Source organism: Solea senegalensis, linkage group LG1 (genome assembly GCF_019176455.1).
Source record: "Solea senegalensis isolate Sse05_10M linkage group LG1, IFAPA_SoseM_1, whole genome shotgun sequence".
In the NCBI taxonomy this organism is placed as follows: Eukaryota; Metazoa; Chordata; class Actinopteri; order Pleuronectiformes; family Soleidae; genus Solea; species Solea senegalensis.
The window spans coordinates 13,644,270-13,716,358 of record NC_058021.1 but is presented as its reverse complement, the minus strand read 5'-3'; the positions used below and the strand labels follow the sequence as shown (position 1 = coordinate 13,716,358).

Sequence of the window (72,089 nt, the reverse complement as noted above, 5' to 3'; positions counted from 1 at the left end):
TAAGCAGACACACTTTCAGTTCCCGTCAGCTGACACACAAAAATAAATGTCAGTGTGGCTGCTTATTTCTCTATTTTAATAACAATTTATGTCTCTTGCTTCATGCTTTCAGGACGATAGACATGGATTTTCTTTGAGAAAGTATCTAATGTCTTTGATTTAAGTTATTTTCCAAACTTTTAATGACCTCACATAAGCCCGAGAACGTTGAAGGCTTGGCTGAAATGTCATGACCTTCTCCGGTCAAGTAAAGTTGGCTGATGCTTGGTTCAAATCGCAGCAGGACGTTAGCGGCTGAACACTAAAGAACTTTTAAATAGAACAGTTTTTAAAGCCTGTATGACAACTGCAATAATACATTAAACAGGGTCGTTTACAGCAACTGTAATCAAGAAATACATATGAACACACTATAATCACATCACTATAATATATTTACGTACTTCTGTAGCTCAACTTTTAATAAATCTTGTGTATTATACAAACTAATACTTGCTACCAGGTGCAGGTTAGGACAAGTCTGTCTTTACTTATACATGATAACCTTCCCACTGGAATCAGACTCGGGAATTTTTCAAACCAAAGGTTTGGTATATTTTTCTTTTATACATCTATCTGCCTTGGCTGCCTTTCTTTACAACTACCACTTATGTGCAGTAATGAATTAGAATTTTGAAACCAGATATTTTAACTTTCCTCACAGAAATACAATGACCAAGAAAATGTATCACCAAAGTAAATAATATAATATATTCATAGTAAATGTTTGCTCTTGCGTAATCTGTGGCCGTAACACATGGAATAATACCCCAGAGAAAGCCGTATCATATTCGTCCCAGGTCATTTTCAATGTGTAAACAAGTATGTCGTCCTTGATGAGGTTGTGCTCAACAGTCCAGCGATGATGATGGATGGCCAGTGATCCAACCGCGTGTTATTCACTGCCCCTGTGAACGTGCTCATCAGTGGCACGGATTATTATTCTGCTCAGCTCAGTCTCCTCTTTGTGCTGGCATTAAAAAAATAATATATTTATTGAAAAGGAATTCCACCAGTGTATTTAAAGCGACGTCCGTGTGTGCGTTCTGTCAGAGATGAGCTTATCCGTGGTCTTGTACAATGTCTCATTTTAAAGCTGGATATGTTGTCATAAGAGATTATATGAGATTATAGGTGTAATCCATTCTTCGTCCCTCTTACTCTGTGAAACACGCTGGTTTTAAATGCACCTAATGAGCATGTTTGTGCGCTGGAGATATTATTATTTTGTTTCCTGCAGATGAACATGATCAAAATGACAAGGTGTCGTAAAAGTGTCGCCACTGCTCCGCGCTGATTGTTTTCTTTTTTCTTGTTCTTTTCTGGAGTCTCACACTTTGAACGAATCTGTCGTCTCCTTCCAATCCCTCATTAAAACAAAGTCTGAGTGACTTGAGAGATGCACTGAGACATGTTTCGAAATGAAACCGGCGACTCCACAAGAGAAACTTGCGGTAAGGAAAATCCGAGCGTTGGGTAAAAAACCCATCTTAATAAAACCAGCTTAATGTGTCAGAAATAGCAGATGGAGAGAAAAGAACAGGTAAAAGAAGCAATCAGGTGAGGGATTGAGACGAGATTCACCTCCCTCTCTTATTATAGGGTGAGATTGATCACAGTATCATGCCATTAATGGTGTTGAAGCTCACATCGAGATGCCAGGATAACAAGGTCATGTTTTCAGCTCCCTGACAGAGTGGCAAATGTATCTGCTTCTGACTGAATCACTGCCGAATCTTTTCTTTCAGCTTGTTATTTTGATATATATATCATTATGATAATAATTTAAGGGCTTTTTTTTTTTTTAACATATGAATGTATAATGACTTCCATGCAGCCAACTATAATGCTCTGCAGAGTAATTTCATAGCTAATGCGTCTTAATGACGTCTCTGTGGTTTCTATTTAAGACACTAATGGGCAGTAAGAGATGTCAAACTGTGGTGTGTTATATTAAATTAATTATTGATCCCAGCCTCATATGCAATTGATGTCTCACTCCTTGGATACCTTGTTATCGATGCGTTTTTCATCCGAGGCTGCGAGGCCCAGACGCACCAGGCCGTCGAAGCTTCATGCAGACACACTTTCAGCTGCTGTGATGCAATTTATCGCCGGTATTGAAATGAGGTGAAATCAATGAACATACACATGGAGATGCATTTACAATGAGCGACCTGGCTGTTGTGTCGATGTGTGTGAATAATGGGGGGGAGGGGGCATTGCTATGTTCTATGTATTAATGTTGGACACTGTTCCCGCCTTGTTCAACACGTGATTGGGGTGAATTTGTGTTTTCGTGACAGTGCTGCTTATGTCACTGAACAAGAAATTGTGGAGAACTGGGGGGGCCAATGAGTGTCTAGTCTGGTCAAGAGGGGCTGGTCTGGAGGAAAAAAGTGAGGATGATCTTACAAGTACAACACAATATTCCATCATGATATCGAAATAAAGACATACGTGATACTATTTCACAAAGTGAAAGTCTTTGTACTGATATGGGATGATGATAATTCCCAATTAAAAACATGTATGTGATGCAAAATAAATCCATTAATATCAAAAACAAATAAATGAATAATAAATGTTTTAAATGAGAATATTGCTGGCTGATATAATTAGTATTACATTCTGAGGAGGCCGCGGGCCATGTTTTCATTATAACATGACATTAAGTGATGGGCCACGTGTAATTTGATTGGGGGCCACATATGGCCCGCGGGCTGCCAGTTTGACACCTGTGCCCAAGGGGTAATTCCTTCACTGCATTTAATCCATCCTCTACTAGGAACCGTCCTAGAAGGAGCAGTGGGCAGCGCCCGGGGAGAAATTGGGGTTGGGTACCTCGCTCATGGGGTTCCCCATGCCCTTTGACCTGGTGGGCACTCAAACCGGCAGCTCTCTGCGTACAAGCCAAGATCCCTATGCACTTGAGGTCATTCATTTCTGAGGTATGAATTTAAATGAATCAGATTAATTTCAGACAATTTGAAGACCAAGACTCTGGTGCTATGTTCTCACACTAGAACATACAGCATACCACTGACTGTGCACTGATTCTTTTGTTTCCCCATGTGTGCAAATGTGTTAGTGGCCGTACTTGTTCATATAAAACCCCTCATTTCTTACCGCTTCATCCTCCATACGAGGGTCACTGGTGCCAGCTGTCATATAGAGCAAAAGGCGGGGCGCACCCTGGACAGGTCGCCTGTGTTGCCGAGATTTGATTATCGGGTGAGACGACCAAGGATGGAGTTTCTCCAGTCGGTGCTGAGTTAAGTTGAAAAGCTTATTGGAAACTGAAGCAACAAGTAGATGTTAACAGTTGGGCGTCCTCTGACAGTCTGCCTGTGAATCCCAGAGTTAGGGTATTTAAAGGGTTTTGGAGATAAGAGGGAGAGGGGAGAGACGTCAATTCAAGATGTCTGGTGCCTTCCTGGAGTCGACCTTGGGGAGGACTGCGTAGTTGAGATATCGGCCCTTTTGTTATTGCTTATCTGTGTACAACAGAGATATGATGAGGCACACTCATTACGGAGTTGTTAGGTTTGTAAGTTGCTAATTTAACGATGGCCACATGGAGACAAACAACCATTCACCCTCACACCTACAAGTCAATTTCGAGTGTCCAGTTTGCCTCATCCTCAAATCTGCATGTGGGAGGAAACCGGAGAACCTTCTTGCTGATATTTGTGGTTTGCTGCATCAGCCTCTATTTTGACTCTTACTCTCCCTACAACTGCCAGAAGTGGCTACTTAAAAGGGCACATGGGCATCGTAGACTCTGTCAGGTGCATTGTTGTTTGTTTGACCGACCAAAACAACTTCCACTGCATACTCATATCTGGAGTTATGAGTTCTGCATTGGGGGGGGGCTTTGAAGCCAAGGGGATGATTCATTTCATATTCACCCTGAGATGCATGTATTTCTGCTTGTTTATAAACTGAAGAGTTTATAGGGCTTGTCACTTTGGCGCTGCTGTCTGCATCTGTCTTTTGGTCACACTGCATTTAAAATAATAATAATAATAATAAGAGGGAGAAAGATTATACGGTCTCCAGGAGAGACTGACTGGCAAAGTACAAAGCCTAGGTAGGAAAAAAAGACAAATATGTATAATACACTGAGTAAAAGTGAAATCCCGCATTGCTGTAATGATTTCAGACACAGTGCCGTCACACTGTTGGGTAGCATCTGGCCAGTCTGTATTTGTTTGCCCATAATACAATTCTTTTCCATGCTATAAACAAGTGGAGTGAGGGAGTCTTCTCACTGCTGCAGTTGAGGATCCTTCTGTGTGCCACCAGTAAGCCCTGCTTTCTTTTTTCCTTTTTTTGGGGGGGCTAAAAATACTTGCAAGAACCAAAAAGAAAAGAGAAAATAACACATATGATGGATGGATGGACAGAATTTTGGAGCGGGAAATGTTTTTGAAATAATCTGAACTGTGGAGCTGCCACGCTTACTTACTGTATTGTAGTCAATTCCCTGCATGACATTATGTATTATTATAGCTAATATGAGCCACTTTTTACTTATGTGGTCCTGGAGGTAAGGAAAAATGACACAGAATGGAAACATATGCGTTTATTTCAGGATGTCTCCTATCTAATGAAAATATCACAATGCATCTCTGACATAGTTGCCCAAAACAATGACTCCTGTGGCTCAAATTGCCCCAGGTTAGGGGCCAGTCAGTCTCTGGGGCCCGTCAGAGACTTAACTGAATTTCAGTGTCTTATAGTAGGGGTAAGGTTGAACCGTTGGCTCAATTTACCCCATAGCTTTTGCCTCACTTTGCCCCATAGCAACCATTTTGAGTCATGTTACCTGATGTGCAGACAATTTACTTTGACAAGCAAAAAACTGTTTTTTGTGTAAAAAAAACAAAAAAAAAATACTTACCCATTGGGAATGATGACGTGTGCTTCCTAACATGACAAAACATACACGGTTACCTAGAAATAAGGGGTGGGTCAACTTACCCACTGGCTCATCTTACCCCACTCTCCCCTTCTGGAGATGTATTTCATAGATGTGCAAGGAGGGATTTTATTCTGTGCAGAAGCAACAGGATGGGTGTATTTTCTTTTCTTTTTCGCTTTCCCTTTGTTCCATCCACAGAAGAGGTGTGAAGGAGTTAATGACGAGTGAAATCTGCGCACGGACTAAAAACTTCCCGCGCGGGAGAGCATACCCAGTTTAAACCACGCTGCTTTTGAAGCTCTTCATTTCCAATTGAGGGTGAAGGGTCAAATCAAGAGGTATGAAGAGAGATGATTCAGCAGAACTCATTTAACGTCATCCTGTCGCTGCATAGATCCATTTTGTACACCTTTTTTATCTGGAGAGGAGCTGTGGCATGAAACGCCAGCGAGAGCCATCATGGCAACTTGGTTAAGTGGAGCACAAAGAGGATTAAAGGGTGTTTTTATCAGTGTTTATCCGCCCATCGCAGCTGACGATTGCCAGTCACTAATTCGGCACTATGTAATACCAATGAGTCCGTAATTCATGTGGTAACTGACGTTTTACAGATGTCAAATAAATTGAAACATAGCTGAATTAATGTGCACTCGTATCCCAGTGTGCATTCTTTGACAACGTGTGAAAGAAAGCTGATGTTCTTTAGGCTGACTGTGCACTGGAGCTTTGTTCCTGCCTCGGCTGATGGCTTGTCACTTTTGTCACTCTACCCCTCGGCGATCCATACAAATGGGCGACTACAATGGAGTCAGCAGACAGGAAAGACAGGCCTACACACTGGCCTCCTTTCTGCTCCACACAGACGATAATATAACGACCCCATTGTACAATCAGCAGCACATTGATCGGAGGGTCGTCTCGCCTTCAGCACATTTATTAGCCTCTGATCACGGAAGAGTCCCTCCACTAGTCAGCAACAACGCCGCGGCAACTTATTTGTTCTCATTGGACAAAATTATCCAGTTATTGTGTGGATGAGGCCAAGGGAAATAAAGCCTTAATGACAGCAGGGTGATGGAATGTCAAGTGTTTAAAAGCATGAATAAATCTAAAGGCTCTCGAGGGAGTCTTTGTTTCCCTGCTTTTTTTTTTCCCCGACTTCTAATTCCCTTTTACCCTCATTCCATTTTCTTATTTCGGCTATTTTAAAACGTCTTTCTCTTCAATGTGCGGTTGTTTTAATGCAATTGCTTACATTTAGTGCTTTCCAGGTGTTGAAGAAGGTTAAGTGCGGTGCATGTGGGTGATGGAAACGGGAGAGCATGAGAAACCCTGAGGAGAGTGTGTATGTGTGGCCATGGTTTACGATCACATGTCGTCTTTGCGTGGAGCGCATCAGCCATTCGTGCACAAGGAACCGCGGCGGCATGAGAAATGCCGCTCGCAGGCAGCCGAAAGTGACATTGAACGGATCGTGTACAAGCAGAAAATCTCGCGCTCGGGCCGATATGCATCTCGTGAAAGTAACAGCGTTCATCATTTTCGTCTCGTACATGCCCCTCCCCCCCCCCACAATTCTGTGACCGCGGTGTCACGGCCGCATGTGGACTGAGAATAATGGCGGGACGGGGGCCTGATAAATGAGAGCGGATAAATCAGCATTGTGAGGAGGAGGTAGAACAATATCTGCCCAAACAGAGGGTGAGCCTTTCCAGAGATATCTGCCTGCAGTGGGAGAGATGAGGGAGCTGTAGATCAAAGTTGGACGTTGGTGTGTTTGGAGGGGAAAAAAAAAAAATATAACAACAACAACAACCTGGGACTTGAGAGCAGGTCCGTTTCACTCTCGGTGAGTGCAGCAATCCAAACAAATTGATCTAATATTGCGCTTTGAGGGCAACGGAGCAAAATTAAAATGATTGATTTCTACACTTGGTCCATGCACAAATACATTTAAACCTGCATGTGCTGTGTGTGTGCGCGTGTGTGTGCTCTCTGTCATCCAGCCTACTTACTTATTCATTCGAAAGGCAGCATGCGGTGGCTGCGAAACCATAAGAAATATGCTCTTGCTGCTGCAGGCCAGAAATTTCTATCGATAGCCCGGGTAGCATCCGTCTTCCCAAAGTCCACCAAAGGTCAGAAGCGGCATAACTTAGATGGTGGTTTGCATTGGATTGGAGTCGGTATTCTGCATGTTTGCTGACAGTCGCTCCGTGGAGGGCTGGGGCGGTTTCTGTGACACTTGTTCAGACGGAGCTGACGACGGGCTGTCTTGTAGATCTGCGACGGTGAGGGGGTGTTGGTGAAGGCCTAGTTTCATAGTCAATAAAATGGGCCCTCGGGTGCTTGTAAGAACTGCAATTTGCAGCCATTTTCCAAAGAACATCATGGGAGTATTTGGGGAGGAGGGCAGTTTCGTTACAAGTCGGGTTTCTTCTCGTGTTAAGAGGTAATATTTCGAATGAAACACCACGCACACACACCAGAAACAATGCACGTATTGCAGTATCTAATGGGGGAAAAGAATATGGAATCACTGGAGTGAAATAGGCCGACGAGAGCCAGTTCTCACTCCATACAAAGAAATGGTAGCACAATCTATTTATTGCTCTGTGTACCTGCTTTACATGCACTGACGGATGAAACCAGGGGGTCGCTCCCGTCCGACTTAATTAGCCCTGCAGATATTTGCAGAATTCCCTTGCATTCACTATTTTTATCCAATCGTTGGCTGAATAAAACGTGCAAATAAGATGTGGCAATTATTTCACGCGCTCTCGCTGGACCATATGGTAAATAAAAAAAAATGCTTCTCACACAACGGTCTGTCCAATTAACGACAGCTCATTCAGTAACAATCATGGATTATAATTTCAAAAAACTAATAATATTTACTCTAAAGACCTGTTTTATCATGTTAAGCAGGTCTCTAATGTCTATAAATAGAGCAGAACTGTATATTTGGGGCGTGGACAGTGAAGGAGCCGTGTAGTGGCTGCCTTTTATATCCCGGGCTCTTTTAGATTGCCAGCGTTCCTTCAGGGATAATCCATGTTGTGAAATTGAAGTGCAGTACTAGAATATCAATCTTTTTTTTTTTTCCCCCCGCTGAGGGTTAAAAAAATGAAACGGGACTCGACTGCTCCGTGGACGTGAACCCTTTTGGAGCAATCTCAACATCAAGATGACAATACAGCGGGGTGGAAGAGCCCGTGGAGGAGTTGAGCCGGGGAAGTGGCGGCATTAAGAACTGAGCGAGTGTACGCAGTAGTTGGTGCTGCAGCCGTAAATTCACTCACTTATCCGTGTGTTATTTGAAGAAGGGGTGTTTTGGGCGAATGCTAATTCGCTTTCTGGCGGAGAGTTGGGTGAAAAAAGTGGCACCGCTCCCGTATTCGTCCCTTATCTGTGAGGCTTTTCCATTAGGGCGATGGTACCAAGCGAGCTGAGCTGAAACTAAAAATGTGACGTCAACAGACGGCCACTGATCAGGAAGTGTCGTCACTGGATGAGTCATGCGCGACGTCCGATAGAAGAATCTAAATGCCGAACTGAAAAAGACTTAAAAACCCTGAAGACAAGCGTTAATCTCCAACATTTAGCAAGAAATGTTGTAAAATCTCAATCCCAAATCTCAATCCCAAAACCCCTGTTCAGCTGTACCAAGTGGAGCCGAGTCATTACATTACATTACATGTCATTTAGCAGACGCTTTTATCCAAAGCCACTTACAATAAGTGCATTTAAACATTTGGGTACAAATAAGAGCTAGAAGTAAGAGCTTCAAGTAAGCCAAACTATGAAGTGCTAGTCAATGTATAAGTTTTTTTTTGTTTTGTTTTTTTTGACGTCGTTTTAGAATAGAATAGAATAGAATAGAATAGAAAATACTTTATTAATCCCTTGCGGGAAATTCTTTCGTCACAGCGCTCCAGTGTACAAAGGTAACGAATGTTGTAACAGCAATTTTTTTGGAAATTACAAAATTACAAACTATAGGAAGAAGTAGGAGTAAACATAAGATTAAAATTACAAAATTAAAGAATACTATTAAAATAAGAATAAATTTACAGAGTTAAACATTTCCAGAATATACTTCACAACTTGTACTTCCCCCTCCCCCCATATTAACAATATATACAGAGGAAGTATAAGCCTATTTATCATACAGAGGAATTGTACAGCTTAATGGCCACAGGCAGGAATGATTTCCTGTGGCGTTCTGTGGTGCAACGTGGTAGAATAAGTCTATATAAGAATAAGAATAAGTTTAGTCCAGGTAGAGTCTGAAGAAATGTGTTTTTAGTCGGCGGCGGAAGATGTGGAGGCTTTCCGCTGTCCGGATGTTGATGGGAGCTCGTTCCACCATTGAGGAGCTAGGACAGTGAACAGTCTCGAGTTGTGCGATTGCCGAAGTCGTGCTAAAAATGAAAAAAAAGGGGTAAATAAATCAATTATTACAGGTACTGTTAAGCTTTTCGTTACCTGAAACAACCTATGAAAAAGCAGACTCTTCTCTCCTCATATTATTTCATCCTGTACCACATTTGAAAATGTATTCTCACTTTAAAATGCCCTTATTGTGAGTAAACGGCAGCAGTGCAGCGTCATATCGGATAAATAAATAAATAACATGAATAATAAAATAAGGATGCCTCCGGAGTTTTTTAACCTCATGTTTTTTGTTTTTTTTTTGCTTCAAAAATTCAAACTGTTAATGCTGTGGAAAAAAAAAACAAAAAAAAACTGCCCTGCTCGGCTGCACAGTTGTTAACTGGGCCCATGGAAGCTGTAAAAAGGATTTGATGAAGCCCTTCTCAGATGGTGAGTCACTTACCATGTCCGTGCTCGCCACAGATCAAGGCAAAGGCTGACGTTGTCAAACCCCTCGATTAGGAAAACCAAAGACAAAGGGAAGTGCATGAAAATCAGCCGTCTGGTTTGGAGAAAACCTCAAAGTTGGAGGAAGTGATTTGCAAAACAAATCTGACTCGCAGTCGGATTTGAGTTGCAGTCGAATTGACACCTCGAGGTCGGGGCGAGTTGTTTTCACATTTCATCTGACTGGGGCAAGATTTCATGTTGCTTCTGGCAAATGGGATGCTCAGCTTCGTATAATGTGAGATGAAGTGATGCCGCGCCGCACAAGGGAATCCGAGCACAACCCGGTAAGAATAGAGCTCCTCAGCTCGTTGGGGAAGACGTACGAGGACGACTCGTGTTCTTAGGAGATACAGGTTGTGGAACAGACCGGCGTCGCTGATTACACTGGCTGCTAAACAAAGGGCTGTGCACACTTCAGTGCGTACTCTCTGGTTTTGTAGTCATCACACAAAGGGGTAATGAATGTCTGTCAAAACGTTCCTCTGTCTAATTTGGCTGAATTAATAAACCATGTCAACGTATTTATTCAAGTGTGGGTGCAAGTGTGAGTTATGAGTCCCACAGTGGTGGGAGGGACAGGAAGGTGGAGACTAAAAGGGCTCAGGAGTCCAGATACGTGCAGTGTCCCTAGAGTCTTTGGAGTTTTCCAAGGCGTTCTTCATTTCGAGGTCCAAGTCTGAGCTGACCTACAGTACAAATCCCTGATATCACACAGGTGCTGAATGGATCTGGTGTTTCTCCTTGAACTGGATTGAGATTGCTCAGAATGAGCGTATTATTCTAAGCTTGCGAGTCAAACGTCTCATCGACACCCTCACGTGTAGCTTTTTCTGTACAGTGAGCAGTGCAAACAACAAACAAATTAGGATATAAATGATTTATTCTCCCCCCCCCCCCCCCATCACCACCAATTTAGCCTCCGCGATGCTGGCGAGTTTGAGGAAAGCGAATAAAATAAAGAGGCAGTTTTAGCTCCAAAGTTAGCATTTTATTTGGATGGTTGGGGTCAGAGATGTATAGAATTTGTTTTCCAGTACACATGGTTGTCCACAAAGGCTTAAATCCAAAACCTTTTTCCAGTCTTAAAGCTGATTCATGAATTAATGCCTAGCGTGTCCCCCTCCCACACCCTTTTTGGTACAAATTGAACAGTTGTGCTGACAAGATCACTACTTTTCAGTTTTTATTTTCTTTTCTCATGTTTTATACAAAACAAAAATCTTAACTTCTACACATTTAATGTCACCCAGATTTTTTTTTTTTTTTCTCACTTTGTAAATAAATTTGGGGAACAACAGCTTTCAATTCCGTTGATAAAAACATGCAAAAAACTTGAATTTGTAGTCCAAATTATACATTTACAAGTTTTGGAACTTTTTGCACTTCTTCATATACTACATCAAAAGAAAGAGAGAAAAAAGAAGATAAAAGAAAAAAAATTATGTACACACATCTTTTTACAGTGAAGTAAAACTTAAAAATATCAGATGATGACTAAGGCAAATGAAGTGTACATAGATTAGACCAAAACTGTTTTTTTTGTTGTTTTTGTAAAATACTACATCACTTCAAAAGAGGAAAAAAAGAAAACTTGCTACAAAAGTATTATTCATAACTCCCTTTATTTGCAACCAGCTGCATAATTTTAATTTTTAGTGAAAAAAAAGTCTAGCGTTCTGTACAGTGCTGCTCTTAATTGTTTTTCTTTCCATCAAAGCAAACGGATGATCCTTCATTCTCTTCTTCGTACCTTATTTAAATAATCTTCAACAAGCAGGAGCGTTGTGTGACCAAAAGGAAAAGAACAAAAGCATGTGTAGAAGCATACCAGAGTGTAACATACTGTTTGAAATCACTCCAAAAGTCAGTACCATTAAAGCCTTGAACATAAAACTAATCATTTAGATCAAAACGAAAACAAAAAATGTACAAAAAGGCACATTATATCCCAGTGCTTCTGTACTGTGAAATTCAAGTGTAACTGAGCGCATTCAATACCAACAATCCGAGTGGTGACAGTCCACCAGTGTTCCCTCCCACATCCTCCGTAACGGGACCACGGTATTTGCCTAAGCTTTCAACAAGCATATGTATGCGTAGACTACAACAATAAGCCTAGGTTGGTAGATTTTGAAAAACTTTCTGGATCAATGTTTATTTTTTTGTTTTGTTTTGTTTTTTCTCCGTCACAGTTCCATCACTTTCTCGTGGGGAATATCAGAAGCTGCAGATAGATGTCCATCGTCAGGAAATCGTTCCTTTTTTCTTCTTCATTTTTTCTTCTTCTTCTTCTTTTTTTTTTTCCTCCGTCTTTTCATCCTTCAAGTAGTGGCTGCGTGTCCTAGTCATCGCTCCCGCCGTACATGTCCGCCAGTTTTCTAAAGCGAGGGCCCCAGTCGTTGAGGTAATCGTAGTCCTGGTCGCCCCCGCTGCTGGAGGAGTTGAGGGAACTTAGTGAGCCAGCTGTGGAGCCGCTGCCCTCGTAGTCGAACACTAGCAGGGAGTCGTAGGGGGGAGCGGTGGGGTCGTTGTCTGCTGCCTTGAGTCCCTGCACGGAGAGAAAGAAAACCGCCGTTAGAAGAAAAAGATTAAGTCATGTCTGCACGCAGACGCCGTCTGCTACAAGGAATAAGCCACATGATCGCGGCTCCTTACCCCCTGCTGCGGCACACAAACGAGCTAATCTATCCTGAAACCAGTCGGTGCTTCTGGCTCGACATGTTCAGGAAATCAAAACTTCTGTGCTCCTGCCTCCGAGTTTCCCCCTGTGTTTTGTTTTTTGGGATTTCCACGATGTTTCTGAGATGGAGGATTATCCACATCTTGAGCACAAGCTAAGCCTTAGCGTGAACAGCAACCCAGAGTGATTGAAATCATCTCCCCTCCCCCTCCCGACTGACCCTCTTCAAGGGCTTTGCAGACCCGTTCAACTCATGTACGGATACTTTTTCATCTCCAATCTACAGAGATATATTTAATACTCCAGATTTATCTTACTCCTGACGAAAAAGACTCGCTCGTGTTGGTTTTGTGCTCGACATTCCCAGAAAATCCCCACGGCGTCATGAGACGTACTTATGGACGGCTATCGATCCCCACGGGACACTTGACGGATTGCTAATCTGGGAGTTGAGCTGTGTTTTGACCATGAACCACTTTGGATCCACGCTTTTGTTTCTCCCCTCACTGCCGACACCCAACAAACCATAAATAAATTAAAAGAAGTAGAGCAGAGTAACACGAGAGAAATGAGACTTCATCGCATTGGGAACTTGTCAAAGATTTATTGTTTCCTCCGTGCTGCCATTATAGTGAACAAATGCTCGCAAATAAAAAAAGATTGATTGAATTAAAGTACCTGGGCACTTAGCGATTCTTTTCCACTTGTTGGCTTTCCTTAAGTCTGTGCTCATGGCCGTGTTGCTGATAATTTGGTGGGAGATATGACAGATGGATTGTTCTTTATTGTCGCGACCGTAATCGCTCTGCTGGTTATCGGTTTGCAAAACCACTGAACTTCATGGCTTCTTTATCCACAGTGATTCAAACAACCACAACTATTTCTGTTCAGACTGAAAGCAAGGCACTGTACACTGTCGTTACTTGTACATAAAAACACCTGAATGGAAACACAGACAATTTCACGTCTTGAAATGCGGCGTTAGTTTTTAGGCGTGAGGGAGGTGGAGATGCTGCCATCTCTATACGTACGTAATGGAATCCGTTAAAGGATGTTTAACAAAACAAAAACAAGTGGGATTTGCCTTCCACTAACACATTTCTCTGTACTGGAACCACGGATACAGCAGGCGAGAGGAGGTTTGTGTGCAGACTGACGACGACACGACAACAACAAGCAGTAATGAACTGAGGCGGCAACAAAACCACCATTCATCAACCGCTATTGGCGTTCTTTATTTCTGTCATTGAGCTGCGCCTTGTTGCCCCTCTGTGGGCACACAGACTTTAATGCCACCTACTGCTGATCGTGGTGAACTAACTCCCGATATTCACTTTCCAGCAGTTGACAGAAGCACGCGTAAATGCACATCGTCTGTGTCTTGTAAATTTGACATTTATGTATTTAATGATAACCCGCCCCCCACCCTCTGTGGAAACAGAAGAGCAGTTGTCTCTTTTTCCAACAGTGAGTCCTTGCACTATTCCCTATGCCTCCATTTTTTTTTTTTTTTGGTCCCTAATTTAATTAAGAGCCACAAGCGCCAGGAGGCATATTGCACATTTCAGGATGGAGATCAGACCCCGCCTCTCACTGTCTCCCTCCTCCTCTGGCAGCACCCTTATCAGTTGGGTCAGATTCCAGCTCCATGTGCGCAGTGGAGCTTCCGCGACCGAGCCTCATCGACGGTCAAATCTGGGACTGAAAACGATCAGTATTGCCTGGCCGCGGCGAGCGTTTTCTGGGTCACGATGCTCAGACTTGGAAAAGTCCCAAAGGTCTTGCGAGAATATTCAAAGCGCCTCGGTCAAATGGCAACTTTATTGGACGGTGTAAAACATGAGATTTCATTTCATATCTGCTATTAAGACAAGCGTGTTAGGGAGTATTCCTGACACACGGTGAGACAGAAAATGAGCGGCGCCTGGATGAAGGGATCCGAGAGAGGGGGAGAGAGAGAATTTGGGGGAGCAGAAATGAAAGAGCGAGTTCTAATCTAAAAACATGGGCGCCGTCCAAAAGCTAGGAGAGAACTCCATTTGTAATGCTGCGAAACTCTTGTCTGTTGGAGCTTTTGAAAAATACATGACTGCTCTTTTCATTTTACATTCTCCCTTCATGCTGGAGTCAATGATGGCCTCAGGCAAATGAGGGCACTCTCAACACTGCCATGCCATAGACAGCCAGCGCATTGCTTCTCATCTCCCATTTCTATGCCGACACATCTATAACTCTACTTGGGCAGAAAGTGGAGAGAAAAACAATTGTATCTAAGTGAGTTAACGTCATGTACTTTTTCCGAGCTTTCGCGAATGTCTGGGTGGATGGATGTGGTGCTCGGAGAACTTTCATCTTCTTCACTGGCGAAACGATTCTCGGTGACAATTTTCATAATGTTATTCACTTAATGGTCTTTTTCGCTCACTTCAAGACGATGCTCTCCTCTTTGACACGGAGACAAATTGTTTGTTTAGATGCAAATGTATTATGAGAAAGCCGGTCGACTTGAAAATGAAACGCGAGCGCCGCGACAGCGCCGATCCTCTCGTTTCAGCGATTTCAGCCGAGCTCGTGGGATTTTTTGCCGGCACAGAAGTGTTTTTACCTCGTTGATGAAGTCTCCGATGTCTCCAGGATGGGGTGCTGCCGACCTTATGGGATACTGTGGCTCGGGATGGAGCGGCCTCTCATCTAGACGGCGGATTCCCACCGGCTTGATGGCATCGGGCTCTATTGTGTCCGGCTGCTGGAGCTGACTGAGGTCATAATCCGGGAAATGCAAAAAAGCTGCGTGTTAGCTGAGCAGTGCACCCCAGACTGAGTGTGATTATTTAAAATAGGCAAACACATCTTGTGCAGTACAGAGGAAGTTTAAAATGAAGCGATGATGCTGAGGGAACACGAGGGGAAACTTTAATCTTCTTGTCTGTGAAGCACAAGCCTGGGGACAGTTTGACACATTAAAAGAGCCAGAGCTGAAGGGGGCCAAGATGAGGACCACATCATACACGGCAAAGTGTTTGTGCTTGGGCATCATGCTGCAGGAAGGATGTGCAGGCGACTGCTTTGCTCTAATCAATGCCCAGACACGGGATGGTGGATATGCATAAGCCATTGCTAATCCTATTAACATTACCAAGGCAACCTGAATGGCTCGCGGTTTGTGTTAAGTCATGAGGACGGGGAGGGGGAGGAGAAAAAGAGTGAAGAGGGAAAAAAAAAAAGGAGTTGGGAGAGAGAGAGAGAGCTGTGCTGAGCCAAATGTCTGGATGGTATCACGGTGACAGCAGATATGATAGAGAAAGTGCCATTTGAGAATCAGGGTGTGTGCCTAATAAGCGTGCATGATGGATTGTCCCTCTTTAGAAGATTTTCAGTAATCCATCCATCTCTAATATCCTCCTTCAAAATTGTCTTTGCTCAGTTGCACATGTACACACACACACGCAGGTAAGAAAAAAAAAATAAACGTATATGAATACAAAATGGGCGACTGAACACAAAATCCTACGACGATGCACAAACTAAGATATGGAAACATGACGACGCAAGCGGGCACTTGACGCACACGCCGACTCAACTCCACACTAATAAGTATCATAAAATATAAAGCGAACACATTGATTATTCATGTGTAATTTGATTTCACCGGGAACGACGATCGCCCAGAGGCGAGCGGCACAGGAACAGCCGTCACCGCGCATCATGCAATAAAGCCATCCATCCATCTTTTTTTCTTTTTTTTTTGGTCCAATTTCAGTCGGACTCCTGTTTGACCCTCTCTGAGGTCACACACGAGCGGGGTCAGGAGTCGGTGACAGGAATTGCAACGGCGCCCGCCGCATAACGGCTGGACTAAGCAGGAAGGTCTAATGACATCGCGGCCTCCTTCAGGGAATTGGACACTGGCCTGGTGAAATGGCTGCCTCTGGGCACTCGTGATGATGACCCTCATCTAAGCCTTTTACACTCTATTTGCTGTGAGACAAATAAAGAGTGGGCAACTCTATCTTGAAAGGAAAGGTTTATTTTTGTTTTAAAGGTTTGTTCATCCTCATGCATTATGCAAACAAATTGAATTGCTGGGGTCTGGAAAAGCGGCGACGCATTCACACGCGTTGGTGAAAAGGACCGGTCACACCGTCGTCCGAATAGTTTGTACAGTTCAAAGAACAATAGATTGTTTGTGGCCGCAAGTACAGATCGGTTTCCTTTGCAGCATCCGCTGTGCGTCAAGGTAATTACTGCATGCTTACTCACTTTATTGCTGGGAATTAGATCAGAGGAATTATGCCACTCTAATGTCTGCCCAGGCAATAAACGCATGGCGTTTAGCTTAGTGCGTTAGTAAGACTGGGAGGCAGAGTGTGTTACCTTTTGGACAAAGGTGGCTGTTTTCCTCCGGCCGGTTTGCAAGTTTAATGGCCACCAAATGTGACGCATAAGTATGAAATAACTCTCAGCAGAAGTAAGCAAAAAGTTCTCTTTTTAAATCTCCAATCTGGATTCTTTTTGCATCCAAATCCACGCCGCTTAAAATTATTCTCTGGACAATTAAAACCAGTGACTCATTTCTGTTATATTGTCACCCTGCTAACCTGGGAACAACAGCTCAATTTGCCTTTCCTTTTGTTTTAATTTTGCCACGTCCACTGAGAGCAGTCTGATCAGCTGTCAGCCTTTGATAAAAGTGCCTCGCAGACCAACACAAACCAGGGCAATGGCAGCAGCAGCAGCAACTAAAATCCTATACTTTGAGATCACCAAATGGTCTGACACTTCAATTTCCTCCCCCGGCGGGAGATAGGGAGGACAGAGGTGGGCATTATAAAGGGGGGAATCACTGGGAAAGTCAGGTCCATTTTTAACCCGACGCTGACTCCCTCAGTTCTGCAGACAAGACAATTTTCTCCTGGCATCCTGCCCTCCTCTGCACCAGTCAAAACGGAAGCTTGTTTTCCCGTCAATAAATTGCCAAATCCATTCATTTGCTTTGGAGGAACGTTATATCAAGCGACATTTTCGTTTTCAACACATCGCGGCACACAAGTTTGTGCGATCTGTGTGGAAAAAGTGGCGCTGTGCATACACAAGTGGGTGCTCTCTCCCTCTTGCCTAATCACTGGCAGATGTGTAATGGCTTCGCAGTCATATTGTTACCTTGGACAGAGCTTCATTATTGTGCCACAGCAGATGCCTGTCTCCAAATGACATCAGCTTACCAATTACAAGTCTCCGAGGCTAATTTGGCATTGTGCTGGGTCAGACCACGGTCTCCTGCTCATTTCTGCTGTACCTAAGCCACCGCTGCACTTCAGCCAGCAGCACGAAAATGGCCCATTTGGTGTATTACTGCCTTTGTGATGAAATGATTCCGTTATGCTAACAAGAGGTCATTAGGACAATTGAATTTGTGTCTGTATGTGCCTGATCAGTGCAAGGGGATATCGAGGTGTGACTTTATTGACGCGTATCGCATCTGTCTGCACGTTTGTGTGTGTGTGAGCACACGCATTCATGTTGGTAAGCGTTGGAAACCATTTTCAGCCAAGGAAAAGTTTCCAATTTCATCCAAGTGCATTTTCCTTATTAATTCAAGATCCGAGAGCCATCTATTTCCAGTTGAAAACAATCCAATTCTGCATTGTAAGTGCAAGGTGTTTTTCAGAGAGGCGTAATGAGGAAGAGCACTAAAAGGACAGTGCATATATGCTTGCAGGGAAAAGACAACTTTTGTCCTCATGCTTCTTCAACTATACACAAACTGCTACTGTGCTGCACAATTGGAACCTGGATGACGTTTCTTCAAGTGTGTGTGGTCTTTTGTTAAAGAAACGCAACGTTTGTAGGTAAAATACAAGGATCCTTTAAGATCCTTTCCTACAGCAATCTGGTTTCACTGCTGCTAATAATCAAATCTAAATGAGTCGTGCCAAAAAAGTTTAATTTCAGGCCGAAAAGTGTGATTCACTCTAACTTTATTTCTCAAAAACTCAGCATATCTGCTTCACTAAGAAAGTAAGTTTGATCTTATATGATTGACAGTGGCCTGGCGAGGGGAAAAAAAAAAACGCAAACTCCCACACAGCTGTCATCAGATTCTGATTCAATATGAGGCATCGCTCTAAATGTGAGTGAAACAGGTCAAAGGCAAGGCAGCACAGACGGAAAGTCTTTTTATTTAGAAACCAACCAGAACTACTGCGATGCTCTGTGTTTACTACATGACTCTTACCTGATCCTCCTCTCCTCCTCCCTCTTCGTCGTACTTCAGAATGTTGTCTCTCACATCGTCCTCGGGATCAATGAGTAGCTGCTTCGCCTGACGCTCTTTATCGCGCCGCTTCATCCACACCACAAACATCAGCACGAGAACTGGCAGACGGATGGATAGACGGAAAGATCTCGTATTAGAAAAAAACAACAAACCCCATAATAACTTGCATATTTTCATACAAATGCAATCAAATCAGATGTTTTTGGAGCTTGGCTGGGGGCCTGATCTGGGCTATCTTTTATTTTTTTTATTTTTTTTTTTTTATAAGTAATCCTACCGTAATCTAGTGGTATGTCACATAATGTTAAGCTGTCTTTATAATCCATTGAGCATGTGTGTTGTGCTGTTTTAGGGAAACAATGAGACACTCACTGAGGAGGATGATGATACAGAGGAGGATGGATATGATGGCGCCCGTGCCCAGCCCGGCGGCCATGATGTGCTGCTGGTCCGTGCAGTCTCCGTTGATGTCGCACTGGCACACTTTGATCCGCAAGTACGAGGTGTTGGACATGGGCAGGTTGCCCGAGTCTGTTATTATGATGGGGATCTCATAGATTCCACTTTCAATGTGCCCAGACCTCAGGCTCACCTGAGCATAGTCACCTGTGAGACGGAGACAAGAACACAAGAGTGAGGAGCACATCATGGGGGAGTGACTACAGAGATTAGCTTAAGTTGTAATGTAATCTAATTCAATTATTATTATTATCATGATATAAAATAACATTGCGGTATTCGGATAAGTTTGGGAGAGGGGATTAAACCAAACTCTGAAAAGATATTTGCTTCAACCATGTTCACAATATAATTACACGTTACAAATATGCAGCAAAAAAATTCTACCTGGAAGTTGCATCATCATCATCATCATCATCATCATCATATCTAATCCAAAACATGGCCAGGATTTAGATGTCGGGCTTACAAATCTACTATCTACTGAATACATTTTTGATAATGCTTCTTAGGCTAAATTCCCAGCTGCAATGATCCAAATACCATAATCCTATTAAGATACATGTATATTCTCTGCATTTCAACTCACGGTATCAAATAGCCAACACACTGCGCAACAAATAATGTCCTCCACTGATGAACGTGTGCTCCAAATTAACATAAGGTGCTTGCAAAGGTTACTCCATTACTGTACTGTAGATCTCAGCTCTTCTCAACCCTTTTTTTAAAAACAATAGTGCAATCTTTAATTACCAGACTGATGAACCTTACATATATTGCTTCAGAGTACAGTTTTCTAAATATGAAATGCCACTGATTAAAAAGGCCAAAATGGTCATCGCCTTGCCTTTTAATTTATCCAATAATTAATAAAATGGGGGGGGCATCAAAACAGATGTTGCAATGTCCTTGGCAGGGCATCTCAGACATTTCACAGAGAAGGGAATCTAATTAGTTACTGATATATAAATAATGAATGTGTGTCGTTGGATTTGTTCCCTCTTTCTGGCATAAACGCTGACCTTGTCAGGACCAGTAGTCCTCATGGAGACCCAAACCTGGTCCTTATGAGGTAGAACCCTCGATTAAGCGCAAGACTACAATTTCAAATGTGGTTTAAGGTTAGGCATCGCTTTGTTGTGTGTATTCCGTGTCTTACCACTGATTCTTGTGATTGTCCAGTTTCTCCGAACATCAGAGGGCCTGTGGGCTAACTCGAAGGCAAACGGGCCCGCGTTCGGGTTCAGGTCTCCATCCAGTGCAGTGATGTTGATGGCGTTTGGCTCTGGCTTTTGACATATCTCTGCCTCCCGAGGAGACACCCTGGGAGCGTTGTCGTTGATATCCAGCAGGAAGATTTGGAGAGTACCTGTGCCACTTGCTGGTGGTACACCTGAATGGATCAACACACACACACACACACACTTAGATGACACATACACATGTGTTTTTTTTACTTTTCCATTTTCCATTCTGGCCCTCATTTTGCACTCATTATGAGCTCGAAAAAAGTATGAAGTTTATCCTTTCTCATGGTATGAAGAGACACTCTAAACAGCTATTTACTCTAGCGGGCAAAGACGCATCTAAACTGCATACTGATCTGAGAATCTAATCTCGACTGAGGAGGTAGACAAAAAAAAGGCGGAGATAGCGGATTTTGGGCAGTGTGTATCAGTTTGTGTGTGAGTTGTCTGCATGCGTGCCTAAACGTCTTCCTGATGAAGGACGCGAGATGGGAATACTAAAGCAGACAAACAGAGCCCACTGTCGCTCCTCTCAGGCTTCTCTATGTATTCACTCAGCTAAGAGGCTTTTTTTTCTTTTTTTTTTTACCATTCAGGCCACGCTCAAAGGAGCTAGTCATCCAATCCTGACCCATTAATGCTGAGAAACCTCTTTAGTGGTAGAGTTTTTAAGCCTATTGGCCTAAGCTATGCTCCGGAGAACCGGGTAAACCTGAACAGAGGTAAATCCCACCAGTGCGGGTAAGAGGTGAATACATCCACATGCTAGATGATGGTTCTGAGATTGCCAGCACATTAACCTTCAACTAAGGTGGTCAATGTTCCAGACAGGCCAAGTTGCTGGTAAAAGGTTGACCTTCAAGCATGGAGGTTGTCTTTGTGACTGCAACTGATGTAGTGATTTGGTGTGTTTGTGCACTGGCTTCAGGTGAAAAACATTGCAGAGAAAGTCAATGACCTTTGGGAGGTAAGCTACATTAGACATCTGCTAGGCTTCCTTTAGAAAAAGCAGCATTATCTCCCCCTGAATGCTCTAACAATAATGGCCTGGAACAGAGTGGCTATGTATGAGCCTAGCTAAAGCACATGGACCATGAAACTGCAGCATCACAGCAGCTGAAAAAAGGTACTTTGGGCGACTGAAGAACCACTTCTCCAATGGTTACGTACCGCTGTCAGTAGCCAGGAACGTTGCATTGTACAAACTGTTCTTCACAAAGGGCGACTCTCGGTCCAAAATGGCAATTGTTGTGATACGACCGGTGTTGGGGTCAATCCTCAACCAGTTGGCTGGATCCGCGAGTCTGGAGTATCTGAGGGAACCGATAAAGAGGTTTACACAGTAATTCACAATTTTGATGCACGAATTTCCCGTTGGATGCTATCAATAAGTAAAAAGTGGCGAGAGAGGTTAAAAAAAGACCCAATTAAATTTCCTTCAGGAGGTCATCTCCTTGATATATTTATCAATGTGAGTCTTCTCTCTTCTAAAAATGCTTTTTTTTCCCCTTTGTGTTTGTGCTGAATAAATATTTTAGATGTCATAAATTTTACATAATTATTCCAGGATTTGAGAGCAGCCTCCCACTGGACACAAAACTGGCTTGTAGTCATCATTAGCTCAAAGTAATTTGTAGGACAAACCGTGGAATTACAAAGCTCGCTTATTTTTCATGGGCCGTTTTCAGACAGAAAAACCTTCACAGCCAAACAGTTCTGCAGCACATGCCGACAAGGATTTTTTTTCTTTTTTAAAGAGGATGAGATGCTTCAGACAATCAGCAAAATGTGTGAAAACATGTGATTTAAGCATGAGCAGACATGAAAATTCAGTTCTTTTTTTGTTTTGTTACATTTTAAGCGTACAATTTACCTCATATTTTGCTGCATGAAGCGATCAGGGTCCTGTGCAGTAAAGGTGGTCAGGGTTGACTCGGGCAGCATTCCCTCCTCCAGTTTAATGAGTTTAGGGTTGGGCTCGAAGTAGGGGCTCTCGTTGACATCGATCACTCTGATGGAGACAGTGGCAGTGGACTGACGAGGAGAGTGGATGCCTCTGGCCAGGGGGACCTCGTTCCTCGCCTCCACTGTCAGCACATACGTCCTACTGATTTCATAGTCAATAGGCTGGAAGACACCAGAGGAGGGCACGCATGGAGTGAATCACCCATCAAAATGCAGGATACATTTCATCACATTACACTTTTCTTTTTTTTTTTTTACAAATAATGGAGCCGTTTTTTCCTCCTGCCTAAAAATATTATTGTGAGAGCTCAGTGTTGACACACAAAGAGATTGTGTCCTTTTGTGGTCAGTGAAGGATGCATACCAGCGAGAGTGCTGCTGTAAGAGATGTGCAACTACCCAATTTAATCTCGGATGTGGCCTGAATTTGAATTTTTGCTCACAGTGTAAATGATGTATTTTGATTTAGAATTTACACATAATTCAAGATGTGAATTTGCAAGCAGCCTCGCTCTCACAGTAAGCAGTGTCTGTAAAATGCAAAAAAAAAAATCCCAATCGACACAATATTTTCAGTTCTAACCTCTTTCGAGTAGCTTTACATAAACTGCTTTGACTCTTCGAAACAACTTACATGGACAGTTTGATTATTAATTTGTTCTCTTCATCGACCGGGGGCACAACACCTCAATGCACTTTGAATAGCCTCCTGAGACGTTATAAATGCACTCTCACCGGAGAATATCATAACTGACAGGAAAATAATGCCGAGCCAACCATCCACAAACCTCTCTCGGTATAGCAAACATACATTTGTGCATCTCCCGAGGATTAAAGCGATGCAGTTTTGAAGAAGAGGCCTCACCTTGACGACCGTCACCAAGCCCTCGTTAGTGGTTGGATCAGTGGGCACGGAGAACCTGCCAGTGGGGTCGCCCCCGGTGATTTTGTAGACCGCATTCCAGGCCGGCGTGTTGGGCTGGTCCTTGTCAGTCACCGTCAGATTGGCCACAATGACATTCACACGGTTTTCAGGCACCTCACCAAAAAACTGCATGAATAAACCATGAACGAACAGAACAGTGAGCTGTTAGTGATACTGCTGTGGCAGCAGAAAACACACCAGACCTTCCCTTACACGGCACAGCGGGACCAATCTTGAGTAAATAGACATCTAAGGTAACTTATCATGTCGTCATCTATCCCCCCCCTCCTCCCCCTCCTCCCCTGATAGCATAACAGTAGCATTACAAATTTCAGTGATTCACAAACACAGTAAGTGCCTCTTTCACCCGGGCAGACATCTGCGCTGCTGCATATGTCAACATTTGGAGGAAAATACACTTCTCACATGGCTGACTACTTGTTTATCTGTGTGGCTTTGGAAATGCTGGGCAAGCAGAAGTAGGTTAAGTGAACAGTGTTGATGGCTGAGTGCGTGTGTCCACATTAGGGTGAAACGGAGTTGTCGTCTCCTTACCGTCTCAGCAGTGAACTCTGGTGGGTTGTCATTGACATCGGTGACTCTGATGATCGCGGTGGCTGTGTTGGTGAGGCCATACATGGGGTTGCCCTCCATGTCACTGGCCTGGATAATCAGTGTGTACTGGGGCACTTTCTGTATGGGAGGGAAGAAAAGCGGCACAGGTGAAACACAGTTCCTTGTATAGCAATAATGTAACCACTTTATTTAACGGGGAATTCACACTGTTCTAAAACCACCACAAATAACAGGGTAAAAAATAAACACATATGACCCAGTACATGTACATGACATTAGGAAAAAATATGTTGTTAGTCCAACTAAAACCAGACTTTGAGAATGTAAAATACACACTAGTCCAACTGCACTAAATTGAATTCAGACTCAAGCAAGTAAACCTTCAGTTGGACCAGAACTCAAAGAAGCTAGTGCAGTAAAACAAAAGTGACAAAAACCTGCAGCTATTCAGTGGTATAGTTATATTCGACAGACGAAGAGACACATTTTATGTGCCGTCAGCTTAAAGAATTGTATATCAAGTTATTGGATGGTGGAAAATGGCATTCACCATGCTAACAACGAGCCACATGGTAAGCCGGAAACTGCCTTAATACTAACAACCTGAAAGGGGGCATTTCACCCCCTAACGGAGCGGAGGTGGCTACACTTCCTTCAATGAATCAGTTCCCCACTAGTTCTTGTTCACTGGGACAAGGGCAGTCGTCCAATTGAACAGTACAGGGTACAACTGTAGCTTAACTTAACTGTGCATGGAAACATACTGAGTCTCAGCAGTAAGCTGCATTAAGATTTATTTTTGGGCCACAGTAAACAAACATTTACAGTGCCCTTTACTAGGCCCATTAAGCTGGTAACTCTATGCAAGGGTATAAATGTTTTCAACTAAAATGAACCAAATCCAAACTGGACAGGGTATTATAAATATGACAAACGACGGTGGTTTATATTAATCCGAGTTATTCCCTATAGGGGTGTGTGTTTGTGAGGAGATTTGTGAATCTTACACTACTGCTATGAACACCATCTTGAAGCAAACAAATGGCTCTTCTCACATTAAAAGCCACTCAGGTGATGGACCAGTTGCTAGGTAATGAGAGCCGGGCAAATTACTTTCATGGCGGTGGCAACTGGCAGACATAAAACGGCAGCCCCAGGGTGGAAGTGATTGAACAGCCACCTAGCCAGATTGGCCTCACTAGAATTGCACCAACTGGCTCCAGCTTTCTACATTATTTTATTTATTTTCTCACATAGCCATATGATCCAATTAAATGAAAGAGTGGTGGCTTTTACAGCATGGTGCATCGAGAAAGAAAATGCAAGTAAAGCTTTGACGTTAGAGAAAAATGGCAAGAATGAGGGAAAGGAAACATTTAGCTGCTCGGTGAGGCACGTTGCCTCCTTGTAAGAGTAAATAAGTGTGAAAGAGCCAAGTCCATTTCTGCTTCTCATTTAATTGGTAATTTGCAAAATTCACTTTCACTTTGGCTCATTAGTTTTCAGACAGTCTGAATATTAGCAAAGATACTAAAGCTGTGTTTGTGTTGCTATATAAAAAATGCACAGTGTAAACATGGAAAAAGTGGGTATGCTGATATGCATCGACAACAGGATGGAAGTCCTCGCTAATGAAGGTTTCTCTTAGATGCCATTGGAACAATTGTATTCATACATAGTTATTCATACATGACCCTAAATAGGGAGCCTAATGGTTAAAAGCATCAACGTATGTGGAATCCAAAGAAAGCTTTGTCATACACAGACGGTAAAGAGAGAAGAAACGGACAGAAATGGTCAGTCACCTCTCTATCCAGGCCTGCTGCCACCGTGATGATGCCTCCTGTTTTGTTGTTGATGGTGAACATATTGGAGGTTGGACTCTCTGGATTCTGAGAGAGGATCTTGTATCGCAGCATCCCGTTGGCCGTTTTGGGGTCATCTTTGTCCACACTTGTTACTGTCATAACAAATGTTCCTGTGGGCAAAGGAGGACGTGTTATTCCTCTTTGTCTGATGATAAGAGGATGCAAGAGATATAACAGATTTGTTTAAGTATCCAACATTCTTTCAGCTCCTGTTAAAATACCAGTGATGCGTTTAATGGAGAGGAAGCAATGTTGACAAAATGGCCACCCCAGGAATGCCATTTTGTCAACATTGCTTCCTAAATGTGGTGGAGGCTCAGACTTCAGCCAATCGTTTGCTCGTTCACCGTGGTACATTACCTGGCTTGGAGCCCTCTGGAACGGTGCCATTCCAGATCTGATGGGTGAACTCGGGTCTGTTGTCGTTCATGTCGATGACATTGATCACAATGTCAATAGGGTTCTCTACCTGGTTGCCATTCAGGTCCACAGCGTGAGCTCTCAGCTGGAGGAAAACACAAACACATCTGAACTGTAGACTGTTCAAGTGAGAACAATAAACTGTGCACACAGTGTCATGGTAGAAAGTGTTGACTGAACATCGTCCACTTCACTTGGGAAATAATTGACTCGTTCTCAATCATTGGTATGGACAAAAACAAAGCATACAGGAATTATAAGAGACTCATCTCTTGCAATGGATGGACAAAAGACAGACAGTGATTACATTTAGCAATGACACCTGCCAGAATTGACAACAACACTAACATTTTAGCAGCATTTTCTGGTTGTCTCTTGAAACTGTTACGCTGATTGTATTCACTACTGCTGCCAAACACGGGATCAACGCGGATTCTGTAATTGTTTCACACCAATTCTTGATGCACTTCCTGTAAACACATAAGTTTGGTGTCTAACACAGGATTCATGCTGTAGAGTGAATATATACATGTATATATATATATATATATATATATATATATATATATATATGCAGTAATACAGTACACAATGTGTCTGTGCATGTATAACGATAATCTAGTGCATGTGTACATCAACCATGAATTACTACAGTTGTGCATCCTTTCAAAATACAAAGGAATTACAGGAAATAAATGGACAATTGACTCAGATATCGGCAACATATGCGAGTCACGCAAATACTGAGCTGCTTCTGTGCTCCTCCATAATTTACAGTTCATATCTGCTTTAATCTGTGGACCTTCTTTGTCTTCACACACCATGTAAGTAGAGTGAATAAGATGAATTCAAATTACATCGTATTTTTATCTGCGCTGCAACCCTGATGGATGTCCACCGGTTTGTATTAAAGTATACACGAATACAGAGTTATGAAAATGAAGCTTCATACTTATACAAACCATAGCAATGCAATGACGAAAACCCAGGAATAAAGGAAACAGCGGCAGCTACTGTTCTTGTAATCTGCCACATTATCTGCCTTGCATTGATTTCCATTCATTTGGACAGTCTTAACTAACCATTGTCCCATAGCCTCAAGCATAACCGGTTAACTTAACTTAACCACAATTCAAATCTTAGCCCTTCCTCAGAAATTAGACTCTGCCTCTTTAGGGCTGAGGACTCCTGGTCCTTGGGACATAACAAATACAAGTGAACACACACACACACACACACAATCCTTTAAATTCTCAGACGGATAAAGTCTGAGAATTTGATAAGCAGCAGACCCTGTTCCTCATTGGGTGTGAGGTGACTCTCGATCACATGCCAACGGGCAGGAATGTAAAGCCCCATCATACACACTTCTCATGATGAAGGACACTTCAAAGAAATCATTTGCAAATCATAGCCATTGCATTACAGCAGTTGTTGTTTCCATAAATGATGGTGTGTGTGTGTGTGAGAGAGACTTACATGGAAGTTGGCGATGTGCTCTCGATCCAGGGGCTTGTTGACTGATAGCTCCCCAGCGATCGGATCGATGATGAAGATGCCAGTGGGGGGCTGGTCAGCACCTGGGCCTGTCACGCTGTATCTGAGGGAGCGGTTTTTGTCATGGTCCGATCGAATCTGTAGGTGATTTGTGGGAAAGATTTGTTAATGAATGCTTCTTTCAAGACCGTGAACTATAACCTATAACTATAACTTTTACGGGGGTGAATTAATACTTGCCACTTTGTGTGCTCTGACCCTAAAAATTGCGATATTACCAATGCAATATATATTGCTCACCCCTACACAGACCTAATCATTTAGCATTTTCAGTTTTAAATTGCTGTAAAGTATGTGCAGTGGACTTTAAGGAATATCTATAAGGAATAAAACAAAGCCAGGTGATATAAAAATCAATAGTGTGACATTTTACGTGTACGTATCCGGCATACAGGCCTAACATTACGATATTTGCACTCATTGCTAATGATCATGTATAATTATGCACTTTGTTGTGAGGTGAAACCTTTCAAACTATCACATGGGGCCCAGCTGTAATAACCACATGTGTTGCAAGATGTGATTATTATTATTATTATTATTATTTTTTTTTATCCCCATACTGACAAAAACAATAATATATATATGTATATATATATATATATATATATATACATATATATAAATATGGGAATTATTTATCCTAGTCTTGTGTGTTGATCTGAGTTCAGATTTAGGGTGTGGGCGTGTCTCATTTCACAGTGGGTCCCGTCACTCTTAAGTTTGGGAATGGCCACTGAACTGTACTTGGCCGCAAAAACCCAACCGTTTTCCATTTCTATTGATAAACAAATAAAGAATAAATGCGACTGAACTGCTAAATTATTCATTCAAATTTCAACTTCCTGTTGATTTATTGACCAATCATTTCAGCACTGGTTTTAGAAATAGGCTGCTGTGTAAGTAAGTAAGTAGTGCATAATAGGATAGTGTGGCGGCGCAGTATTGAAGTTCTGCCTTCGCTGTTTGCCATGTAAGCTGAGAACTTCTGTGCCTACAGATTTATGCAGAGCAAACAACACATTTTCCTCATCCTGATATCGTCTGCTAAAGCCCAGAAAGATCCCTCCTTACATGTCCAGATTTAATATAATACATACGTATGGCATGTACACGATTTAACCCTCGGTGAGGACGTGCACTTAATTTGCTGTAAATTTCCTGGTAGTACGTGTCCTCTGTCAGCCACCCACACTCGGCAACGACGAGAGCATTGTTGCATATGAACTGGGCCATGCGTGTCCTTGAACCGACAAAAGGACTAGAATATCTCCGCACAAGTGAGCACCTCATATTATGCTCGGCTTCAAAATAACACGTTACGTTGGTAGCGAATGCCTCTTACAACCAGGGATAAACGTTACACTGAAAACACCCTTTAACAAATGCTGTAAATATGAAGGCATACATCTGATTTCTGTGACCCTCTTGAGTGGGTCAAGAGGGACCTATGAAGTTGTCAAATCAAGGGGAGAAAAAAAAAAGAAAGAAGCATGTTTTTTAAGTTTGGAGAGCAGTGTGTGCGTGTGCATGCGTGAGCTACATTACCCGGACAAGCTCTTGCGGAAATGGGCTGCGTGCGTTCTCCGGGACATTGATTGGGGGGATGACCCAGTCTCTCTTCATGCGCTTGAGCTGGCTGTCCGCGTTTCGTGATGGGAACACTATTTCCCTCAAATCCTTGGACATGACTGGAGGGACGGCGACTTCCTGGACCTGTTGGGAAAGGAAATTGTCTGATTCAAGAGCTGGGGTGGTGATCACATCTATGCAATAAAATATGAGTGCGTGTATTTTTAGCCACGCTAGCGACGTGGCTGTGTGGACGGCAAGGTCGTCGGTCCGCCAAAGCGAGTGAAAACTTAGCATTGTGAGTATAGTTTTGACTGTGATGTCATTTGTGTTCAGCATCCGGTAGAAACAGACGTTTATTGTCCATTTTCTACATGTACAGGACATACAGAAATGCCGTTTCTCTTCTCTCCCCGGTACTTGGCACGTCAGCAGTGCCACCGTCGGCATTAGCGCTTTGCTTTAAAATCACAGTTGAGGGCATCCTCCACAGAGACGCGAGCGTTGCTGCAGAGTCTTGTTATTATGTTTGCCCTGTGGGACTGGCGGGCCTTAATCCTCATCATGTAATCACTACAATCAACAGCAGCACATGCCAGTGCACTTACTGGAGACACCTCACTGCAATCGGAGGTCTTTTCCTTTTCGGTAGCACAAGATGGAACTGATATGATAATAAAAGGAAACTTCCTGACATCTCCTGTACAACCTAATTCGCCTTTTCACGTGTCTTTGATACACACTCCGGATGTGAGCATGATCAACCGACACATTACTCCGCTCCGACTTTCTTTGTAGCTTAAAATATCTACAATGAAATATGTGATGATATTCCTTTGGTGTGGCTACTGCAGCAGGCACTGTTTTGCTTTAAATGTCAGGCTTCTTCTTATGTGCTGATATAATGCACCCACACAGACAGGCCGGCTTACATAATGGATCTGCCATCCTCCCTCGGCTGTAATGAATGAGATTTGAAACAAAGGAGGATGGTACCTGCAAGCCAGACACTAAACACACAGATGGCTCAAATTGCCTATGCTGCTCCAGAGACTGGGAAGACTGAAAGAGTGCCAGAGAAAGTTTAAATAACCTTGAACAAAACAGGGCAGGAAAGAAAACAGGAAAACAATATGTAGAATCTGTCAATGTCAATGAGTGATCGCTAGCTGGGGTTTATATTTAGTTGTCATGTCACTTGATGTATCTCCTTCACTGTTTCCTGTAATTATATGCATGTTGATTGGTTGTGCCGTACTCAAGGCCAACAAACTATTTCAAAGTGCCCCGTGCAAACACACAAATTAATTACCACTTTGTCACCTTATATTGTGACCCACATCCTGAATTCCCTCTTGTCTGACATCTGGGGAGCTGTCAGAAAGCTTCCACTAATCATGTTTGAAATCCGATTATGCTGCTTTCACACACTGAAAATGTAGACAGGCGAGCAGACAGATAGCGAGGGGGCATGCTTCAGAAATATCTATTACCCTATTAAAATGGGCTCGAGTGAGAGCAGTAATTATTTGCAACCTGCATCTGGAATGATGAATGGCATCGTGGGTTTGTTCAGCCCAACACACATCTATCTCTGGTTGCACAGGAGGTCTGCACCCATCCGCGCTCTCCGCATACCCCTCCATCTTCTGACTAGGAGTCTACTTCAGAGTCCAGGAGAGTGTTAGGCTGAGTGATGACCTGAGTGTTTGTGAGTGTGTGTGTGTGTGTGTGTGCGGAAAGGATTATGCTTGTGTGTGTGTGTGTGTGTGTGTGTTTGCCCCTTTTAGAAAAAGTCACTCTTTTCAGATAAAAAAAAAACCACAACATTTTCAGCTTACAGATTGCAGTGAGGCCGGGGTTCTAATAGAGGTGGAAATAGAGGGCGAGGACACTGTCATGTTAATGAGGATATTGTTTGGTTGTCATTGATTAAAATGTTTCCCCCAAGGCCGCAGCATTCATGGCACTAATAAAAAAAAATCTAATCACTGATGTGATTAAGAGATGCATAGTGATTCATGACAATAATTGTACGGGGAGGGGGGGAAATATAACTACTCATGACCTCATAAACGTGTGGGCTACAGGAAAGTCAATCGCTGATTTCATTACATGGAAATTAGGGCAAATTCAACATCCCTCAACAGACAGTCAGTAATTTATTTACATATGTCTAACTCATGTTGTTTAAAATCCATTAAAATGTGCAGAAAGTCTTTGGCTAGCTGTTTGCCTTGTGACCAAGCTCCAGCAGAGACTAATGGTATCATTAAAATCACATACCTGCTGCAGTCCCTGTGGTTAATGACTGGCGGTCGCTAACAAACGTGTTTCCCAAACGCCATGAGATCATTGCCAGCTACACGTTTCATTTCAAGCAAGGCACATCACTGCATCCGCGGCGTTGGCATTAACAATGCATGGCTATCAGTATTAACTTCTAATCTGCGTCCAATAAAATACAATGCCTGCCTTTCCTGGGATTATCGGCTGCAGTAGACTTGAACAAATGGCCACAATTGGCCATTTTTTAAAAGTGTATCACAGGGATTAAAATGAAAAAGTGCAGTAGTCTTTGTAAAACAAATACGATTACTACATCTGGGGGCATTCAGTAAGACACCAGACGGCTAATGATTAAACATCTTACAGGAATGATTATCATCATATGCACATAAAGGCTCACTAATGATTGTAATGAATGTGTCAGAAAAGAATGACAAAATAGTGTCTGTGTGCGCAGCGTACTATAAGTTTAAAGCGGCATATATTATCTAATTACCCAAGTCTCACATTATCTGGTGGCACTGAAGTTTAAACCTCTACAATAACACGGGGCTTTACGGCTTCTCTTCATTTACTGACTACGGGGCAGATGGCTAGAACATGTGCGGCGCCTTTTTTTTTTTTTTTGTGCACTTCTTCTGAACCTTGGCCAACCGCAACGTTGACATACAAGCACGCAGTCTTTGTAACTAATTGCAGATGAATGTGCCAACGCGTCCAGCGGAGCACTTTTAGCGGCACTTGACAGCACAGACAGATGCTTGCCGTCAAAGTATTGAAAGAGGTGCGTCCCCTCCTGGATGATAAGGCAACAACCCCCTCACACACGGAGTATGTTCGCCGAAAAACAAATTTATGACGAGCTATTTTGCATCTGCTGTTGCTACCCACTGACCATGTTGAGTATATGTTTGTACTCCTTGTAAAGTGACACATTAAGTTTTAATTAGCAGGCATTCATCCAGTCTCTCAGAACACCTGCTACAATTTGGGGAACTAGTCGTCTGTGAATGTGCAGTGTGCCTAATAACCATCGGTTATCTGATATGAGGGCACAATTGATCGCTCCACTTTTCTTTTCTTTTTTTTACATCCGTCAGACTATCAACAGGGACGCATGAGTGATGCTGCACAAGTGGTTGATGTGGTGTCGTCACCTGGTGGGTGGAGGGGGCAGAGGGCATCAGCTGGACTTGTGTCACCCATTGCTCCTGGGTGGTGGAATCAATGGCCTTAATCAGCAGCAGGGACCCGGGGAGCACGGACTGCTTGAGACTCCTGGCGGCGAACAGGACTCCATCGGCCTCTATCCGGAAGTCAGAGGGGTTGCTGCATTCAAACCTCACCAGACCACCTCGGCCACAGTCGAGAAACCTCACTGTAAAAGACAGAGACAAATGGATTCAACTTGACAATCATCCTATCAGAGAGAGAGTGAGAGGACGGGGGGGAAAAAGGAAAAGTAGAAAGAGATAAATACTGCCAAAATACTAGACACTGAGACAAAGGCAGTGGAAGACAGACATAAGGTCCACAAAGGTTTTCTGATTCTTCTTCTCACTCATGCATTATTCACTTCAAGCTGTGCCCCGACGGTATTGCTCAAAACAGGTGCAGTGGAGGAGCAAGTTGGGGAAAATCTAAAGAAAACAGGGACCTGCTCTCCTTAATGACTATTATGAAGAATAATTAAAAAAAAAAATCCATTTAAAACCCGAGGAATATACTAGACTGTCTAAATGTCCCGTCACTTTGAGGGTTTGAGTATCAGCTACAGAAATGTACCCATGAACGCGTCGACTTCCACTAAACAAGTCTCATTTATTATTCAGCTAAAGCCCATTCCATGCAAGCTTTGTCCCTCATGGCGTTTCCGGGATGTCTTCCACGGATGACTTCAGATCCCTGAGAGACAGGAGTGCACGTGGCGCTCGCTCTCATCGGCATGTTCACACAAAGAAAGCACACACACCCAGGCCCATGCGATAGAGACAGGTGGTTCATGGGCGCTCCATTCCCACAGGCCCCTCGGTGACACAGGTACAGGCCCAGGTTCATGTTACGAGAGTGACAACAGTATAACACAATCTACATTACATACATCCTACATGTGCACGCACACACACACACACACACACCTAGGAGCTTTATTGTGTGCTCCTCTTGTGTGTATGGTTGTATTTCCTTGACAGGCCCACCTCATGTTTATAGCACACAAAACGGCACAAAGAGAAAGATAAAAATACCTCCAGGCCACAGATCACACAAAGTTACCATATATTGTTTGTGTGGGGGCTCGGCTGGTGCCGCTTTGAATTATTAAAGCAGATGTGGAATTACTTAACAAAAGCCTTGAAGGAGGAGGGTGCCTAATCTTCCTTTGTGCTGCTACCTTGGGGACTCACTGATGTCTTCAGAGTCTCATCTGCACTCGGAGTGCATTGAGTTCCTCTGGGCTTGGGGAGAAGGATGCAGTCGATCAGTTTGGGGCCTAAAGGAAGTCATACATTTACTCCCAGACCTAATTTAATATTATCACCCAAACACTTGCAATAAATTTGGCGAAAGTGCACCACACACCCTTCAACTAATAAATCTCTCGTTGATGACAGGGGTGAACTTAACAATTTCCTTGCTGCTTGTAACAGTGGACGGGGTACATGTTTTCAGTACCTTGGTTGCAGCCCTGACAAAGATGTACCTGTTTTCGCAAAAAGGGACTACAGATACAATGGCTGGACTCCCGATTCCCGTATAAACTGTGATGTTATTAAATGTAAGAAGAGTGTGTGTGTGTGTGTGAGGGAGAATGAATGAAACCTATGATTCTGGGGAAAGTTTGGCAGTTGACTTGCTGTGTGTATTCACCCCGACGAATAAAAATGCAATCTACTTTATCAAATCTCAAACGGAGACACGTTTTCTGTGAGGTTTTCATTACAGTCGACACTGACACAACCCGAAAGCAGCGCTGCAAACTGCAGTTTGTTTTGTAACCGAGAGAATTGCTAAATTGTCTAAAATATTACCACGGAGGATGATACGGCGGTTCAGGGGAGACAGGAGTCCCAATAATCAACGTAAATGATGTCACAGTATTTTCCTCTCCCCTGGAATACACTTGAGCGTGTCCTTCCTGTTCAATTATCAGTGGCCAATTAGCTTTATCTCTCTTTGAACCTGACAATGCTGCAGAGGTAAGGGGGGGACGACCTTCTCTCTCTCTCTAAAGGCTTTGCCTTCAAGCCAGCCACCTGTAAAGTCAGAGCCTTCAAGCAATCAGCCTAGCCCGGCCCAAGTCAGCAGATACTCAGACAGAAGTGGAATACAGAGTGAGGAGACTGTCAAAATAACTCACAATACAGCAGAAGAAAAGTCCACCGATTCAAGAGGCTTCACTGTGCTGCTGGGGAAAGTCGAACACACTACTCTGACTTGGATCTCTGAATGCCATGCATTTTGATTTGTATGCTTAATGTGAGGCTGAACAATGAATCGAAATCACAAATGTAATTAGTTTTATTAACAAATAAAAGGGTGCAATTGAATCATTCTATCAATCATTTTTTTTATTATTATTTTTGCACGTTTGCCGTAAACTGAGTATCTAAGGTTTGTGGGGGGAAAAAAATAAGTGGACCATGTAATTTTATCCGATTTACAGTTTTACTTTTTCTGTGGTTTATGGACAAAAGAAATTGGTTAAATAATAAAAATAATTTAATAAAATAAAATAATTAAATAATAATTAATCTTTTTTTTTTTACTTGACTTGAATAAATATACATCCCAAATCAAATCACAGTTGCAATAATATGTCAGAGAAATCACAATTATATACTTTACTCAAATACTTAGTATTAAGTGTTGAGACAATTTAAGAAGAGCTGAAAAAAGAATCTGCCAATTATTATTATTTGAACCACACATCATTTCGAAAAGAAATGACAACTATCTCAAGGTTCCAGCCTCTCAAATATCAACAGTTGTCAGGAGGCGCCAGATCTGTTAGTGTTTTTGTCTTGCTTAGTTCAGTTCTTGTGTTAGTTTAGGTTTAAAGTCACATTAAGTTCCTGTCACTTTTGTTGTTTGGGTTTGATTTTCACTTCCCCTTTTATTTTGGTAAACGTTCATGTCTTCCTGTCGCGTTGTTTTTTCATCAGACTTGACACATCTCCCCTAATTCCATCATGCACTTCACCTGGTGATCCTTCAGTAATCACTCGCACCTGCCCTCGATTCCCTCTCACTATATAGTGTCCGCAGTCTCTCTGCCATGTGCCAGTGTGTGGTTTATGCTTCCAGAGAACACGTCAGAGTCCAAGTCTGTGTCACTGTTCACTAAGTTAGCTCTAGTGTCAAGTCTGTTAATTCTGCTTCAAGAAAGAAGCATTTTTGATTTTGTTTGTCTTTCCAAGAGGAAAATAAAAACCCTTGAATCTTTCATCGAGCCTTTGCATTTGGATCCGAGCAGTGTATTCACCTGCCTAACAATAGTGGCTGTGTTTTAAAATGGGCACGTCTTGATATTTTCTAATTTAGGAAACCATTTGAAGACACTGATTACATTCAGGAAAATATGCTAAAAACATATTATTACCGATTATCTAAATCAGTCAGCGTTAAAGTCCGCAGCTGGCATGTATGGACACGCGTAGCACCAACAATTTAAAATAAATGACCATTTTATTTTACTGCTGCACTATTTTGGTCAGTAATTCCATTCCACACTTTATTTCAAGGCATTACAGCGAGCAATTGTTCATAACTAGACACCGTAAACATTACACAGCCTCAAAGCTGCAGCCCTTATTTCCATTTTTTGTCCTGCTGCCACTTTTGACTATATATTTCTGTGTGCGTGCGGTGAGATCCACTTGACAGCGGTGATTCCCGCGTGAGTTATTTCTGACGGAGACACTTTCGCGCGCAGGTCTCCGACTTTTTTTAACACCGTCTGAAATGTAGCCATGGGGACACCTCTGAGGGGCCTTTCAACAGGCAGCCCCCACAGCAATCGCAAGACAAACTCCCTGCAGGCACGGTCGCTTCCAATGATAATGAATGGGAATGACCAGCGTGTGTCTATTCATTTATCAGATGGGCTCTTGTGGTTTATAAAAAAAAAAACATAGTGATGTGTAGTATGGCTTAGCGCAAATCCTAGCTGCAGTAACTCGCCACTATGTGGATGTATTGGCTCCTCATGGAAACCATGGCTGCCACACCCTATCAGACCACGGCGTCATGGTCATAGCGATAAAGGCCTCTGGTTTGCACAGAAATGCCTATGCAGCAAAGGGGAATTGGGGGTTGGGTTTGAAAAATACGGGAAAGGAGAAAGGGGGGTGGGGGGCAACATGCCTGTCAGCAGAAAGGTCTGTCCAACTAATGCCCTCCACCGGGGCCCAAAATTACACACGACTCAACGATCCCATTCACAGCTTAGATGCGCCCCTCTCAACTGACAAGCAACACAAAAACCCCAGCTAACCTCTCCGTAGAGCCAGAGTGCTTCGCCATTGTCTGCTTCATCACGTGACAACTGGAACTCAGACCGACACAAATAGTTAGCGAAGGAGAGGAGGCAGCGGCAGGGAGAGATACATTGAATTTGGAACATGAAATGTCAAAGCTGTGACTTCACAGACGCGGCGAAAATGTCCCCCGATCTCGGCTTCTACGTCTGTCTGCCGAGTACGCTGGTGGACTGAGAGTCCCTCTAATGTACTGTAAATGTGACAAGACTGCCCCCCGCCTCTTGTGAGATCATCCCAATGTACTGCTATTCATTTCTGAGAAGTTAGGTCACTGACAGCTGAGAAATACCCAGTGTAGGGGTTTCATCAGGAGCCACGGAAAAAATGAAGACTCAGGCAAATACCCTGCAGGCATTTCACCCACCCAACCCCTTACAAGTGGTACAACACCCCTGCCAAAATGCATTATTAACAAATGACTGCCACCGCGTTTAGTACAGAGGTCTGCACAAGCAATGAAACAATGCGATATGAAATGAGGGCTTCACCTAAATGTATGACAGTTTGTAAGATCAGATCCTGTGAAGCCCCGGTGGAGCTCACACTCTGGCACCTCGATTCAAACTTCTGTGATATGAAATTCTAATCCCATCCAAACTTCAGGACCGACACGCTGAATCAATCCGAGCATTCGATGACCTTAAGCCAGGGGTGTCAAACTCATTTTTGTTCAGGGGCCACATACAGCACAATTTGATCTCAAGTGGGCCGGACCAGTAAAATAATAGCATAATAATCTATGACCAACAAGAACTTCATTTTTACAAAACATGACATTTCTTGAGAAATATAAGTGCAATTTCAACAATATCATGCCTAAATGTACTATTTAGGCATCACACTGGATCTATAAAGGCACAGGTATCTGGAAGTGAAAAATATTGCATTTGACATTACGTTTAGATTGTAATCGTAGTGTGAAATTTCAACAAATTCATCCTGTGGGCCGGATTGGACCCTCTGGCAGGCCGGTTCTGGCCCCCCGGGACGTATGTTTGACACCCCTGCCTTAAGCCAACCACAGAATATTCTGTAATTGGACAAACCTTTTGTTTGAATAAGATGACTCCTTTATTACATTTTTTAAGGATCGAATCTTCCACAGCTTCAAGGCTGGTAAGTAACCAAATGTCACTGTGCAACTAATTAAATCCCATCCCTCACAATTATGGTCATTTCCATGGAGATGCTGAAAACATTCCAAAGGAAAAATTGTTTTGTTGCTCCCTGACCTGTCGCAATCAATACGTTCATTTACCATTTATTAAAAATGTATACACCGTGCCCATTTAAACCGGTGATCTAAGGTTTCAAATAATTGTGGAGAGAATGAATCTGTTGATGTTTAAAAACATCATCCATCCTTTTTTATTAAAACAACCAGCACTGGTAAGAGGGTAATCGTGCGAAGTGAGTTGATGCCATGTTCTACTATTAATCTCAATTAAGACGTTTCTAAACATCCTTTTTTATTTTTAAGAAGCTGAAGTGCAGAGATGCGTTTTGAGGTATATTTCTGTCTTGAAGAAAATAGGGTATTCTTCAGAAAAAGGCCTCTCTTTTACAGACTAAGCCCTGGAAGGCGTTTTACTGATGCACTGCACTTCAAACGCTCAAAGCATTCTATGCATATATACGCTGCTGCTAAAATATGCAAGGATTTGCATTCCAAAAAGAATGCAGTGTTACAGTCAGTGTCTCTAGAAATTAAGGAAAACTAGAGAGGAACTGCATCAGAGCACATTTAACAGGCAGCTGGATAATTTTCCCAGCTTGATTGCAGTGATCATCGCCCCAGCGCTTGGTTCGAGTTGCTTGTGGCTCTACGATGCCGCCCCGTTTTGTTGTGTCGCAGTGATGATTAGACGGAAGCGATTCTTTTTGTAATTATTTATTCATTTTTCCAGGAAACCACATTAAGTGAGACCCAGTCAATGCGATGTCTTTGATAATCTGCCATCACCCGCTCCACTGTCTGTCCCATGCCTACACATCAACTCTGTGCTTTGCAGATACAATACAAATGATTTTGGAAAAATGTCATTACAATAAAGCACTCGCCGTTTGACTGACAATATCTTCAGTATCTCTATCAACATATACTGTAAGTGTAGATTTAAAGTGTTGAAGCATTGCCACGACACCGCCGCGACCTCCTCGTACAGATATGATTTCTATTATTGATTCATCTGTCGATTTATTCGTTTGGTCCATAAAAATGTCAGCAAATATTGAAGAATGGTGAGCGGTGTTTCCCAAATCTCGAAATGACGACGTTCATAAATGTCTTGTTTTGCACACAGACCAAACTTTCTGGTTTGTGGACGACTTCTTTGTCAGATGGAGCAACGAAACCAGAAAACATTCATGTTTTGTTTAAGGAGCTTCTTTTTTTTAAAAAAATACTTGCTGGGTTTTAGTGTGTCCAACCACTGTTATTATTTTCATAAACTTGCATTTGACGGGAGCCTCTTATTCTAGTAGCAACGCACATTTCTCCGCAAAGAAATGTGCGTTGCTAATGTGCACAGACAGTTAGCTCTCATCCTTTTGAAAATGAGGGTTAACAGTGGGGGGGCACATTAGGGACATCACAATTATTCTTGGGGCATTGTTGGGTAAATGAAATGATTCTGTGTTTACCAGTACAATGACAGCAGCGCATTGTGTGGATTACTGTGTCATTGGAGCCAAGAGCTGATAAGGGCTAAGCTACATCCTTCTGCAGTTATCTGTGTGCAGCTACTGGGATTTGTGAGTTCTTGAAACCAGCGGCTTGATACAGAGGCTTTGGCGGTGTATTAAACTGACCACATTACCAGGATGTGAGAACCCTTGCTCTTTCTGATGTCTCTGAGCAAAGCTTTGTGACCCCTGCAGAAGCTTACAGGTGACACTATAAATTTAAAAAGAAGAAGGCATTATACGTTCAAAGAACTTAACAGCGAACGTATCGCTGTTGCGTGTCGCGTGACGCGTTTGTGGACGTGCGACTTGCGCTACCGTAATTACACGACAATTCCAACAGTTTCTGAACGCTAAGAAGTTGCTCTTTTACGGTAATGTCACTCCCGCTGTTGGAGGAAGCCGGCGAATCAGCGTCTTACCAGTTTTTGGACAGTGAGACAAAGACTCAAACAAATGTTACTTTGAATACGTGTTACACGGTTCAAACTTCAAATGTAACACGCACAGTCTGGTGTTCACGTACAACTACAGTGTTTTTTTCTTGCTTTTCTTCATTTTAAATTCAACATGCAGCAAACTGTAAATAACTGCCAGATGGGCAAAAGCACTTAACTCACAGGCCCTTTTATGGTTATAATAAGCAAGAGAGGCTTAGGTGTTAAAGGGTTAACAGCAAAAACTAAAAACTACAATTACTATGATGATGTCAAGTGTTTGGTATACGTGACCATATAATCAACAACACAGCCTCCTCTCCCTTAATCTAGGAGCCTACAGTCTACAACACCCAGCTGGCCCGGGCGTCTAAGATGTAAATCAGAGTTATTGGAAATGAGGTGCTGAACCTCATGTCCATAAAAGATATTCTTTGACCTCAGAGTGTCCTCTCATAAAAGGTCACTGAGTGTTAATTGCTCTCTATACCCTAATTCACCTTAAAACTGCTGGCATTGGTCATTCTGTTCCCTCCACAAAGGCTGTGATGATTAATGGGGAAAGAAGGACGGGATGGAGATGGAGAACAAAAAAAAAAAAGCCAGTGGGAGTAAAAAAATAAAGCAATCTGTGGGAGTTTGCCTGCAAGAGGCAGGGTGAGACACCGAGATGTCTTTTAGAAAATCAGAACGTGGACAATAACCCATTTGAGATGTCCACATGCATCACTTTTTATTGTTTCTGTGTTGCTAGGTCATTCCCTGGCACAAGCACACACCACAGTAATACACATTTTTAGGAAATGCATCACTGCTCTGTGCATCCACCTCTGCGGTGCCACGGTGCTGCTACAGTTCTTTCTCAGGCATTTTCAACTGAGCATGAAATGAACTCATCTCTAAGCCTCTGGCTGAGTAGGAAATACCTAAAAAAGATCAGCTATTGATCCTTTTCAATTATTATGCATCGCCTGTGGTGAAAACAAAGACGCCACCGAAAAAGAAAAAAGTCTGTCAATTTTGCACAGTCAGAAAATCAAATTTACATGCTCACTTTTCTCTATTTTTAATAAACTCAGAATCCTACATATATATATTGTATGTGTATACTGTGTAAATATATGTGTGGAACTTGTTTGCGTGATTGAGATGAAAGTGCTCAGTGGTGTAGAGGATTATTTTCGTCAATATATTTTGGGTTGGAGACAAGAGTATACAAGTAAAGCTGCCAGTGGCTACATCAGCTGATAACCATGAGCTCCCACTCCTCTGGTTCTGTGCAGGGCTCATATCTTTTTCTTTTTTTTTTCCAAAAAAGCTGATCAAGAGGGCGAGGCTCTAAAACTGCCTCAGTGAAACCTGTAATGTGACATGATTAGGTTCTTTTGATCTCCAAAGCTAAGACTCCAAGCTATTTAGTTCTTCCCCTTGATCATTTCTGTCAGAACACCATCATAAAATCAAACAGACAAAGCAGGAGACATGGAGCGGGGATGAAGTAACCTCTGCTGGAACGCTCACTGGGCCCGTAAGACTTTTCGAATCACACCAGCAGAGTGACTCCCATCTCTTGATTTGTTGCCGAGAGGAAGGAACATAAACATGCTGCGGCACAGTATCGTAGCAGCCAGAGCATTGGGTGGAAAAAAATAGCAGAGGTGACTCGTGCAATTATGTCAACGTCTCATTTTGCTTTCACCGAGTGGAGGAATAATAGTGTTAAAATCATGTGCTCTTCAGCTTCACTGTCTCCATCTGTAGTAAACACTATCCATCAAACGCTGCCAGCCAATGCTATGTCTTTAAAGGAAGGAGCCTTTCAGATGAAATGCCTCGGCATTGCCACTGTGACTATCTCATTTAACTGAGTCAGACCTTTATGGAAATTACATCAACTATCACTTATGGTCGCTGAGAATGTAGAAAACACGCGACGATGGCTGGTGCCAAACAGACACATTCTGACACCCGTTTGTTTGAAGACCAAACAAAAGTAGTATCAACCAAATTCTGGCCAACACCAAATTACAGAGTGACAGATGGTAGCTGTGTGTCGGGCTACATTTTTGCATACATATTGATGGAAGAGCAATCGTGCTGCAGGACAGGGTCTGAGACAATTATTTTTTCATCAGTGGATGGGCTGTAACTTTTGGAATATAAAAGAAAAAGGCTTACATTTTGTAAATAGCAAAAACCCGCTCTCATCCCAAGAGTCCCTTGGCATCGCATTGACACGCTCAGAGCAGAGGTAAAATAAAAATCAGCGTATGAGATTAGGGCATGGTGGACTGCAGTTAAGGTACCAGTGACACAGAGGTGAAACAATTCTAAGAAGAAACTAATATGTGTGAACATCAGATTATGATAGAAATTCTCAAAGTCGAAACAGGAATTTATATAAGAAAGAAAGAAAGAAAGAAAGGGAATTGAATATTTTCTAGACATAATTAATCAGTCACAGACATACTGCAAATATGAAATTTGACATGGGACGAGTTCCAGAGCAGTTAAAAGACAAACAGGACGTAGACTGGGACACAACAAACCACAGAGTTCATTAAAACTTTGCTTCGCACTGGAGAAAGGCTGAGCCAATTAATGTTCAAGCAGACAAAGGCAAGTCCCAGACGACTGACCACCAAGGAAGCAAGCGGCATGTTATCATTTTTTTTTGGGGCATGTATGGTTGTATAATAGCATGTGATTAAATGCTGACAAATTGTCTAACCTTGTGTGTCACTGTTTGACATGGCTATTAGTTAACGCAGAATATGCATCGTCGCCAGTCATCTTCATATGTGACAAGCCCCTCCCCCCCCACCACCACCACCATGCTATACAGCACTTATAGTGTCACCATCTGGATCGCCTAAGACACACAGCACCACCCTGTATTCACCAATAAGAGAAAGGTTTGTCTCAATTTAATATTCCAATTTAAATGCACAGCACCATAGTACCTGCCAAGTTAGTCATATTCACCGGTAGTCAAGGCAGCTTATTACTGCGCTTGTAAAGCTGAAAGAAATAAAGAAACGCAGCAAAAACAATATCCTGTATATTGGAAAAAATAGAAGTAGAAAAAGTACACAGCAATTTGATGCGTGTGTTGTGGACACGCCACACATAACGGTGCTGTGGAATGATACACTTCACTCACTTATGGTTTAGCGTGAACTAAAGTGTTTATAATGCTCGTCTATACATTAAGCTTGACGACGTCCTGGTTTACAGAAACCTCCAACTACGTTAACTACCTGGTGAGATCTAATCTGCCGATATCAACACTCTGGTCGATGAAGGTGAACACATTTCTGTATTCTGTTCAATAGAAATCCGACCGTTTTACATTTCTGCAATAATGACTCGGCTGCAATTAGCGGGAACGTGGTGTGTCACGGAAAAGAGTGGGATTCGAGCAGCCTCTCCACCTTCATTGTGAATAATATGGCCGCCTGCTTTACATAGACTGTCAGTCAAATACATGCAAATGACTAGCTCAGGTCAAGATTGACACACTCCACTGCGTCCAATTACAAACCTAACCACACACACAAACATGTCAATTCTATTCTCTCTTCTTTTCTTTTTTTTTTCTCCAAAAACCATGCGCACACGCGCGCACACACCCACAAACACACACACACACCGTGGTGCACGTTTACAATTTCCCATTATGCCACTGCGACAGCACAGCAATTTGAGCCGGATTCAAAAAGTGGGGGATTTTATACAACACAGAGTGTCTGCGAAGGGGGAAAAGACGCCGAAAGATGTGATGCACTCACCTACTGCATAAGATGTCAAATAAAAGCTGGAGAAGAAGGCATGAGGATGTGGGACCAGCTCTGGGGCCATTATGCCATGCATGGCACAGTCACAAGTTCACAAAGAGCTTTTGAGAACAAAGCTAATGGAATTCCTGCTTCTGTGTCTTTTTTTCTTTGCACAAGTCGGGGGCACGGGGAGGAACAAGGAGAAGGCATATGAATCCTCTCTGGTTGCAGGGGGGGGGGCAGCAGACAAAGGAAGATGAGGCTGACAGTGGCAGCTTCCGCGGCTCTCTCGCAGTATAGAACGATAATGTACTGAGTCATTAGCACGCATACAAACAATATACCGTACGTCGGTGTTGATGCTATATCACTATATCTAGATGGGAAGAAAAATAATTGTTTCAATTAGTCTCATGACTTGGAGATTTCTTGTTTATCCCGGTCAGAAAAGAGGGTATTTCTTTACAGTATGTAGTTTTTTTTTCTCCAGGTTCTCCGGCTTCCTCTCACAGTCCAAAAACATGCAGATTTGGGGATTAGGCAATTTGGACACTCTAAATTGACCATAGGTGTGAGAGTGGATGGTCGTTTGTCTCTATGTGGCCCTGTGATGGACAGGACAGTGGAAGATGAATGAATGATTACTATAATAGGGATGCACCTGAGGATGACTTTGGTAGTCTAGTACTAATGGAACAAAAAAAAAAAAAAAACAAAGCTGTATTATCACAAGGAGGCTTATCCAATAAAAGTGCTTTTGTGCACCGCAGAGATACAGTGTCTGTTGTTGTTGTCACCGCTGATAAAAGCTAATTTCGCATCCGTTCTAGATTAACTAAGCCGGATAGCACGGCACCTCTTCCTACATTTTTAAGCCAGAGGCTGAAAGGGTAACAGGGGGATTTAATATTCAGAAGGAATGCTCACACACTATTAATAGTTTCCGTCTCTTTTTTTTTTTTTTCTGCCGTCTTTCATACGCTCTTCTTCATGAGTGACTGTAGTCATGGCAGACGGTGGAGATGATACTTCCTGCCAAGCAGTGCAGTATCAAATGAAACATTTACTTGGCTTTGTTCGCTCGATAATAATATTTCACATCAACACTACAATTCTGCATCCACCTTTTTCTTTTTATAATCAATACCTTCAATTATGTTGAATAATCATAGCAGCCCTAAATAAGAAATGTCTCTCCGAGCAAAGCAACATCGCAGAAAGAGGAGGAGAGCGCTCTTGTGATGAAGTGGCGACGGCGACATATCAATGCTTGTTTTTCAAGCATAGAGAGTGAGTCATTGTGGGGGGGGAGACAACGACAGTTACAGCTACCAACTTGCCCACTTGCCCTTCGCCACACACCGCGAGATTCCCTCCGAAAGCCCCTCACGGGCCAAAAACAAACATCGCTTGGAAAACCCCAACTCTGTAAAGTTTGGACGCCTCCTCTGTACGGTTGAGATGAAAAGAAGGGAAAAAAAATCTTCTAAACAATGACAGCAAGAAAACTAAACCTTCTTCAAAGAGATGGATTAGGGCAGCTGCCAATACACAGGGTGTGTGCATTTGCCATTGCATATTTGAATCAATACATGTCAAGTTCCACTTGCAACGCAATTAGTTCCTGCTAAAAGAATAAAATGACAAAAAAAATACACAGGGAGGATTAAAGAGGAGCTCAATGTTCCTCTCCAAAGCGTTCATATCTAACACACACTCAATTTTACACACGCATGACAGCTTGTTATGTGCTCCTTCAGTCAAAGAAACCAAACGGGGAGGAAAGCATACATTTGTACGAATTTACAAAGCGTCAACCACGCTCATCCGTTTGTAACATGCGGGTTCCTAAGGGCTGTGGGCGCGACAACAAGAAATGACGAATGCGTCTCACCGCTAACGTACTTTGACCTCCTTGACCCTTCCCCCACACGCAGTTAAAGCTCAAAGAAATCAACTGTGCCGAACAGAGACAAGTGGAGGAGGAGGCCGGTTTCTCTATGGATGGATGGATGGATGGATGGAAATGCAGCATCCATCTGTGCAAACCAATCATTGAAACATTTCAAAACGGATACTGCAAATGTGTCAACTGAAAAAGTAGTCATAACAAAAAAACACACTTTGTTCAAAAGCTACCTTTAGTTAGACCTTGAAAACTTGAGGTGTTTATCTGATATCTTGTTTGACACGTGTGCACAATCCAGATCCTGTTTTTTTTTTAAATATATTTAATGTTTTTGTCTTTAAATGCAGAAGGTCAACCTCTTAAGTTTAATGTGGCATCAGTATGCAAGAGGGACACATCTTTCTATCAGGGCTGTTGACGTCCATATGCACGACTACTTTTTTACATTTCTGAGCGGAGGTAATTTAACACAATCCACGCTCACACATTGGCATGCTACACCGGCGCCTCGCCTTTACATGTGCGCGGCATTGAAATGACACTAGCTAGTTGATAAAACAACGCCTGTCCACTGAAAAACATGTAAGACATGTAAAACACATCACTGCCCCTGCACTGTAGCAGTAAATCAAAACACAATATCAGGTGCTGACAATTAGTTCTGGCATGAGTCGAGCACAAGGAAGTGTTTCCTCTCACATGCATGATGTGTGCTGAGGGAACAGTAGAGCATTGCCTTTTTGGGGGCGCATGGTGTGTGACTGGACTGCGTGAGAGGAGAGCCCCTCTCACCCCCATGTAATCAGCTGAACTCGGAAAGGTTCAGAGAAGGATCTGTGCAGCTGTGCTTTATTACAGACACAATGAGTCCCAGATCAGGGGAAACTGGAAGGAAGGAGGGAGGGGAGTAGAGGATCATAAGGAGGGAGGAAGGGTGCAGGGGTTTGAAAATGACTCCAAACACATCTGTCCCGAGTTTGTCTGCAGTATAACACCAAACCACAAGCTTGCCCATGTACAAATAACTCTCTGCTTGCAAAGGCCACCTGCGGAAATGTTTCCAGACCTTGGGTTTTTTAACGCAACGACTCGTGGGAATATGCTGTCGCCTCGCAGTGATAGCAGTGTTTGCCAGGGTCGCACTAACATCGACAGCGGTAGCACAAACAAGTAGGTGGCACAAACATGTGAATCACCGTAGACAGCTTCTGGTGCTTTTTGTGCTCCCTCTGTATGTATTTAAAGGAAACAGCCCGTGGTGTTGTATCATGATCCAATGAAATGCTGTTCTGCTTTTCTTTGTCTGCTCATTTCTTTTGAATTTCACAAAAACAACCTGCGCTATCAGGCAATGTTGCCCAATTACACAATGCTTTCTGGCCAGGCCTGACAGTGCATCTACACAGTTGTGAAGTGGGCTTTTAAGCTTAAAAAAGCACGATGGATTCACCCGAATGTCCTAAACAAGCCCAGAGAAGGAGAAAACAGACAAGTGGGAGAAATGCGAGGCGCTTTGTTTGGTTTGTGCCGCCCGATCATTCTGCTTCACTGGCTCTTCTCAGGCAAACAGAAATTGTAGGTTCAAGTGTACTATGCCAACAGAAGCAGGAAGAGATCCCACTGCCACTAAAACTCACAGAAAAGCCTTTCTATCCCCCCCCTTAGAAATTTGCATATACAGTACGGAGCGAATAAACATCAAACCACAATGTTGCACGTTAAACCACCGTCCAATTCCTGCTGTTTGCCTTGCTTGACTCATGTCACGTCATGTGAAAAGGAAGAGTCCTCGCGCAAATCAGAATAAATACCCCAATTAGATCCTGACTTTCTCACACTGCTGAGATGATTGTCCGTTGTTGTCGCTTACATGCATGACAAGGCAAAAAAAAAACAGTTTGATGAACAAAAATGTGATTTTTTTTTTTGTTTGTTTTTTTTAAGGACATCTGTCTGCTTTTTCATTACTGGAAAATAGTTGGGCAAAGTTGGCGACAAAAGACCAGCTGGCACATGAGACAGCAGTGGTGCTTTGTTGGAAATAGAGGATTAAATTGTTCCAGGTGGGGTTCTATTTTCTTTAAAACTCCTCTGCTAAGCCTGCAGGTATACGAATAGCGATTCCCAAGACTGGAATTGACACTATTTTTTAAAGTGCATGAACAGACCAACAGGAATGATGATGACTGCATCACTTGGTCTGTGGCTGGTTTTATTACTCCTCATCTAAAGCCTGTTCTCTCCACTCAACCACATGCCCCTGATTCACTGGAGTGGGCACAGGAATTATTATTATTTTCTTTTTTTTTTACTGGCTTAATCTCATTACTTTCATTGGCCATAAAACTCTGCTAAAAGTAACCTTGTTTGTTATTTAATGTGTTATAACAGAGACTGTCTGCTCAAACAAGCAGTCAATAATAATAATAATAATAATTATTATTATAAAAACAATATACAACAGCAATATAATAATCATAACAACAATTTTTGTTCCTATCTTCAGTGGTCAGGGGAAGGCTCAGCTGCTTAATAACCATTATGATCTCTTCCACTACTCTATTTCCTCTAGGACCACACAGGACAGATGTGGCAATATACATGGACACTCAAGATGTACAGCTTAATAACTCACATTATATGAATTCAATACACATGTCTATAGCCCTGCACGGTTGTTGATGGCAGCCGTAAAACAAACTTTAATATCCCAGTGTGTTAGAAGTGTTAATGATCAGTGGTGAGGGCAGTTCAGTGTAACTCACTGTCCTTGGCCACTTCCCGTCCACTGCACACTGTAATTCTCATGCTAACACGACACACGGGTGTCAAAGAGATGTCCCTCAAAAACAGGCCGACGCAGCATCCGTAAATAGCGTCCCGCTAACGTGTTTACGGGCAGTGGCGTCCGCACCGAACTCGCAAAGCCCTTACCACAATGTATAATTCACCAGGCCTCATTGTTACCCCAGTAAAGCGTGACTCAGACCACATTTGAAGGTCATTCGTCAGCATCCGATTTGGCATGCGAGGGCAAATAATTAGTCAGCAGAGGTAAGGCTTTGGCAGGGCTCACGGCGGCAGCGAAAATATGGCAATCATGGCATAGCATGAGGTCACAGACTGGTGGCCAGCTGTGCGTGTTCATGCTGTGGTGTTTTGAGCCTTGTCCGGCATATGGTTTGAATCAAGAACATCAGAGTTGTAAAAACAAGCAATGGCCCCAGTGCATTTGCAAATACTGGATTCATTTAAAAACACTGAGCGATGCATCGCCAAATGAATCCTGACATGTAAAAATGCTGACACCATGACCACAAAAACGTGTGTTTTAGTTCCATCCAAGTGTTTTAAATAAAAACATTCTACTCCGTGATACGGTTCTAGAATATACCTCTAAAATTGGTGTTCGGGCAGGAAATACTCGACAATGAAAATTGTGCAAGTTAAAAACATGTATCACATTTTCATCAGCACAGGAAAACATTAAAGTATCAGGCTGCAAGCTTTGCAAGGATTATTTTATACAATATGCATATTTGTGGTTAGACATATACTAACCAGCTGCTGCCAACAACACCAAAAGGTAAAGCTTACATATGCCTTAGAGGACGTGAAGGCCATCAGGGCTTTCAAATGCATTATTCCATTCTGAAGTGCATCACTGTATTGACCAAGAATCAACATAAAAGCAGGGGCAAAGCTTGGATGTGAAAAGATAAAACAGAATACTGACATCCATGAAGTCCAGCTGTGAAACTTCCATTAGTTAAGTGTCAAAGAGGCTTCTGTTACGCTCATTAACCCCCGTACACAAACGGCCACGCAGGACAGGTTTTCAGTTTCTGGCGAATGCAAACAACACAATGCTAAATAAATGTTAACTTGCCTTTCCCGGGAGAGCAATAAAGCGTTAACGGCCAGTGGTTGAAAAAGTACTGTGTGTCGAAGTATAAGAGTGGTGCTGAGCAATAATTCAATAACATTCAACAGCATATCGACAAGTGCTTTTCTCCAATGTGCAAACCAAACATACTTGTTGGTAAATGTTTTGTCTCAGATATGTGAAGGGTTTGTTGTTTGTTGTTTTCTGTCCAATTTTAAACTGGTTTCATCCAACATTCAATTGGGACCAAAACTATTCTATTCATATTATTCCGATAATCCACATGACTTCATGTCATGTCCATATACAAACAACACATGTACTATACATAACTAATGTCCATTGTACATTAAAAATGACCAGTTTACCTCAGCAGCTATATTGCAAATTGTGTGACAATCGATTTTCACCTAATTCATACCAAAACTGGCAAAATCCAGCGATGTGGACACGGTTCAGAAAACGAATGTTAAACCGATCCACAGGACAAAGAGACCGGCGTTATCCCCGATTGATTCTTTGGTGTGAAAGGTAACACTCCTAAGAGCAGAAATGGTGAAACGATACACGGAGGTACAGTCTGGGAAAGGGCGTTGTCCATGAACCTCAGCGTGTTGCTCCATCTTGTGTTACACATCCCCCCATCCTTTGTGCACAGGGACAATAACAGCATTTGGGAGGGAGAGGGTGGGATCTGGTTACCTTCCCAACCACTGCCATAACAACACATGGAAGGAGCTCCGTTAAATGACAACAGGTCCACCCATTCCTATATGTCTTGCCATGCTGCACAGACGCCTCAGGACAGTGACTATTCAGCAGTAAACACATACACACAGGGGAAAGAAGAAGACGCGGCAGCGTTCCAAAAACAACGGAACTGTTGCATGTTAACGACGAGTCTACTTTACAACTGGAATGTCACATTGACCGGGACCACTTTATTGCACTAAAAATCTATCTGTGTGTGTGTGTGTGTGTGTAGTAAAATAATTATATCATCCCTCTCTTTGTTGCACTCATTTACATAATGTAGGCGTAGAAGGGTCAAAGAGCATCCCCATCACAAATCCCTTAGAGTGCGAACACACAATAGGTAGGAGCTGAATGCTTTTAGCCTAGCGGCAAACAACAGAGAGGCTCCTCCCTTGCTGCCGCGTTCCTCCATCCCCGCGCCCGCGCCTCTACTACATCCCGTTTATCCACCAAGTTTTTGGAGTATCTCGCTGCCTTGTAACCTGAAGCGGTCTGTTGCATATCAGTTTTCAACTGTTTTTCGACTGCAGGGAGAGCTGTGGAGGAGGAAAGAGCGAACACAATAAGGCAGGGAGGGAAAAAAAAAAAAACTAGCTAACAAAAGAGAAAGGGGAGGGCATAAAAAAGAAGAAAAAAAACTCTACTGGTAGCTGTTTTATTGTATCCAGGTCTACGTGGGGCTTCTTTCAGCTGTCACATTAAAAGACCCATCCATCAGAAGCAGAGCTCGGTGTTGTCCCTGCAGAATGGCAGAGAGGGGACACTTTCCACTGCACTAGCCAACACTCCTAAACCCAGTTAGTGTAAATAACATGTCCTTTGGCACTCATTAGGGCCAGAATACAAACAAGGCCATAACAATTCATGAAAACGGAAAACAACAGAAAATTAAAGACGCGGTGGGAGGGGTGATTCTCGGGCGCTCACAAAGTGCAGCAAAGCAGAGCGTTTTACCCTGAAAAACATTCAGAGGGCACATTATCGCAAGATGTGTAGTTCCCATAAAATGCATTCAGTGCTAATAGGAGTGCGTGGCATTATGAGGGCATTAAATTGAATTCCTTTCCTTTCCTGAAACGAGGGCCATTGTGCCGGAAGCCCAAATGATTAAGTATGCAGACCTCTGTCAGAAAATAACGTATCTGCAGTGTAACAAAGTATCTGCAGCGAGGACGCTGGCAGTATATTGTGTTGCATTCTGAGCTAGCAGATTTGTGCAGGAAGGGGATAACGTGACAGCTGTAGCGACCCAGGATACCAAGAGGACCTGGAAGCACAAACATTTGCTTTTCTGCCTCACTGGAATTCACATTAGGAGGTCATTGGCATTACAGAACCCCCCCCCACACACACACACACACACACAGCCCAATGGCAGCTGTGCACGGGCATTTACAGCACAAACACAAACAAGAGATAGGGTGTTCAGAGACCGGTGGTCGCTGCGATACCGCTACACTGACACATTCACACACCATTTCATGAAAACCAAATGACACATTTATCGTTTATGTATATTTACTTAAGAGACATGGTTTGGACATGAGAATAAGATGAGGTCAGCGGTAACATGAGAAACCCCATTTGCATCATAAATCAATCGGTATAACATCACCAGGGTCATGTGATCTTACACCAAATAGTGAAATGTTTGATGTTGTCCTTGCATATGTCCCACTCAATCAGGCTAAGGTCCACTGCTAAAGTAGACCAGTGGGAGCCGAGCTTTTAAGATCAATGTAACATATGGAACACACCAAATTGAGAGGGAGTGGCGCCCAAGGGTTAGATTTAAACATGGACAGACAGCTGGTGTCGTGCGCTATGACAGCAGAGAATTCATACATTTCTTTTTCTTTTTTTCTTTTTTTTTTTTTTACAGCTGTGGAATTCTGGGCAAATTATGGAGTTTCTCTGGTAAGGACGTTAAAGGTTTTTTATAGGTCTGTTTAATAGAGAGCAGGTCGCCGTAGTAATGGGCAATGTCCAGCCCATGCTTTTCCCTCATGTTCACTGCATGCTGCCTCGAAGCCTGCGTTTGACCCTCAGCCACATCAGGGACATCTGGCCCTTCCATCTAGAAGCATGGCCCTTAATGGACAATTACAGAGTCCAGGGCCTGGGAATATGCTTCAATTTGTAGTTCCAATGGATCCAAACCCAGAATCCACTGTCTATCATGGCCACAGGTTATGTGAGACAGGAGGCCCATCAGACCTAATAAGTCTTATCCCTTCCAGAGAATGGCCATTAAACTCCCCCCTACCATGCCAGCACAGCCATCAGTTCCCAGTCTAGTAAATTAAACAAATGAATGGCGTCCTCAGTATTACAATTAAAGCATAGAATAACATGGAACTTTGATGATTGTTAAAGCTCAGATGCAGCTACCCTCAGCGGGGAAACTCAATTATATATCATTTATAAGGCAGATATTAAATATCTTGTTGCACCCTTTATACCTGTAACTGAGTGTCTCATCGAGGGAGGGTAAGAGGGACACAGGTTACACCAGATCATTTTCGTTGCCCCTGACAACTCATGGCTTTTGTCAAGTTGAGCCTCCTTTAAGTTCCTGTGTTGTTCATTTCACTCTTCCTTCCCCCCTTTTTTTCAGTTGGGGGTCTCCTGCTTTCATTAAGTCCCCACCCCTGTTTGTAACAAACCCAACCACGTTATCCATGCCAAATCCATTGTCGACAGCCTGAGGAAGTCACAGAGGCCAATAGATTCTCTGCTTTCACTGTGCAACTCCAGAGGCAGGGAAATCAAACCTGGCCAAAACTATCATGGACAGCTCAAAGCATCCTCCCCCCCCCCATCTCAGGAAAAAGGAAAGAAACGAAAAATACAACCAACAATTGAACTGCTATTTCTTCACATCAACAGTCAAGATTCAGTTGGGTGTGAGAGAGATGTTCCAATAAACAGGTTTTTGTTCTGTTAAGCAATGTGCAAGTAAATTAAATTTATTTCCCGCTGCTGGAAGGAAAACCTGAGTATTGCAGAGAAAAGAATAAGTGTTGTAAGCTCGGAACTGAGGAATAGAGGGATTTTCTACAAGCACACGAATCTGCATAGTTTATTAAATTGCATGAGCAAAATTCAAATGCAAGGCAGAGGATGGAGACAGAGTCATGGAATACGTTATTACTTCAAGTTTGGTGTGGACAAAACGGCACGGTTTGTCATTTCTGCCACTGGGGTCTCTCAATCAAAACAATAATATCATGGGCCATCAGTGACAAATACACACAATAAGTGAAGAAAAAAAACAATACAACACACTGGCTAACTGTTTCATATGGGGCTTGTCTTTGGATTGTGAACATTGAAAGGTGACCATGAAGAAACGGTCTGTTACCTAGAATAGAAATACAGATTTCTATGAAATAGAAATATATTCTAATGTAAGGTAAGAACACAACGCAACAAGTCATTTTAAATTATTTAAATGCAGAACTGTTACATACTGTGTGGGCGCACCCTGTCTGTCTTTCTGGAGCTTTTTTTCACTTGCCATCACCTTTCACCCTCCTGTCCAGAGACGCAGGTGTGAGGAGACCAATGTGTGACCTGATGAAAGACACACTGCCAAGTGTAGTGTCTAACAGTCGCTGATGGGCCACTCTTTATTTAGCATAGCCTAAGGAGGTGTGCTTAGCCATCCCGCAGACCAACACACATACCGGCATCGGCACTAAAAATAAACTATTACACCAGCTCAGCCTGCAGGTGACACATTAACCACAGAATCCCCTGTCTGTCCCCTGATATGATAGCGACACTTGGACTTAAACACAAAATGCCAAAAATAGGAGAGGGGAAAACAACACTTTACAGCATCAAAGGTGAAACTATGAATCACCACCTGTACGCCGCTGACTCTCTCAGTCCTCCTGCTGCTCACCCACTGGCTGTAACACTGGAATTGATAATGAATACCAACAACGCAAGCTACTGTCTCCTGGGTCTCTGTACGGCAGGCACGACATAGAATCATAAATGAGAGACTTTGACGGAAAACACATAGTCTTATAAAAAAATAAAAAAAAAAAAAGAGGTGAAGGATGAGCAGCAGAAGAGGCAATGAATTTAGAGGTTGAGGGATTTTCGATATGACAGGGGCTAGTTATTTGCTGGCAGCAGCAAGCTCTTTACCAACAAAGGGCCTTTCATATTTCCTGTGAACACAGACAGAGACTCCCATTAATCCCAGAGGGAGGGCTCATCTCAGGCTTCTCCTCTACACATAAATTACTCTTCTTATGCCCTTCCTCCCATTACTGCTTAGTGTTTACAGCATAAAGAGTAAAAGAAGAAAGTAGATGAGCCAGCCACACATCTTTAATGTGTTGGGCAGCTCTTTAAAACTGTTATGACGGTGCTAACTCATAACACATGTGCCAACATTTGTTTGTGCTCCCAGCCACAGTCAGGAAGCTGTGGCTACTTCACTATGTCCCTCCACTCATGGTCTGTCTCTCTGACTCATTTCTGTGCGTCTTCCTCATATGGGAGGAGTGGGAAGAGCTCTGCTCAGCTGTCACACTTTGGACCAGATTAAACTACTGAGACAGGTAGAGAACATGCCAATCCACACTTATCCGGCACAGACCGGAGTTCAACAGTGGTGCACGGCTGCCCGTGTGCACGTGCTCAGAACCCTCGGTGGTCTGTATAAAAGGCATGATAAGCGGCAAAGGAAACATTGTCTCGCCTGTGTGGCACACAGAGAATGGATTCCTGTGAAGTGGAGGGAGAGAGGAAGAGTGATAGGAATGGAAATGGAGAGAGGATACGAGTGGAGTTAAAAAAGAGAAAGAAAAACTCCCACTTATGCATGTGCCCCACTGTCTGGACCGCCTTATTTCAAACGGTCACAAATCAATGGCGGCGCAATTGCATTTTCCAAGCACATAGCAGACAAACCAATAAATGAAAGCCTTGGATCACAGCATAGACTGAGGAGATGCCAGATACTGTACAGTACAGACTGTGGCCAAGTTTCAGAGAATGCTGTTTCAGCAGGGTCCAACACCTACTGCTGCGTGCACACACACACAATCATCTGTTTTTCTTCTACTGTCATGTCAACATATGACTAAAAAGGGACTTTTTAAATACATGTAAACATGTTGGTCTGAAAGAAACTAAACTGAATTCCTCAAAACTGTGCTAACATACCAGAATGATGCAATTGCTAGTAAAGCTGCTACTCCATGTTTACCTAAAGTCAGGCCAGAGTTGGACTCAAGCTGGCCTTGGTGCCGCCCCCTGCTAATACCCGAAAGTAACAGTAGAAGTGAGGACATAGAAGAATGTGATAAACAGTGATAAAAACTTGGCAGAATTTCAAGCCGGTGGGGGGTTTGGTTGCTAGTTTGGTACCAACCCAACCCCTAGTTGTTCTCTCTGAGAATGTGCTGAATAGAGTATAGTATAGTATGAAATAGGGGTTCAATAGTGGTTCATTTTGGTAAAAATCTAAATGCAACAACTTAGAACAAAACAATTTAGAAGACAACACTGAGTGACTTTCTTGGCTGTCAACAAGGGAAAACAAATATCATTTTATACGGCATTAAAGCTCATGAATAAATATTCTCTCGCAATCAACTACTCGATATATCAACAGATTTCAAAGAACAATGAGTGCCAGTGTTGCCCACTGTAGGTCACTGTGCACAGAATGAGCCTAGTAAATCCAGAACAAAGCCTCATTTGTGTCTTTTGAATGCGGCTCTCCTAGACAACACATTCTTGGTAGGACAGAGGGGGGAAACATTCACGCTGGTTCACCACAGTTGTTTTTCCCCTTTTTATCCAACACAATCCTGTTAAAAAGACAAGGTGTGCGTGTGTGCGTGTGTGCGGCTGCTTAAAACAAACACTAAATACTGAAGTAATAATGTCATGTCAGCCTAATGGTTTATGTTACTGGAACGACAACCACGGCATTCTTTGTAGGACTGTTCACAGTTGAAAGACTTCTTTGATCACTACCCAGAGGATTTTAATTCACAGCAGCATCTTTTAAGATGTCTCCTCAACATTACCATCCCTAAAATGTCCAAGAACCATTAAAAGGATTTCTCAGTGAACTGATGTCTGATGGACTAAGGGGGCACCCAAGATGTTAACTGTCAACGTAACAGCTAAATGTTTTCATAAATCAGCGCCATGCCTACAATACAAGCAATCACAGCAACATTTATGTAGACAACCAAACAACCTCATGGGTTATTTTTATCCCTCACAATGGCACGAACTTACAGAGATTTCATATTCTTTTTTTCTCTGACAAATCTGGTAACTTCAAAGTGCCCGGTGCAAGAGAACAAAATAACACTCGACGGGAGCAACTCTGATGGAAAAAGGTGGCGTCTGGGTCACAGCTCGTCTTGCTATGAGTAACTGGCATCTTACATGAGAAACGGAGAACTAGCACCTTAAAGAGAAAGGCAGTGAGAACCCGAGCAGGCTTTAACTTTAACATTGCCAAAAAAACTAGCTGCCCAAAAGCACAGAAAATGTTCATCTTCACTTTACTCTTCCAGTATTCGGTCGTCCTTTTTTAAAAGCTGAACTGTGGTTGAACTTGAGATTTGGAGCAACAACCACATTTAGCTGCAGTGTGCTTATATGCTGAGTGCACGTCTCCTCCTTCAGCTGACACCCACTTGCCCACAGACCCAGCTCAAGGTAAGCTTTTGCAATATGGAGGTCCGAAATAGCACTCTTACATGAAACTATTACCTACAGGCAAAGATAGTGTTGTTGTTTATTTCATTTTATAAATCTTTATAAATTTCGATAAGTAGTAACACCTGAGCGAGCAAATAAATCCCACCGCCACACACGAGTGTGCGTTACATTTGCAAGCGGCACACTCCGATGCATGAAATTCACATGCAATGGTCTTTTCTTTTTTTTTTTTCCTCTTCTCGTGTCCTCTGGCTATAGCATTGCAAATAAACAAAAGCAGCACTTAAAAAATTCAACGGGCTCCTCTAAATTAATACTACAGAGGATGGCCGAAGCAGCATCAGCGATTCTGTCTGTATCCTTGCTTAATGTAAATGAGGTTAGGACTAAGCCATGTGTACTGTTTTAGCTACAGGTATGAACATAACAGTGTTAATATGTCCTTTAATCTGGATGTCCTCCAACCACAGAAACACATCTATGGTACGAGTTCTCTGTTTTTTATTTATTGCTTTATTTCCACTGGCATGTAATTGTGGTCCTATGTACAAACAACAGAGATAAGCTTCTCCAGAGTCAATAAAAATGGCTTTAGATGAACCCCCATAAGGGACTGCACATGATTATGAACACAAGTAGTAGCGCTGGAAAAATAACATCATAGCATGTTGATCCAATAGAAAATGCATGCCTCCCTTGCCTCCCACCAGGTTTTACAGGCTGGGATCTCTGAGGGAGGACGGGGCTAAAATAACATTTCTTCAATCTTCTCTATCCGTGGCTCTGTTTCTCTGTAGTCCACCCAGCATTCTTTACATGCTTCACTTTATTCCAAATCATTGTCTGCCTTTCAGCCTTTCAAGTAAATGTACAAGTAAATCATACGCGAAGACACGCAGAGACAACAGAGATTTGTGGCTGAAATAAAACTGCAGTATCTATCTAGAGGATAAAATACTTTCAACTAAGTCAATATCAATAACTATTATGATAAAAGTCAGGTAATTGAAGACTGAGTTTTCTATCATACATATGTTAACTAGGGCTGCAACAAATTAATTAATCGGTCCATTATTTTCTCGATTAATCAAGTACTCGTTTGGTTGATAAAATGTCCGAAAATGCTGATCGGTGTTGTGCCAAACCTGGCACAACACAACGTTCTCGAACGTCTTGTTTTGTCTACAAACTAAAAATGATTCCGTTTAAATGATATCTTTGGTATGTGTAGCGAAGAAACCAGAAAATCAGAAAATATTCACAATTAAGAATTATGAAAAAACAGAAAGCTTGTTTTAATTATTGAGAAAAAGACTCAAAATAGGTGATTAATGATTCATTTAGTAATCGAATAATCGTTGCAGCCCTAATGTCAAAACAAAATGTGACGATATATATATAAATATATAGAGCCTCACTTGTACTGATACTTGAAGAACATTATGATGTATATATATATATATATATATATATATATATATATATATATATATATATATATATATATATATATTGATATGATTTATAGTATGATTGAATTATTGCCCAGCCCTTGTGTCTAGAAGTTCAAATTGCATTACCAAATGAAATGGGATCACGTGGTGATTCTGAATGTAAAATCCTTCATCTGATGACCTCAGTTCTCGATGTGCTGGCTGTAATGCTTTTTTGTGCTCAAAGTTGTTAATCCATTCAGGCAGTTAATACACTGCGCCTTGATTTCTCCCTGACACATTCACGGTAACAATGTGATTCAGGGTAAGTCTTTGCTCTATGTGTGTATGTGTGTGTGTGTGTGTGTGTGTGTGTGTGTGTACACTCGTGTGACACCTAACCAGAAGAAAACAGTTTGAACTTCAAATAAAAAAGTTATTTAAATAAGAGGAAAAACTCAAGATTAAAGTAGCTTTGTTTGCCTCCAAGCCCAGCTCCTTAATAAGCCCAATTCATTTTCCTCCTGGGTCTGGCTCCCTCTATCACTAGTGACAGGCATGAAAGGTCAATAACCTTGGCTCATGGCCCTCATATAGTTAGCAACGCCATAAATTAATGGCTGAGGCCGTTATTCCAAACTCTTTAAGTCAGCCGAAGGAAGCTTATCTTCTACAAAGGTCATGGTGCTTGAAACACTTAGTGTGAGAGTGAAGGGTTGACATGGGACCTGTACAAGACCGGGTGTATTGCAGTCAGATGGAATCAGGTGAGGGGTAGGTGAGACGCTGCGTTTAGACACCTACGTCACGATTGTTAAGCAAACAATTTAGTTATGACAATCCTTTCGATCTTAAGAGAAAGTTAAGAAAAGGGACAGTCCAAAAAGAAAGGCAGCAGGGGCAAAATAGGAAAAATTGTTGATCAATTCATGAATATCCTTTAAAGTTAAGCAACGCAAAAAAAGGCACTTGCCAAAAGTATTTGAGATAACATGGTTAACAACAATTTAATTGATAAAAAACATTATCTTGGCTTTATGTATTTTGGTTAAATCTCACTTACTCACAGCATACCACAATGCATCAGTGCTGCAGTTCCACCTTTTGCATTTTAACCATGTGCTTTTGGATGTCATTAATCATCATGTGACCCTATTTTTTTAATAAAAGCAAGCGTCAGACTTAGCTTGGAACATTTAGTTTCCTCTTCCTTACAGTCACCATTTCCGAGTTTATGGGGAAATTAGGGTCTGGCATCGTGCCAGTAGTCTTCAACTAATCCAAAACTAGCAAAGTCATAGTCAATAAGGAATTTGGGTAATGGACACCTGCTCACAAGCACACGTAAGCGGATTCTTCTTGCCCGGGATGAAATGGCAACAACACCTTGTGGGGTAAAGGGACCAGGTTTTATATTACTTGGAAATCTGACATTAAAAAAAAGGCTGAGAATGACTATTTTACATTTGACAGATGGAAAGAACCTATTGGGATGCTGCTCTAACATTTACTTGATGAATGCAATAATTTTGGGGGGGACAGGGGATGTTAGCTGTAAAAGCTGATTTTGCATAAGATTATAAATATTGTTGTGAGTTAAGATATATTTTGGTTCGGCCAAATGATGACGTAACCTTTGGTTCATCACAACTTGAGGCAGAAAGTACTCTGCAACAACAGAAAAGAGACATTCAAACTGTTGTGCCATATGCCATAACGTACATGCCGTTTGTCTTCGTCTTAGCCAGCTCACGGGTGCACATGTTTCCCCCTAACACATATTTTAATTGCATTCATATCACAGTCAAAAGGCTTGAAGGAATTAGTCAGTTTGCTGCAGTAGTTATAGTCCTCCGTACGAATCTACCTCCTTCCAGCTCTTGTCCTGCTGAGCATGCAGTGCTACAGGAAATAAAGTGGCAACATGCTGCACGCTCTTTAATGCCTCAGTAAATATCGACAGAGGAAGAGATAAAATAAACTCAGACAACACAGTCTGCAGAGCGATACGTTGCTCACTTCCCTACAGTCTGCGTTCAAATGGAGACTGGAGACTTGCTGTAGGTCAATTATAATATCCATGTGGCGACTGCAGACACTGGTGTCAGCAAGGCCTGGTGACAGTAGATCACTAGAGACAAGTAATGCTGTGGGCCACATGGTTATCTGATGAGGCAACACTCTGGGGGTATGGAGGTAATTTTACCAATCACCCATCTATGGCTATAAATAAAAGTAATGCCGTTCTTCATTTTGTAATACATGCAGAAAATAATAATAACTGTCATTCCAGAGCTCCCTGGAATTATACCATCAATCAGCAGTGAGTTCTTTCTTCACACAGAACCCAAGTTAGTGTAAAAAAAAAATCAAAAATACTAAATACTACTCTTGAGGAACTATGGAGAAAAGAAAAAAACCACATGCTTCACACAAAACCTCAGACAGCCATCTATCAAACTTATTACTCACAGCCCCCACAACTGAGCGTCACACAGAGACCATGTGGCCATCAAGATGACTGTAAGGAACAACCTCGGCTGCGGAGTAAAAGGACTAAATGCTTCAGTCCTGCTCTTGCATTACTCAATTAAGGCACATCAATCATCATGGAGAGCAGAGGGAGCCGCTCTATCTTAAAGCTAACGTGTGGCGGAGGGGGGAAGGGACGACAGTGGAGAGGAGTGGTGGAGGTGACGGAGGGCTGAGGAGAAAGGAGGATGCATGGGGAATGTCATGAGATACGACCAGGCAACTCATCAGAGGCTAGTGGCTAGAGAAGAGCTGCTGTGTTGAAATTGAAGCCTCTGTCGAACACAATAGTTGGTGTTGCCCGCAGGAGGTAGACGTCTCCTCCCAGGCAGGATATTGGCCTTTATGAACGCGGTTACAGTATCTGGGTCAATTAACATGTCCCTGCTTCAAATTGCTCTTTTGTTGTCAGAGGGAATGATGGTGTGCCAATTCACGTAGCCTCCTGAACACAGCGTGAGGTTTGAAAGTGTGAGCCATTTGTGTCACTGGCATACAGTTAAGTGCCTAACACGGGGGCTTGTTCTGTGTCTGTTTTCTACATTTGCTCAAACTCTCATTAATATATTCATTCGGGTATTAGCTTCCCTATTTGACCCTGCACACAAAGACACAGTGTCTGCCAGGGGCCCTGTCGTTCACAGCGACGTGAGACAGGTAATGCTGCTGCATTTGCATCATGGTGGTCGGTGAATGGCCTCTTGTCTAAAAGCAACAAAGCCGGAGTTGAACGTTATTGCCTCACGAACAAAAGCTTCGGGAGAGTGGATGCAAATGGGAGTGGTTTTACTTCACATACCTGCCGATGGAAAATGTGAGGACAAGGCTCTTTCTATTCTCATCGAGCTTGGCATAATGAGAAACATAAGCATGGCAAAGAGTCACACTGGGCTAAATCAAATAAGTGTGTTCTGCAAGAAAACAGCTGGTGCATCAATGCAAACAGTGCCTTTCTTTGTAGAGACGGGATCTGTTAAAGAAATATGGACGTGTTTGCTCTATACCAACCCCAAGTAAAAAACAACAACATGAAAAACCACAAATCAGTGCCTGTAAAAGTAAACAATTCATTCCATACTACTGATGCATTGTTTTCGAAGTGCAAGCTGGCATTTTCTTTTCCAGACGGGTTCTAGCATTTCACTTGAGAAAAACAACACTAGCCTAGTTTTATGGGAGGCATATATGCAGAAAGTCAGGTCAATACAGCTATTTATACACGCGGCCTCATTATATAGTGGGGTCATCTGACTCACGTTCTGGGTGTTCTTCACGTTAAATAAAACACATCAGAGGAAGTGTGCCATGCACGGCACAACACAGTCACTACGACTGATTCCAGCGCCGCTCCATGTAACGGCCAACTGCAGACGGGCAGGGTTTGTTTTAAAGGGATAAACAGATCTCCGCTGTTTGGTCAGTGATACAGGTGGAAGCACACATCAAATTTAAAACCATGGCGATATGACATTGACAATAGAGGGGCCCAGGTGCGATCTACAACTGAATAACCTATTAACACAAACCCACCCCCCAACCTTCACATAACTGTGTGAAGGCTCAATGCACTGAAAAGTCCTCATTTCAAATATTCATTTGGATAATAATAGACAATGATATTTTGTTGTAATAAATACAGTCATATGCAACCTTTTAAGAGACAAATAATCATTTAACTGCAGATTACATAGCATGGATCTGACAGCTGGTGTTGACAAACACTGTGGCCTAACAGCCTCGAAGGACATCTACATATTTGTCCACCAACATCACTAGTTGCCCGGGTAGAATATTCTTATTATTATAGTATATAACAAGGACAAACACCCTTCACACACCTCAACTACTGCTCAGTGTTAGAAGCCAACAGTTAGGTGCCAATAGCAGAGGGCAGGGCCTGTACCTGATAAGCAAGATATGAGAAGAGGTGATGAGAAGCCACAGGGGTAATGTCAGCCCTCTGCAAAATCCTTTATCTACATTCAGGCATACAGGCGTAAGCACTTTTCTTCCTCCTTTGGCTTTGTTAAGAACTTCAAGCCTAAAAAAGGTCAGTCATCAATTAAATATGCTCTATCCCATCATGTTACCCAGCAGGTTCAGGGAGCAAGCTCACAAATTTGCTTATTTGGCTTACATTATTATTATTTCATTGTAGCGATGTAGCCTTAGGAGTGCAACGGCGCCATGATGTGCTAACAAATGGCTCCTGACACTAGCAGTAGAAGTACTTAACTAACTCTGCTGACAATATATCAAGGAAGCAAACTGCATTAAAAAAAAAAAATAAAAAATTACCTCCCAAAATCATAAACCGCCAAGATCCAATCTGTTGTCACAATATGTGGTGGTTATCTAGGCCACGGCGCTCCCAAGAAGACAAAAAAAAAATCAGTCCGTGATGGGAGATGAAAACAAATTTATGCAGGCTGAAACAATAAAGAATAAAACAAATCCAACCCCAGCCCGCCACTGATGCTTTAGCAGAGAATTGGAGCGCAGCCTTCATTACAACATATTGATCACTGCAAACAAAGACCCTGGATTCATTGATCCAGCTCGGGGGGGAACCGGTGGGGGTGGGACTGCTCTTATGAACATACTTAAAATAAAGACACAGCCTTGTCTTAAAATAAAGAAGGGGAGCTTAAGTATGAATCCCACCACAATCAGAGGGTGGTCACGGGCTTGGCTCTTGATGTCCCACAATGAAAAAGAGATTGTGTAAAATGTGCCAGCCCTTATACTAATAAAAAGGAAAACTCGCACAGCGTGTCATGTTGCTCTTCATATTTTTTTTCCGTCTACTGCATGATGGTTCCTGTGTGCTCATGGATCTCATCTTGAGCAGGGATTTGAATATTAAGAAAGTCATGTTTGACTATTGAATAATTCAGCACTGGCACATCAGTGCAGACCTCATATACCTCAAACACAAAGATCTCCACAGCAGACACTCTCTTTTTTTTTTTTTGACACTGTGGGCTTCGGCAAATACTCCTTTTCAAGCTATTTCCCTGAGTCGTCACTGAATATTTCAGTAAACAACAGAGCTATATCAAACTGAAATTCCGTTCCACAGATAATCTCTTACGGCCCTTGGTCCATACCACAAGGGCCCCAAAGGATACTTACTATTCATTAGTTGCTGGAGGAATAATATAAAGGCACACTGTCTGCAGACTACCTAAAGACCAGGATCTGCTAAATTTGGCATTGTCTGTTTCTTCGTGTGATAAATGATTGACCCTATAGGTCAAAACAACATGAGGTATGGGTGCCGTGTATTTGTGGCCTCCCTGGTGATGGGTCAGGACCTCTTAGGCTGGTGTTCCATTCATCTACACCTCTGCAGGAAACCCCCACTGGTCCCATTCCCAATCTGTGAGCAGGAAAGGGGATTGAGTATGCTTCTAAGCACTTGGCCCAGTTTACAGGAGAGGGTCGAGCAGGGTCATGTCTCACCAAACACTGGGGCCCCTTAAACACATATGAGTGGCCCCAGCTGTACCCTGGGCCATCAGAATCCTAACAGAGCGCAGAGAACCAGAACAACATAAAATGGGTTCAGTCAGCAAAAAAAAAAAGGTTTGGGGTTTCAAGAATATGTTTTTCTTGTTAAAGGGAGAAATGTGGTTTGTTTTAAAAGGTTGGCCTTAAACAAACACAGCAAAGTGAAGCAATTATTCCTAATGATAGATTAACAGAAAATTCACAGCTTTAGCCTTTAGTGAGCCTTCAAGTTGGTGTTCCACCATGTTATTAAACTGTACCAACACATCACTCAGTACCATGCACAGTGAAATAGGGCTACGTTATTAGCTTGACGACACCACTACTGTCTTTGACCCAGTATACAAGAAAGCCTTTCTGCCCCTGCTACACTAGGTGGCAATATGCCACCTCAGCTTGTTAATATTAGGCGTGTTTTGGTTGACCTATGACATCACACACACAAACTACTTGAGCTGGCAGGTAGTTGGCAGCACGTCGAGTACAATTCCAAATTCCAAACAGCGTTATCTGGGTGTGTTAGTCTGACATTGTGAAACTTGGTCAGTCGGACTAACGTGTAACTGTCTATGTGTATTTTAAACGCCTTGCTTTAGTCAAATGAACACAATAATTAGAATTTTTTTGTAATGTACTGTATAAAGATCCCTGTACCCTCTTGCCGCACAGACATTCAAAGCCCTTGAACCAAGGCTAAGGTTAGTATTAACACTCATCTCTTTCATCAGCGCAGTTCACAAAATTGTCAGGAAAAGAAGGCTGCGGGGTGGACGAAAGGAAAAATGAAGATAGTTGGGGGAGGGAGGGAAGAACAACAGCATAAGAGGTGGTATTAAGCTCAATTAGGCTTTTGGGCTTTTCATTAACCCAGTTTTAGTGAGGGGAAACCTCTGCTGAATAATGCTACAACTGACTCACTTTGCGACATTGCTTTAAAGGCCTCATCTGGAAAGGAAGAAAGAAAGAAAGAAAAAAAACGCACAATGTGTGTCAGCTCTCTAAAGCCACCGGAATTCCATTAGACACCCAGGGGCAAACCACCCGCAGCTGCAGCCTACCTGAAATTAAATGCAATTTAGTAAAACAAGTGACTTTATCGAGCAGCCAAACAAGATAAGGGGGGGAAACGGGACCAATGCTTAAAGAGTCCTTTCATCTGTGCAAAGGTCTGATAATAAATACTGATGTTTGGTTGTTTCTCTTCACTCAGTATCAACCCAAAACAAATACTGCAACCTTAAAAGCAAGGTCATATGGCCCTGAGAGTTTGAAGTGTCTTAACTCCTTTACTAAATGTGGTTTTGCAACTGCAGACAATGAGCGTAACCTCATTTTAATGAATCATTGGAGAGGAGTTCTTATAGAACAATCATTGTCCTTCCTCGCTTTTCTCCGAGCTGCTTTTTTTGAAGAAATGCATTTTAAAAAAATCGATCACAAATCAATGAGGCATCACTTGGTCAGCCGACAGTTAAAAGTCCAGTTTACGCCCCAGGAAAGTGATTTAATCTTAAAAACAAATGACAATGTTCACTGTTAACAATTAACATGGCCCCCCAGATGTATTTAAAATAAGCACATACAATGCCAGCTGTTTACATGAGCACTATCACCATTTCCAGGCTTTACAAGCCTCAGGATGTGTATTCTTGTAATCAATAGCGAGGAAAAGACTGCAATTAGATGGGACAAAGATGTGTAACGACTCACCACCATTGCATCTCATGTCCATGTGGGAGTCAAAGGCGATACCATATAAGCGAGGGAGTCACGTTGCGGACACCTTACACAAATACCAGGCAGATCTACAGACAACTGCTCAATGCTCACCAGTAACTTGTTTGTTAAATGTATGCAAATCGCTAACAGCGAAGCCTAAATTTTCCGCACCGCTGTACTCAGACTTTCAGGTATGTTAATTAAAAAAACAATAGCTTTTCATTCAATTTAAAGGCAACATTTAAGGAACAATTAACAGTGTTAATGAATTGCCAGGAAGCGCAAAGTATTAGCCCCACTTCATGCTGTTATAGAAGCATGAGTCTGACAAAGCCTTCTGCTCCGAGTCAGAACCAATATTCTTAACTGGCACGGTGAGAGCAAAGTTGAAAAACCTCGGCCTTACCCTCCACAATGTGGGGGCTTTGTCTTTCAAAACATGCCACAGGAGCTTTTCATTAGAGAATGCAGTTTCATTAACATCGTCCCACGCTGCTGAGCCCGGCTGCATTACAATGACACAGGAGTGCCCCTCTCTGTCAAGGAAATCTCCACAGAGCAACAGATCACTGGGGGAGGGGAAGGCAGAGACAAGAAGACAGGGGATAGTGCAGGGAGGGGGCAAACAAACAAAAGGGAACCTGATTACCCCCGATCACAGCTCATCCACAAGCCAACAGAGGGAAATCCATCACCTGCAGGATCAAACAGAAACTTGTACACAGGGTAAAGCCCAGTGAAAGCTGTGCCCGCCCACTTGAGCACTCTCTTCCCTCTCTCCTTTCCTATCTCGTCATCACTACTTCCCGCACTACCTCGCTGACTCACACCAACACCGGTGTGCAAGTTTTAGGCACACAACGTGAAATCCAACACAAGTGAGAATGTCTTCTGGTCCAAATGACCTCAAGGCTCAAACCTCTTTAATAGCACAATGGTGATATATTCCAGTTTTTATTAGCCTCTGTGGGCCAGCATGCCATTCCAAGGTAGCTGCATCTTTATTTTGCCAATAGTAAACTCCAGTGTTGGCCATGTCTGTTGCGATGTCAAGGACTACTGCAAAAGATCATTATTTTTCACTTTCTAGTTTGCACCAGGTTAAACGGAATGTCACCAAAAAAAATCACTACAGTCTTGTTTCTGGCAGAAAGTCTATTGCTATAACAAACCTTTTGAAAGTTGTTGTTATTACAGCCTTTGGCTGGACTTTGCAGTGCAATCCTGCAAGTTGGCAGATTATTATACGAGTCAAGCAGGATTCTTTACACATAAAAACTCTAATTTCGAGTAATGGGTGCAAATATTTACTACATGGTTTCAATCTGTGCTGAAGCGACATTATAGTTGGGGCAAGACGAATGCATAATTGTGACACGTGAAAATGTTAAAACATAAATTCAGTAGCGTTATAGACATGGAAAGTTTCATAGCTAGGTTATTTGCTGATTTGCATAATATTAAAATCCGTGTGTAACAGAGTTTTATTCATCACAACGAGAAGTGTCACCTCTGCAATAAACAAATGTTGTTTTTTTCTGCTTTTAATGACAGCAGTTTGACATTCATCTCAACAAAATGCAAATGCGCCCGTGTCTGTGTGTGCTTTGAAAGACTGGGGGAAAAACAGCATGTAGGCAAACTGGGTAAGAGTGCTATATAAATTTGAACCACATTGTAGCTGGTTTACAAGGCAAACTACATGACTTGCAATGCCACACAACTACACCCGAAGCTAATTGTTTAAATATGTCAGGCTTGTTCTGATCATCCCCTGAAATGTAACACGCAGGCAAGCATGCCGACACATACACACAGTCAATCAAACGCAGACATAACAAGAATCCACCACAGAAACAGCACAGGGAATATTCCTCACTCACCATTGAAAAGGGGCTGTCCTTTCTCTGTGATATCAGGCACCACAACCTTGTACACATCTTCAGAGAAGCCTGGCCTGCATGGTGCGGTGCCCCTGCCCTCTGCAATCTGTAATGGTTGGGGCAGAAAAACAATGAGTCATAAATCAACGTTCAAAAATGCACACTGTTGCCTCTAAAAACCTCTTCGTCACGTTCTTGAGTCCCCACAGTTGTACAAAAGCATCTGTTGTTTTTATAGCAGGGACTGCAATTAGGATAATGAGGCCAAAAGGGTTAAGCATTAGCCAAAAAGCATGGCTAGGCAAGAACAAGCTCCATTTGTCGTCGCCCCAGAGGGGCCCAGGCAGGAACAGGCAGGGGTTATAACCAATGTTTCTACCGTTGGCCCCCTCTGATCAACAAACACACCAGGTACTCTGGACAAACACCCCCACTTTGAAGAGCAGGAACAAGGGAATAAAAAGTAATCGCTAACGATCCACTGTTGTGGGAATAAACACCTACGTGTGATAGTCTGAGTAAACAAGAAAAAAAACAATTGCAGACGTCTAAAGAAACTGCCGGGCTATGACTGTGATCAATGTAATGCGTTTTAGTGGCTCATTTTTAAAACGGAAAACTCTAACTGAGTGTCAACACAAAAGATGTATGGAATAAAGGGGGTTTGCTGGAAAGAAAAGGAAATCTGTAAGTGACTGGGGCTGGTGTTTCTGTAAAGCATCAGTCTTGGAAGAAAGAACAGACAAGAGCATAACTGATGCATAACTCTGACGTCCAACAAAATCCAAATTTGCTCCATCACACAACATCAGCATTGATTCAGCTCTTGGCTGGGCCCTATTTCTTTACATGCACTTGCAGACAAATGTAAAACAAGAGGAGTCCAGCTGAAAAAAAAAAAGAGCATTGTGGGCCCCTTGCCATTCTAAAACATGGTCATTTAAATGAAAAACGTGTAAAGGGAAAGGCAGAGCAGGAGGAGGAGGGTATTTTACAACAATGGCACCAGCCTTTACAGTGCACTGAACAATATTCTGGTGTAAATTAAATACTACAAACAAAAACCTGTTCCTCTTTTGAGTAACACACATTCCAGTTGCCCCCCAAAAACAGCGTCATTCCGTTTTATTGATTTATTTATTTTTTTGTTAGTAGCTCTGAGCTGTTTGGGGAAACGGGCTCTCACACAAGCAGCCACGCAAGTCACGAAAAAATAAATTGTTTCCAGCAAAGCCCTCAGTGAAAAGTTGGACAACAATCATTATCCCATACCTGCCAGCGTGCATGTACTCATATAACCTGTATTTACAGGACGCTGCTTTACACTGTTGCTCCCATTATTTTAACCGCTTTGTGTTTTATTTTTTTTCTTAAACCAAAGAGGCAATTAACTCGCCGGGGGATACAACAGGGGACACGCTGCAGCAATCTACATAAATAATAAATCTAAGTGAGAAGCAGGTGAATGTTCGTAGGCCTTAATACGAATCTTGTTTCTCTGACCTGGTGTGGTTCATTTAAACGTGCGTAGTTCTTTTTTTAAACCACGCAGCATCTCGTGGGCGTTGAATAAAAGAAGAACCGTTAGCCGGTGACTGGAGCTTATGCGGGACCTACTTTCTTGTGATTGTGCGCGTGTGTGTGTGTGTTAGCTTTCACACAAAGCGTTGTTTGTTGCATTTTACCAACTGTACGCGGTGTTAAAATGCCCCGTAGACGAGCAAGCGGCTCGCAAGTGAACAAAACAAGCATCGCTACAGCGGAACAAGCAGCCGTGCGAAGTGTCCGGTGTAACTCCGTTTTACCTGCAGTCCGGCCAAGAGCGCCAGCAGCACGAGCACACCGCTGCCCTCGTGGAGTGGGTACATTGGTGCGCCAGAGACGGATAAATTCCCCACTTCGAATTCCGAGTAAAAAAAAAAAAAAAAGGAAGAGGAAAAAATATGAAGGAAAAAAGGAGCGAAATATCCCTGTGACTCAAGTGCAGTGAAAAGCGTCCAACGGCGGCAGCAGTAGGGGCAGTAGTGGTGGTGGCAGCTACAGCTCAGCCTCCTCCTCCTCCTCCTCCTCTATTTGTCTATCCAGTTCCAGTCAGCGGCGAGAGAGGGAGAGAAAGAGAGAGCACTGCCTGGCACTAAGGCTGCTGCTGCTGCTGCTCCCTCCTCCCATCCAGTCAGCCCCACACGAAACAAAAAACGAGCTCCGGCCATATATAAAAAAGCGCTCTATAAACCGTCTATCTCGCTGTCTCACCGTCTCACCCTGCCGGTCACACTGCCAACTTCACATTTCACCGCCGAGGAGACAAAGCCATGCACTCCTATGCTCACCAGCACCCCAACAATGAGTAGTATTATTATTATTATTTCCACACCACATCATGGAGTTGTGTTCAATAGTTGTGTTTATTAGTGGTTTATGTCAGTGTCTGTCTTTGATTGAACTACTAACTCTGAATGTGGCGTGTTGGTGCCAGACAGGCTGGTCTGACTATTTCAGAAACTGCTGATGCTCTGGGATTTGGAATGCCTTGTTGATGCCAGGTCAGAGGAGAATGGCCAGACTGGTTCAAAATGCGAGACAATATTGACTCGCAACTGTACCTCATTACAACCAGGGTATATGCAGAAGACGGTCTCTGAAGGCATATTAGGTGTCCTTGTGATTTGATGGCATTCTTGTTTACCTCCACCGGGGAGTAACCTTGTATGTTTGTGAGCAAAAGAAAAAAAAAAGGGTACATTTATGTTTACTGCTGGCTCCTTTGTGTTATATTTTTTGAGTAATTGGTAGCCTTCACTGCTTCCCAATTAGGGGCCGGGAAATGTAGGAGCCAGTATTGAGTTGGTTTGGATTTAGTTTAAATGATTAATGCAGGATTACGTGCTCCAGTGTAATATGCAAACAGTTAAAGGAGTCAACTGTTGGCCTTTAAGGAATACTTCACCGATTTGCATTTAGCTTTGTATTACTAGAATAGGGGTAGTACTTTTTAAAAAAATTGTGCTTCCTAATCTCAGTTTCCCCTGAGTCGAGAAACATCTTCATTCTTTGTTTTGTTACATGACCACCAGTGACACTTGGTCCGAGGCTTGAAACTGCAATGCTAATTCCAGTGTCCGCCATCTTTGCAGGACCAAATGTCACTTGTGTTGTTATCGCGTGTCTCCGGCTTGAAACAAGCGCGTTAAAGCAGTTTGGTGTGAAAAGGTTTTTTGACTGTTATGTTACTGTTAAAGCTATAAAGCAGTCATCTACACATTGGAATATCAAAGATATCCGAGAGAGGCTTGGTGGAAATAAGTGTGCAGGACTCTTCCGTGCCTTGGTGATTGAGGAATAGAAACCGAACATATGAGTCAAGCCCAATTGAAACCTGCCTATAATTAATCCAAATGAAGTGGCTTTGGAATTAAAGTTTAATTCTTTCATTCTCATGTGCATATAGTAAGTTTATGACAAACATGTCATCATTAACTGTGCTAACAGGTTTTGATTATTGCTTTGCAAAAACACACAATAGTATCTCGTAAGATAACGTGTAGTTACGTATCTGGATCAGGATCTGGATTCTGAAGCATGAAAAAAAATTTTCAAAATTCTTTTATTATTATGCGCTCA

At 42.6% G+C, this 72,089-nt stretch overlaps 1 protein-coding gene across 1 annotated transcript; it reads right to left on the bottom strand.

The window, feature by feature from the left end:
* Positions 1–11,456: 11,456 nt before the first annotated feature.
* cdh2 (cadherin 2, type 1, N-cadherin (neuronal)) lies at positions 11,457–70,554 on the bottom strand. Its single transcript, XM_044038628.1, has 16 exons — positions 70,274–70,554; positions 68,469–68,574; positions 32,846–33,066; positions 29,376–29,543; positions 27,750–27,905; positions 26,211–26,355; positions 25,788–25,960; positions 23,962–24,099; positions 23,347–23,532; positions 22,390–22,643; positions 21,687–21,829; positions 20,429–20,662; positions 19,183–19,416; positions 18,770–18,908; positions 15,139–15,304; positions 11,457–12,401 (listed from the first exon to the last, which is right to left on the bottom strand). Exons 1-16 carry the CDS (start codon positions 70,334–70,336, stop codon positions 12,195–12,197), a joined length of 2,733 nt encoding a protein of 910 aa, XP_043894563.1. The 5' UTR covers positions 70,337–70,554; the 3' UTR covers positions 11,457–12,194.
* Positions 70,555–72,089: the final 1,535 nt, after the last annotated feature.

Excerpts from the sequence above, each read along its gene's own strand:
- cdh2 (XM_044038628.1), bottom strand. The coding sequence starts at position 70,336 with ATGTACCCACTCCACGAGGGCAGCGGTGTGCTCGTGCTGCTGGCGCTC. Across the intron at positions 21,830-22,389 it reads TTCATGCAGCAAAATATGAG|ATACTCCAGACTCGCGGATC; the intron begins GTAAATTGTACG and ends CGGTTCCCTCAG. Across the intron at positions 15,305-18,769 it reads GGAGGAGGAGAGGAGGATCA|GGATTATGACCTCAGTCAGC; the intron begins GGTAAGAGTCAT and ends TTTGCATTTCCC.